We start from the raw sequence: 70,448 nt of genomic DNA on the forward strand, positions 1-70,448 counted from the left end.
GGTGATGTTGAGGAAACATGCGAAATTGTGCCTCCATTCCTCTTCTGCAACAACGGTGGGGCATTCAGTCCACACAGTTGAAGATGCAGGGTATTGGGGCAATGCCGTTCCAGAGGGACAAGAGACCGCTACCTGTCTCCCAGGCCTCAGCCCCTCTCCCTGCCTTCCTCACTCCCCTCTGCTCTGCTCCCAGTTGCTCTCCAGCCACACTGGGTGCCTCTTTCATCTCTTCTGGCCGACCCAGCTTCTGGTAGTGAGGCTCTAAGGCAGAGGTGCCTTCCTTCTTCATGACACAGGGCAGCCAGACTTGTGCGGGACTAGCTCCCTTGTTTTCATTCTGTCCTCAGCACTGTCCCCCTCAGTGAGGCCTTTCAGGCCTTTCTATCCAGTGACGCTGCAGCCTTCTTTCAGAGCACACTTCGCGTCTCACATGGAACGCTTGCTCTTTGCTTTCGCATGGCACTGTTTCATGCGTTGGTCCACCTCTAGACTGTGGGCCAAGTGAGATAAGTGAGACCGTGGAAGGCAAGTACTATCTGCATGTAGCTAGGGAGCTCTAGATAGAGAGATACTAGTTTAGATAGAGAGATAGATTGATAGATACATAGAAAGAGAGATGGATAGATAGGTATTATCGAGAGATGATAGATCGATGGTTTCCCCTTCTAGGTGGAATCGGAAACCAAGACGAGAAAAGGAGAAAAGCGAACTCAGCAAAAGCCTTCAGATTGAAGGAACCAGAAGCAGATGGCAGAGGGTGGGGCAGGGATGGAGTGCATCGTGGAAAGGTACAAACTTCCCGTTTGAAGAGAAAGATGTAAGAGGGATGTAGCGTACAAGCTCTCGACTACAGTTCATACTGCTCTGTGGCGTGTGAGAGAGGTGTCAAGAGAGCCCATTGGGAGAGACCTCATCACACAAAGAAGAACCTCCCCTGTCTTTGTTCTTGCCTTTCTCTTTCTATCTCTAAGAGAGGATGGTGGGGAACTCAACTTATTCTGGTCATCCTCTTAGGGCCTAGGAAAATGAAATCATTCTGTTGTGTCGCTGAAACGTGCACAGTGCTCAATGGCGATTCCTTCAATACACCTGGGGCCAAAAATATTTTACTCTTCATAATGAGCCTCAGGAAAGTTGACTTGGTAAAGGAATGACTTGTAAGCAAAACTGGAAACAGCAGAAGCTAAAGTCAGTAGATTTTGATAGGCATAGGAACACCCAAGCCCCTTGCATCAACAGTGGATTCTGAGTGGAAAAATCAGTGAAGGAAAAATCAAGCAGATGAAGTAGAACGTTCAGTTTGGGTTCTGTTTCGAAACATGATCAAGGAATAAAAGGTCTCAAGAAATTAACTCTGAAAAATACCTTCTCGCATAAAATTGTCCCGGGTGGGGAAATTCTGTTTTTAAACCTCGAAGTAGGCACAGAAGGACCACATTTTGTTTGCTCCACGTTGTCTCAAGGAAACTGGCGGAAGTCGAATGGCTGAGATCGGACCTCCCTGGAAAGGGTATAGAGGGCCAGAGGAAACGGTCCTGTGTTCATTTCTCCACCTGTGCAGCTTTTCAGCGTAGTTTAGTGTTAGGCCATGAAGCCCATGAAGTTCGCGGAGTACATTCTAAATGTCTTAAAAGCATTAATGTCTTTGTCCAACCTCCCTGGAACCCACCTTCCCGTCTCATTGGAACTTGTCAATCGAAACCTCTTTAGCATGAGTCAGACTCTTCCCCTGAGCGCCTCCTTCCAGCCCTTGGCAAACACCATTCTACGTTCTGTCCTTCGGAATCTACTTTAGGTAGGTCCTGAGAGTGGACTCAACGTTGGTATCTTCCTGCATACTCCTCTCACTTAGCATACTATCCTCAACGTTCGCCCAAGGGGTGGCGCACGTCAATGTTTTCGTCCTCTTTACAGAATGAATACTATCCCAACGTCTGTATGGACAACATCTGTTCCTCCCGCGACAGATACTGGGATTGCGTTCATGGGTTAGCTTTGAGGAACAATGCTGCCATGAAAAGGTGTGCTCAGATAAGTCTTCAAGACCATACTGTTCATTAATTTGGGTATCTAGCGCAGAAGGGCAAGTCCATAAACACATGGTAATTCTAAAGTTGATTTTTTAAAATATTTTATGTATGGTACAAGTAGGCAGAGAGGCAGGCAGAGAGAGAGAGAGGGGAGGAAGCAGGCTCCCTGCTGAGCAGAGAGCCCGATGTGGGTCTCGATCCCAGGAGCCTGAGATCATGACCTGAGCCGAAGGCAGAGGCTTTAACCCACTGAGCCACCCAGGCGCCCTAAAGTTGATGTTTTAAAAACATTTTGTTCATTCATTTGTCCGCGTGAGAAAGCGGCATGCAGAAGCAGGAGAAGTGGCAGGCAGCACAGGCAGGAGAGAAGCAGGCTCCCGGCTGAGCAAGGAGCCCGATGCGGGACTCCGTGCCAGGATCCTGGGACCATGACCTGAGCCGAAGGTGGAAGCTCAACGGACTGAGCCACCCAGGCGTCCTGCTAAAGTTGATTTTTGTGAAGAACGGCCACACTGATTTCAGAAGCATGCCCTTAAACCTTCCTACCACACACCATCAGCAAGGTTCCTGCTTCTCTATGTCTTTGCCAGCACTCGATCTTTCCCTTTCTCCTGAGACTTTGTTTTTGTTTGGTTTCGTTGGTTTTGGTTTTCTTTTCCTGTGAGGAATCAACCTCATGGATGAGTAATGGTATCTCATTGCTTGTACTAATTAGGATTTCTCAAAAAATTAGTGATGGGAACTCTCCTTTCCAATTTCCTTCCATGCGTCTTAGCTTTGAGGTGATGTCTCTTCCCCATTTGTACATCCACACATGACATTTGATTTGTTTCTCTGTTGTTGTTGCTGTTGTGGCCGTTGTCGTTGAGTTTCTGGGATCTCTAGATAGTGTGGCTATTGAGAACCTGTCAGATACATGGTTTGCAAACATGCTCTCCCGACTTCTGGACTGTGCTTTCCCTTGGTTGACAATGTGGTTCAAGTGACAAAGATTTTAAGTGTGCTGAATGGCCAGTGTGTGAGTTTCTTTTTCTTTTCCGTCGTGTGCCTTGCAGGTCGTATCCGTGAAATCATTGCCCAGTCCTGTTTTGTGAAGCTGATGAAGATGACTGCTGTGGAGCTCCTCCGAATTCAGAGACGAAACAGGATCGTTGGGGGAGGCAGGCAGCAGCATGACCTGGAGAAGCACAGGCCTGATGCTGGGGCCGTGACCAGATGCGATGGCGTGATGATAGGCATAGGTACGGTGGGCGACCAGGAGCCATGTACTGGAAATGGTACCCTGCCCATTTGGGGCAGCACTTGTGTGGTGATGGGAGCAGTGAGACATATGACTGGACATGTCCCCAAGCTCAGGCCTTCTTCAGAGGGAGCCTTTTATTGCACTCTGCTCCAGTCCTGTTTGAAGGGTTTCTTAATCCGACGAGGGACCTGGACTTCTTCCACGACAAAGGGTGATGATAGTGGTGTGGTGACACCTGTCTCCGAGGAACTTCTCATCCCTCTATCGTGGTGAGCCACTGCCTGGAGTCGGTCGCCAAGAGGGTTCGAAGGACTCAAGGACACCGGGGGCAACCTCCAAGAAGGACCAGCCTGTCCCATGTTGAGCTGAATTCAGGTAAGACCTTTGTACCCTTGTTGTGTGTTCCCAGTTCATGGTCACGTAGTTCTTCAGGTTCTTCTATGGGCGAGAAGGGAGGGCCGCGTCTGAAGGTGAGCTGGAGGGCTCTTGCACCTCCACGACTGAGATGGAGACCCTGCCCCTAGTCATCCCACAAGTGAACAAAGGGATGGACGTCATCCAGGATCCACCTTCCAGCCACTAGTGTTCATGCCATCTTTCTGGAAAACTTGTAGTGGGGCCCTTGTAAAGGATGGAGGGGCGCACCTGTAGTAACTCCTGTGGCAGGTAGGGATATTGCCTGCTTGGGGTGAGTCACCTTGAAGAAGAAAAGTGTTGGCCCCCCTGTCAAGAGTGCTCCGAATTGACTAGAAGGGCATGAGGACTGGAGCTGGTGAAAGCATGTTTGGAAACCTCTTAAGGGCTGAGAAAGGTAGAGTGTCCTGAGAATTGCCTCCTCATGAATAGCCTATCTCATTTCCTTGCCTGAGGGAAGAAAAGAAATCATCCAGTATTTTCCACATTGCAAATCAAGAAAACACAGAACCTTGGATTGCATTTTGTTGTTGTTGTTGTTGTTGTTGTTGGAAGTCAGTTAGCCACCATACAGTACCTCATTAGCTTCCGAGGTAGTGCCCAATTATCCATCAGTTGCGTATCACCCCCAGTGCTCATCACATCGTATGCCCTCCTTTATGCTCCTGCCCAAATTGCCCCATAGCCGCACCCAGCTCCCCTCCAGCAACCCTCTGCTCCTTTCTTAGGTAAGAGCCTCTCATCCTTTTTCTCCCTCTCTGGTGGCTTCCCATTCAGTTTTCCCTCCCTTCCCCTGTGATTATCCAATGGCTTCACACATAGGTGGGGCTTAAGTCCCAGGGCAGGGGATCACAGCGGGCTTTCTTTCAGGGATGTTATTTTGTATCTTTCCATGTTTGACCGCATTTCACTTTTCCTGAGAAATGGCCCATTCCAGTGATGTGTCCATTGTGTCTGGAGGGACGGGGGCTCTTCCCTCTTGCTCAGTGAGTTGGGATCCTGAATCGGGTGTCGGGAGAACCTCCTCTGTGTTACTGTTCCATTGGTGCCCTTGTGGGGCCTCCCTTTCCTTCTCTGGAAAATGATGAGAGATCCGGTTGTGCCATGTTTTCCAGAAGGCCCTCCAGCTCCAATCTTCCAGGGGCTAGAAAGAGCCAACTGTGGTGTATGTCGTCCACGAAACAAGGGATAGGAATCATCCCTTCAACTACTTCATGAAGACACACAACCAAGTAGAATGGAAACACCAGAGGAGCGTAGCTCCAAGGGGACGTGAGTGAAATGCTTTTACAACAGCCAATATCATAGGAAGGTATCTTTTCTGTGAACACAGAGGTGGGCACTTGCCTTTCCATATCAACAGACTTCACTTTTGTCTTTGGACTTTTCCGTGGATCTTTAATGTACCTTGACGTTCAGCCTGAGGAGACCTGATTGTGAACCTCTCAGAGCATCATCTCATCTTCGATCTCCTAATACCCATCGTTCAGAGAAATTGTTGAAAATACAGTCTAATTGACGTACAGGGTTATCGTCGTTTCAGGTGAACAGTAGGGATTCAGGGGTTCCGTATATGACTCAGTGCTCAGCACCGTGAGTGTACTCTTAATCCCCACCCCCTCTTCCACCCATGCCCCCACCTGGTTCCCACCAGGATGTTCTCTATATTTGAGCCTGTTTTTTTGGATGGTCTCTCTTTCCTTATTCCCTTTCTTCTTCTTTTCTGTCTCTGAAAAGTCACACATGAATCAAAATCTATGTTCACCTAAGACCCACGGATGTTAAGTCTTACCTCAGTATCTTGGTGTGTGTGGATTGTGGTGAAGAGACCGCCAGGTTTGGTCCACAGAGGCTCCCAGGGATCCCCATCCCTGCTATGGACCTGCCTGTCTATCCTCTGAGTGGTTGCTGAAGGGTTTCTGACCCAGGGAGCGTAGGGCAAGAGATGGTCTTTCACACCTTCAAGCTTTCATGACCAAACGTTGTCACTTCCCTGTGACTCTCTTGTGTTCCATCGCTTTCTGCCCAGGATCCCAGCACTTGGGAAGCAAGCAGTGGTGTTTAGAATGGCTTTCCATAGAGGCCACAGAGGAAGCAGCCTAGGAGTGCCCAGGCTACTAGGTCGAAGGGAACTCAAGCTCAGGATTTAGCTTCCACTGAGCAAACTGTCTTTCCTCCCATCCTGCCTCCCTATACTCTGGAGGAGAACAGGAGGAGAGGCCTGAGGGGGTGGACAAAGCCCTGCCTGGCTGTTGCTCTTCCTGACAATCAAACACGTCTTTGGGGCTGCCAGGCTGTTGCTGCTCAATCTCTTCTTGGTGGTGAAAGAGAGGACCTTTTGTCCACTGTTCCGCTGGCAAGTTGTTTCTCCGTGTACACCGGGGACAGGTGTCCCAGGCCTCAGCGGCGAGCATGCTGGAAGTGCAGAGTGTCAGGTCCCTCCCAGGGTTACTCAGTCGGAATCTGCACTTTGCCGAGAAATCCTGGGCCTCAGAGCCTGAGAGGATCGTCCCCCCCAAAAGCACTGTGGAATGTTCTCCCGAGGGAAAGCTAATTGGCCACCTCGATCCACCAGCTGGGAAGGGGTGGTTGTTTCCTGGGCCTTTGTGACAATTTCTCTCTGCCGAGAATCCCCTGAAGGGTTGACTCCCCAGTGCCCCCCCCCCCCCCCCCCCGGTGGGGATGGTTCTGGAAGAAAAGAAAGAACACCCCCAGGCTGGGACTTAGAGTCGAGATGGAAGCTAAGTATGCACCCAACAGCAGGACAGGAGCTCCAACTCGCCCAGGCTGAGCGACTGCTCAGGAGCTCTGTGTTGTGCTTTTGCTAGGTCCTTTTGTGTCAGCTTACGGTAGTGGGGATTTTTCTTGTGCTGCTGGATCCTGTCTTCTTCGATTCCCTTGCACTGTACCTGCAAGTTGGGGGATCCTTGGCTTGTCTTTTTGCTTCCATGTAATTTTGCATTTCCTCTTTGGATTCTGGGTTGACCCAGTCCTTGTCGGGTAGCATGTAACTTAACCTTCATGGATTCATGGTCTCTCCGGGTTTGCTCTTGGGGTCCATTTGGAGTTCCATAGCATCGTGCTCAGAAAAGATGCGTGGGATGATATCCATCTTTTGGAGTTTGTTGAGACTTGGGTTGTGCCCTAACGTGTGATCGATTCTGGAGAATCTTCCATGGCCACTGGAAAGCGCTGCGGATTCTGCTGTTTCAGGGTGGAAGGTTCTGCATCTTTGTGTTCAAACGACTGCATCCCTCTCGAAGCCATTGATTCCTTGTTGGCTGTCAGAGTGGATCATGTGTCCATTAATACGTGTGCGGTGTTAGAGTCCCCCACTGTATGGTATTGCTGTCAAAGGTTTCTTTATGTTTGTTATGAACTGTCGGATGCCTTTGGGTGCTCCTGTGTTGGGTGTCTAAATATTTCAAGATGTTCTCTCTTATTGCATGGTCTCCATTATGATGAAGTCGGGTCCTTCTTTGTGTCTTCCTACCTCCCCGCCCCCCTTCTTAAGAGTCTGTGGTGTCTGGATAGAATATTCCTACCCTTGCTTCGTTTCGCATCCATTTGCGTGAGAGATGCTCCTCCCCTGCTCCCATTTCAGACAAGGGAGTGGAACATGGGTGTGTCACCTGGTGGATGTTGGAGACCACTTCAGAACCACCTGGACCTGACAGTCCCCTTGGCCAGCAAGGAGAGTGTGGGGATTCTCTGGTCAAGGGTATGAACCTTTATCCTGGCAAGGGAGAACCAATCTGTGCTCCATCAGGCCCCAGCCAGGGACCAGTGGCTACCAGGGACCTGACCAAGAGGGTGGGGCCTGAAGGGCACCACTGCCTTGCCAAGAACGGCATAAGGAAATGCAGGATGGCTGCACATCCTAGCTCCTAGGTCAGCCTAGGTGTGAATAGAGCCAGGCTCAGCTATGGCCTTAAAGGGACACTTCCCAGTTTCTTTTCTTTCCCCAGCCACACCCAAAAGAAGCTGGGAAAAGGAATCCAGAGATCAGGGATAAGGATCCCAGGAGGATTCCTGTCTTCATGAAGGGTGAACCTGGAGAGCCTAAAGGGAAACTGAGCACGGAATGTCCTGCCTGCCCTTCTTCCATTTACAAAATATCTCCCTCGGGTTTTGTAGCTTCCACGGGCAGGATTGGATCTCTTTACGTGTTCCCCCCCCCCCCCTCCTTCTTGCTGATGCAATTGCAGAGACTGTACTGGACAACTGTCAGTCCCAAATCCTGGGTCCAAACCAACAGAAACACAAGCACAAACACCATATCCCAAAGGAAGCAAGATATCGTCTGTCCTCCTTGCATTAGGGTGGAGAGAAGCAGCCCCTCTCCTGGGCAGCACAGAACTCTGGGGAGGGGAAGGAACTCTCAAGGACTCTCCTGTTCAGTGTTTGTTGCCTTCCTGGGGCAGGACCTGCAGTGTCTCCATCTCAGGGGTGCACAGGAGGGCTGTTTCTGCCTTTTGCCCAGATGCCTGGCCCTGACATAAACCTGTCCGCTGAGCAAGCGGGATTTGGAGGGGCCACCAGTAAGTAGTGAGGAGGGCTGGCTCTTCTCCTTCCTGCCAGATTGAATAGCTGATGACTCTGTAAGATTTCTGGGTTCAGGAATGAACAAGAGAGTCTGTAGATGCTGTACGTTCCCGTAGGAAATAAAAGAACCAAACACACACGTGGGCTGGGAGGGGAGAAAACAAAAACCTTTTTTTTCCTTTTTTTGGTGACAAAAACTTTAATCCCAAGGGTTCTCACAAACAGATTACATTTTTTTCTTTTTGTAAAATAAAAACCTTTTAATTGCATGAAATATAGCCCACCCCCCAAAAAACCATAAGTCTCTAGGTGAGAGGAAGGGGTGTTGTACAGCAGATGGCGCTCAGGCACCTCAAGTAGCCCAGGGGCCGAGGGGCAATCCTTGCGCGGCCAGTGGCCACGGGTTCAGCTCTGATGGTGGCTGTAGTCAGTTGTCCTGGTGCTTGTGTTCCGCTGGCCAGCTAGGACCGTGGCTCCAGCTGGCAGGACAGGATGTAGCTAAGGACAGAGGGACACCTGTGAGTTGAGCAGCAGCTTGCATTCAGGAGTCCCTCCCAGGGTTTCCCACCGCTGGTGTCTGGCTTCTCAGCAAGGAGGCCTGAGGCTGCCCAGGGAGCCCTAGTAGAAGGATCCCAGGCAGGGCCAGCAGAAAGAGTCCACCCCGACCCTCACCCAGCTCCTGAATGGGCCTCACCTCTCATCCTCGCTGAGCCGCTCCACAGACCAGAACCAGGCCGTGAATGGATGCTGGGGCTCTAGGCAGTAATTCTCTGCCGCCGCCTGGAGCAGCATGATGTCCGTGAGGACTCGGTATTCCTGGGCCGGGAGAGAGGCACAGGATGCACACCGAGCCTGGGTGGGGAAGCTACAGGGACAGGTGAGGGCCGAGCAGCGGGACAGGGGACCGGTCCTGGGTCTTGGCACACATGGCCACCCTCCTGCATGCAACTTCATGTCCCAAACTGTTCTCAGAGGCAAGTAGAATTAGCCCCTCCTCCGGGAAGTTCTCCTTGATGCCTTTCTGGATCCCTCCTGACTAACTAGATGGGTCTTCCACTTCTTTCTTAGCAACCTGTCCCAGGAAATGGGGGACGGAGGGGAGGGCATGGAGCCCAGGAATGTTCTTCCTTCCTATCAGGGGCGTCTCTGATAGGGGCTGCCTCCCCTAACCTACAGCAAGTGCCAAGTATGCTCACCTTATTCCTCTTGCCGTGGTTGATCTCATTGCCCTGGAAAGCAGACAACCATTGTCCTTCAGAAAGAGCCCCCTGGTCAGTCCGAGCACCTCACACCCACCCTTTCTGAGGCTGCACGCTGAGGCCAGGACACAGGAGGGGGCCGCTGAGACACACACAATGAGACTGGGGTCTAGGGCAAGCCCTGGGGTCCAGAGAAAGGAAGACGTGGGGCTGGTGAAGGGCTCCAGGTCGGCACCCTGCCGCACAACACTCTGTGGTGATAGAAGGGAGCGGCCCGCCGAAGCCTCAGGCAGGCAGGGCCTGCTGGGCTCCTGAAGTGTGGCTGATGTGCAGGCTCCTGACTTCCCTCTCCAGGACAGGCAAGCTCTGCGGGACAGGCTGCGGCCCATTCACACAGAGCGCATGCAGCTTCAGCTTCAGGATGCGCTGGTGCTTCACCAGGCTTGGGCACCCGTCTAGGTGCAGACTCCCTTCCCTCAGCACTGAGATGGTTAAGAGACCCCAGCTCCCAGGGACTGCTGGGAGGCTGTCCGGAGGGGACGATTCCCAAGGACGCAGAGCTCAGGGCTCAGTCCAGGCACTCTCTGCTCCCAGTCCTCAGGACTCTGGTTCCCCCTCCACAATCCTCAGGCTCACCCACCTCCAGGTAGTCCTGCATTGCAGTATCCAACATCACCAGGTCAGTGAGGAAAGTGCCAAGGTATGGGACGACACCCTGTGTCATGAGGGGTAGGTTTGGGATGAGTCCCTGCTCTCTGGTGCCCACCCCTGAAAAGGCTTCAGCGTCCTGGCCCACCCCACTGTCCCACATGGAAGGGCCTAGGACCCTTAGTTGCTTCCCCTGGATTCCCTTTCCCCTCACCCTCCCAGAACTGAGGGCTCCTCCTAATCCCCTCCAGGGCCTGCTCTTTGAAGTTCAAAAATGACAGGATGTGGAGCCCTGGGCCCCTCCCCAGCCACAAATCCATTCTCTACCCAGCCTGCTAGACTCCTTCCTCCTGGTCACCTGGATGGAAGACATTGAGGAACTGTGGCCACGGGAGGTGGAGCTGGAGTCTGCTGCCCCACCTGTCCTGATTTGGAGGCTTCCAGCCCTCAGGGAGGAGCCCCTCTCCCCTGACCTTGGAGGCCCTGTCCCTCAGGCACACTCACCTTCCTCGGTCGCCCCTTCCGTGCTCTCCGCAGCCGCCTCACCAGGGTGGCAAGTTTATTCGAGGGCCGCTCCTGGAGGGCCAAGGACAAGATCCTTGAGAGCAGAATAGCCTCAGTCCCCTGGCGCCCACCGTCTCTGACTTCAGACCCTAGACATCCCACCTCCGTGTGCTGATACCGACGCTCCATTGTCCCGAAGCATGCCAGGAGTCCTTCCAGAACAATCTCAGCTCCCCCATTCAGTCCATGTGGGACCTGGAGCCTGGAGCCTGGCCTCCCTGAGCCTCTTTTCTCATGGGCAGAAGGGAGAACTGCACCTACCTCCTATGGTCTCCTGAGGACTCAGGAGCCTATTAGCATCATCATTTTTGTGGCCCACCACCCATCCCCACTCCATCTGTGAGCAGAGGCCTGCCCTCTGGGCTGTCCGCGTTCATATGGGCCCCCATGTGGACCATGTCGATGGACACAGAAACCTGAAATCTAGCCTAGGGAGTCTGGCTGGGCAGCAGCCGCTGGTCCCAGCCCCAGGGGGAATCTTCATTCAGCCCAGGCTGTCAGCACATTCATGCCAAAGGCTTCTGCTCCCCGAGGAATGCTTCAGGCCATTCCCTACTTCATCCACACCTGATCATGCCTCCTCACACCCCTCCTGTCCTTGGAGGCCTGCACCTTCCCTGCTACCTTGAGGAATAGTTTCCTGCCCTGGGGGTTGTCTTCTCTGCAGAGCTTTGAGAGGGTGTGACAGCTCTTCCTGAAGAGAGGGAAAGAAGTTAGGCTCAGGGCCAGGGCGGGCATAACGGGGCAGGGTAGAGTGCGAGTCCCTTTTCTTGGAGAACCCCCACATGTCCAACGGGCTGGCTGAGGGTGTTCTCTGGGCTCCTCTGAGCCCTGAGGTCTTTGTAGGACATGGGAGGGAGTTCGCCTGGGCATCCTCCTGGGCGTCCCTTCCCCGCTTAATTGAACAGCTCGGTTTGGGTGGGGTTTTGGTTGAACCATGGGCAGAGAGGTCAGTGGCTGCCAAGTCACCGCGTGGAAATATGGAATGCAGCTCAGCCCAGGGTGGGGCATGGAGGACATTGGGTTTCTCAAGCAGGAGGCAGGGTGGCCTGTTCCCCAGGAAGGCTGAGAGAAGCAGCCCCGGGCCCAGGTCCTTTGGTCAGGGTTTGCTGCCTCCCAGGAGGTCCAAGCTGACTGAGGGGGAAAAGGACAGGCCTGTGGGAGATCCCGCCTCCATCCTGGTCCGTCCCTGGAGAGAAGCCTACTCACCTGGAAACATTGTCCCATGTCCTCTTCAGGCGGTGGATGGAGACACTCTGCAGAGCCGTGAGGATGGCATGCAGGGAGGAGTAGTTCCCCAGGATCTGGCAGGCCTGGGGGAGGGAAGAGAAGGAGCTGTCAGTGGGAGAGCAGGAGCCCTAGATGCTCGAGAGCTACAGTGCCCCGCTCAGGTTACCCAGGCTCTCCCTCCCCAACCCCCCCCCCCCCGATGAAGCTGATGTCCGGGGAGCTGCAGAAGGGCACAGGGCAGCCCCAAAGAGGAACACTGCTGGCGAGAGGGAGGATTTTCCCTCCCTGCAAAGAAAGGGTCCCGTGGGCACTGAGCATCCCAACGTTGGGCCATGCGAGTGAAGGTCAGCATGCCCCCGGGGGGAAGAGCCTGGGGACCACAGGTCTTAGAGCAGGGCCTTCAGCCCTGAGAAGGGAGAAAGACAGAAGAGCAGTTCCCGAGGCTCAGGAGAGCCTCAGGGAGCTGGGCCGCCCATAGCATACCTTGGCCACCCGGATCCAGTGGTCCACCACCAGGGCCCTGTCCCGGGCTGTCATGCTTGGGTTGCCAAGGCACGTGGTGACGATGCAGCTGGCCACAGCATTGAACTGGGCGATGGTGGCCCGCACTGTGGGTGCCAGGTGCTCGTTGCCAGGCCTGTTCCTCCGGGACCAGACGGAGCCCAGGCACTGATGGGGCACCACCTTCTTGAACAGCTCCTAGGGGACAGGGCGAGGTTTGTTGAGCCACACACATGTCCGCACATGCAAGACTCATGTCCTCGGGAGGGGTCCCAGGTCAGAGCTGGAGCTCAGGAGGCCGCGAATGTGGCCTGAGCCTGCTTAGAGAGCCCGGATTTCAATGCCACTCTGTTTCTCTGAGGGAAGCCAGGGCAGGATGCCCCGGGAGCCAAGAGAGGCAAGGGAAGGGAGGAAGGCATGTGCACCCTGATCGTTCCATGTCCAGGGGGCCGCTCCAGGTGGCGCTCCCAAGGGGGCATCTTCTCCTCCAAATGCTCATCCCTGCGGTCCGTGTCTCCTTTCGGGTGCCCATTCTCACGTGGTGGCGGACAGCACGGCTTTCGGCGTCTAGCCTGTCCTTCAGGACCCATCAGATGCCTAATCCGGGTTGAGGGTGCTCAGGCTCCCAGGCAGATGGGTGGGCGACCCATGGACATGACTGCGCACAGGGAGCTGCCCTCCTGGCCCCGAGGGACCAGAGCCTTCCCATCTATGGTCTCTCGCGTCTGACTCATTGCATCTACGTGGTTCCTCTGCCTCAGTCCTTCCCAGTGTCTGTCTCCACAGTCCGCAGCTGGACAGTGACAGCTCAGGTCTGAAAGCCCTGATGGGTTTCCACGGTTGGTGAGGGCTGCATCTGAGATCTGGCCCTATATCCCGGGAGTTCCCATCAGGGAAAAGCAGGTATAGGGCGGCTGAGAGCAGTAGAAAAGCCGGCCCTGGCCTCCTACCCTGGGGGCCCAGCTGCTCACCGCATCCATGTAGGTGAGCTGCTCTGCCACCAGCTTGGGAGGGAAGTCCAGGAGGTCAGGCTCCTTCTCCTTGAGCTGGTGCTTGGGTTGGCAGGAGGCCTCTGCGGCTGGAGTGGGCTCAGCGGCAACTGGGACGGCTGGAGTAAAAACTCCCAGGCTTGCCGATGGCCCAGCTGTCTGTGCCTCAGGACCCGGCGACCATTCATAACATAGGAGCCCCTGTTCCAGTTCTGGAGCAGCCGGTGGAGGGGAGGCTGGCTCGGACCCCGAAGGGGATGGCTGATGCAGAGCCAGGGTTGCCTCTGGCTCCATGGGAGGCTCTTTGGCTGGCTCAGCTGCTGGATGGAGTCGCATAGCCGACACGGGGTTGGGGTGGGGGTGGGGGTGGGCGAGACAGGGAAGGGTTCAGCCACATCACTGACATTCCATGGGCCTTTCCCTCAACGGGACAGATCCCATGGCCTTTCAAGGAATACCCAGCCCATGAGCCCCATCCCGGATGGCCTTCCCAGCTTGCAGTGCCCCTTACCCTCCGCCTCAGCCTCTGTGAGCTGCAGAAGTTCCTGCTGCCTCGGCAGAACGGGGGCATGTGTGTTCAGGGCCCAGTCATACCACGGGAGGTGCACATAGGCCCCCTTGACCTCCACATGGGCACCGTGCAGGGCCTGCCCGATATCGTGCCGTGTCTGCTCAGGCCAGGTTCCCGAGATGGGACGCAGAGTGCTGGGGAAAGTCATATGTGGAGCAGAGTCAGAGACCTGGCCTTTCCTTCCCCGTGCTACTCCCACAGCACCGTTCTTTCGGTGTGGGCCCCACAGAATGGCCCCAGCCCACTTCCAACCCCTCTGGAGCTGTCCTTGCTGACTGCTGACCAGGGGGCATGAGGGACCTCCCATAGGTCTGTCCTTTGGCCCCTCAGTCCTGCCTCCTCCGTGCAGACCTGTATCCGGCCTTTGACTGGAGGCCGAAGGGTGAGGGGTCTGGTCCCCCCCCCCCCCTTTCTGTCCTTGGCCCCACTTGTGGTGGTCAGTGGAGGTGGATATGGATGGGGGCAGACAGAGCAAGAACGGACCATCCGAGGGATGGCTGTTGTAGGCACCCACTCAGCCCAGAGTGGGCTCTGCTTCCCAGAGAACTTGGCATTCCGTCCACAGCTCTCTTGGGCTCATTGGCTTCTTCAGAGGAAGCCTCCCCACTAAGCTCTCCCGTGGAAATCAAGAGTTCTGGGAGATCCATGGTTCTGAACCTCCCTCGCCAGCAACAACTCCTGTCATCTCCCACCGTGCCCTGTGGAGGCAGCAGGCCCTCCTTTGGCACCCAAAGACCTATCCTGTTCTTCCTTGATCGTAGAGTGCCTCCTCATGGTCCCAAGAGAGGTGGATCCATTCATCCCTAGGGTAAGTCACAGAGATGCCCCATCTGATGAACGCTAGACATGCGTGCTTTGGATGTGCAGAGTGCCGATCTGACCCTCGGACAAGACTTGAGACCCAGGCATTGTCTCCACTGTACCCACACGCTGCTCTTGGTGACGAGAGAGTGCCTGCATTCCGAGGTGCTTAAGATCCATGATGTCATGAAATCATCCCAAAGAAGACTTTGCCAATCCTGAGTGGCCCTTGGGCTGCTCTGCCTGCTCCCAGTGTCCCCTTGATCTGGGCACATAAAGGACCGCCGTCAGGACCAGCTAGATGGCATCTCAGAGGTCCTTTGCCAATAGGAAAGCTGCCAGCTTTCCATTTCCTTTCCGTAGACCCAGAAGGACCACAGGCCTGTGAGGGTTGAGCCTGAACGTGTCTTCCCTGGAGAGAGCAATGTTAAGCGGGAAGATGCCCAGCATGCCCAGCAGCCCTTTCTACAGGGCCGGGCCCCAGAGAAGCGCGTGCCGTGCTTCCTCCCATGACGCCTTCCTCCAGTCGCCCTGCGAGGTTCATCCTCTTAGCACCCCCACGTTTCAGGAGAGGAAAGGGAAGGTCAGAGAGGGGCAGTGACATTCCCAAGACATACTACTAGTAGACGGAAGGCTCCCCCTTGTGCTGGCTATGGGGTGGGCACTCACCTGTTGAACTGCTGATCCCGGACCTGCTGGGCTGACGTGAACATCTGATAGATGAAGCACATTGTGGTGATGTTTGAGAGGCTTCTCTCCGGGAAGGATAGGAGCAGGGAAGGTCCGCAGTTCTGCACTGTGCCTTCTCTGAGTGCCAGCATCGTGCAGGCCTCATCCAGGGACAGGGATGATTCCTTTTCCAGCAGGCAGAAGAGGGGGTGGGGTGGGGTGGGGCAACGTTGTCAGCTTCAGCGCCGTGAAACCCCGGGAAGAGCAGGGTCTGGAGCTCAGACTGCATCCTCCCAACCCTTTGGGAACTGGCTCAAGACGGGGGACTTGAGTGCCGACCCAGGGTAAAGGTTCTAGGCTGAAAACCTAAAACCAACCGATCGTAGGCTTCCAAAGGACCATCTAGGCTTAAATGTCCTGGTGACTTCAACACGTGCGGTTAGCTGGACAACAATAGCCTGTCTGTCTCTTCCTGGCCTGTATGAAGAGCTGTATGTATGCCTTGGAGTGATGAGGAAGGAGCCCTACTGCCGAGAGGGGAAAAGAGAGGCTGAGAATCCCCAAGGCTGCTCAGGATCATCAGCGTTGGGCCTGAGAACTGTCCAAAGCATGGGCTGCATGTCTTTGCACCTATGCTGATGAGGCCTGGCCTGTTGCTGTCAGGGTCAGGAAGGTTCAGGGGAAAACCACCTTCCTTGGCAGGCCCCAGGGCAGCCAGTTGTGGCTAGTCTGGGTTCTGGCCTGGCCCTGGTCATCTCTGGGTCCTGGGACTGGCCGTGAAGCTGGACCCGTTCTCACCCCAGACCAGCCCTGGATGTTGTTGGCGGCCTGAGGTCCCTGCTGCTTGTCAAGGGAGGTGGAGTAGCTGAGGCCTTGCAGCAGCTCATGCCAGATGCCCTGGGTGGAGCTCTGAAAAGACAGAGCCAGCTACCTGGGACAGGAGGCATCAGAGGCCTTCCCCCCAATCTTTGGGTCTAAGTTTTCTGGCAGATGGAGTGACCCAGATCATCTGGGAGGACCCTTAAGGTGCCCGTTCCTTGCAGCATTGCTGGAATGGCAACCAAATTGAGTCACGTCAAGTTCCAGCAGCCTTGAGAGACTGAGTCACTGTGGCAGACCACCTCCTTTATGGGGGACTGTGAAGACCTAGAGGGAAACAGCTTGTGAGCTGGTGGACCTCCTAGGATTCGATGTGTTCTGAGAGACGATACGTTCCAGAAAGACTTATAGAATGGCTTGACCCCACCGTCCCTTTGAGGATTTAGAAGGGCGTGGGCCAGTTCTCCAGAAGCACAGGTTAGCTGGCATGAGTAGGGAAAATCGTAAAACCAGTGGGAAAGGGCAAAGAGACTCATGGCTCCGTGAAAAGCAACACAAGGCCAAAGGAAAGAAAACAACCGCCCTCCAAACCACGGAAAACATTCACTGTCTTCTCTACCAGGCCCACGTTGGTGAAGAGTGTCTTCCTCCCTTCCCCATAGCTGGTGGCAGATGTGCGGAGGTTTGGGTTACTTTGGGGTGGGGCCTGTGGGGTACTCAAGTGGAAACACAGTGGGAAGGCCCCAGGTCTGTCCCCATAGTTGCGTGGGGGCCCTGGGTGTGGAGAACCCTCCTCCCAATCTCACCTCAGAGCAGCACTGATCCTGGGTGTCCTGGGACACCTGACCCTTGTCCAGCGAGTTGGAGTCATTGAAGTCCCCAGCCAGCTCATTCACAGTCTCTGGGGTGCAGCTCTGAAAAGGCAGTGCCCCATAGACACAGGGCCAAGAGTCATTAGCAGCCTCCCGGGACATTGCCACAAGGGGACACCCCCATGAGACACGGTGTTCTCCAGTTCAGGCTAAGAGGGATGGCTGAAAAGACATCGAGCAAGGAGGTAGCCAGAGGACATTCTAAGGCTCATTGTGTCAGCCCTCACCTTCTCATCCTGCCTGCTATGACCTGGGGTATGAACATGACAGATGGGTCCAACCTCCAACACCAGGCAGCTTGCTTCTGCCCAGGAAGGGCATGTCCCTCATCCCCTGTCCCCACTTCTATACACACATACACACACGCACACACACACACGCACACACTCACACGCCCACCCAGTAAGGGGCAAGTGGTGTGGGCCCGCTGAGGTGGCAGCCCAGTTGTTGCCGGCTCTCCAGTGGGCCGCCCAGAGCTGCCTTGTGTTACCTGTTGGTGTCTCCTGCCCCGTGACCAGAATCTTCGGAAAAGAGGGCTGAAGCGCTGTCTGCAACTGCAGTAATGTCTCTGGCTCTGGGCTCCACTGGGCCCAGCGCCCCGGGAAGTAGGAAGACAACAACTGAACATGGTGTTCTGTCGAAGGTCTCCACTCAAGTGCGCTGGAGAGCACGTTGCCCTTTGAAAGTGGGTGCCTGGTTACCAGAGTTCTAAGTTCAGTTGGGGCCTATCATGAAGGATGTGAGGTCACCCTTTCAGGATTCTACTACCTGGGGCCCTTCGTTCAGTCACACCTCTCCGCAGCCCCTTCAGTTGAGTCTTGACCTCTCTTCCCCGGGACTGTACACAATGAGCCCAAAATGCCAGAGGCACCATTCTCTGGAACTGGCACTCGGGTCCTCCCTTTCAGGAGACAGAGCTGAAGTCAGACATTTGTGCTCTTTTCTTTCCCACTTCTGTGTCCTCAGTCATTCTGTGTCTCACCTCGTGCCCACATTCCCAACCTGCCTAGTGGGGACCAGGGAGAATCTACTTCCTTGGGACATCTTGGGGGGTGTATGTAGATCGTATTTGTGGTAGGTGTGCGATGGTATCACGGGAGTCAGAGGCCCACACTGAAGGCGGGAAGAATTGCAGGAAGGGGTGGGACTTGGCCTGGAGGAACGCTCCGAGGAGGCCTGGGTCCTGGCTTTGTGTCGTTTTGGAACCGTCCCTTTCCCTCTTGGCGTCATTATAATGGGGCACCATGATGGGGTGCAAATGCAGAAAGATGCGGGCTTTGTCATCCTCGGTAGTGAGAAGGTTCAGTTGTTTCCCGCCTAGATTTGGAATGAGACCTCTTTCCCTCGTTCTGGTCTCTGAGGGGAGCAGCCTTCACCGTGGCTCCCAGGGATCCTAACCTGTGGTGGAGGCATCACTCTGCAAGCTCTCGGTGGTTAGCGAGTGGCTTCTGAGCCACGGGATGTACTCAACGTGATGAAATAGCATGCCCCGTGCTTCTCTAGATGTCATGTAAAGAGTTTCGCACTTCCTAGGTACTTTTCTCATGTTCCACTTCTCCCTTGGTCCCTCTTGCTTCTCTCACCCTGAAGCAAAAATCAAGCCCAGATGGTTGGGGCTGCCATCCATCGAGACTCACAGCGCCAGGAACAGAGGCAGTGGCAAGGCCAACATGCGCCCAGAAACTCAGATGCTGAGTCGGATGGCTCCCCGAATGATGGGTGCTAACTTGGGGGAAAATCGGCTGCTAGTCCAGCCTCAGTCACAGCCACGGGCTCAGAAGTATGGTGATGTTGAGGAAACATGCGAAATTGTGCCTCCATTCCTCTTCTGCAACAACGGTGGGGCATTCAGTCCACGCAGTTGAAGATGCAGGGTATTGGGGCAATGCCGTTCCAGAGGGACAAGAGACCGCTACCTGTCTCCCAGGCCTCAGCCCCTCTCCCTGCCTTCCTCACTCCCCTCTGCTCTGCTCCCAGTTGCTCTCCAGCCACACTGGGTGCCTCTTTCATCTCTTCTGGCCAACCCAGCTTCTGGTAGTGAGGCTCTAAGGCAGAGGTGCCTTCCTTCTTCATGACACAGGGCAGCCAGACTTGTGCGGGACTAGCTCCCTTGTTTTCATTCTGTCCTCAGCACTGTCCCCCTCAGTGAGGCCTTTCAGGCCTTTCTATCCAGTGACGCTGCAGCCTTCTTTCAGAGCACACTTCGCGTCTCACATGGAACGCTTGCTCTTTGCTTTCGCATGGCACTGTTTCATGCGTTGGTCCACCTCTAGACTGTGGGCCAAGTGAGATAAGTGAGACCGTGGAAGGCAAGTACTATCTGCATGTAGCTAGGGAGCTCTAGATAGAGAGATACTAGTTTAGATAGAGAGATAGATTGATAGATACATAGAAAGAGAGATGGATAGATAGGTATTATCGAGAGATGATAGATCGATGGTTTCCCCTTCTAGGTGGAATCGGAAACCAAGACGAGAAAAGGAGAAAAGCGAACTCAGCAAAAGCCTTCAGATTGAAGGAACCAGAAGCAGATGGCAGAGGGTGGGGCAGGGATGGAGTGCATCGTGGAAAGGTACAAACTTCCCGTTTGAAGAGAAAGATGTAAGAGGGATGTAGCGTACAAGCTCTCGACTACAGTTCATACTGCTCTGTGGCGTGTGAGAGAGGTGTCAAGAGAGCCCATTGGGAGAGACCTCATCACACAAAGAAGAACCTCCCCTGTCTTTGTTCTTGCCTTTCTCTTTCTATCTCTAAGAGAGGATGGTGGGGAACTCAACTTATTCTGGTCATCCTCTTAGGGCCTAGGAAAATGAAATCATTCTGTTGTGTCGCTGAAACGTGCACAGTGCTCAATGGCGATTCCTTCAATACACCTGGGGCCAAAAATATTTTACTCTTCATAATGAGCCTCAGGAAAGTTGACTTGGTAAAGGAATGACTTGTAAGCAAAACTGGAAACAGCAGAAGCTAAAGTCAGTAGATTTTGATAGGCATAGGAACACCCAAGCCCCTTGCATCAACAGTGGATTCTGAGTGGAAAAATCAGTGAAGGAAAAATCAAGCAGATGAAGTAGAACGTTCAGTTTGGGTTCTGTTTCGAAACATGATCAAGGAATAAAAGGTCTCAAGAAATTAACTCTGAAAAATACCTTCTCGCATAAAATTGTCCCGGGTGGGGAAATTCTGTTTTTAAACCTCGAAGTAGGCACAGAAGGACCACATTTTGTTTGCTCCACGTTGTCTCAAGGAAACTGGCGGAAGTCGAATGGCTGAGATCGGACCTCCCTGGAAAGGGTATAGAGGGCCAGAGGAAACGGTCCTGTGTTCATTTCTCCACCTGTGCAGCTTTTCAGCGTAGTTTAGTGTTAGGCCATGAAGCCCATGAAGTTCGCGGAGTACATTCTAAATGTCTTAAAAGCATTAATGTCTTTGTCCAACCTCCCTGGAACCCACCTTCCCGTCTCATTGGAACTTGTCAATCGAAACCTCTTTAGCATGAGTCAGACTCTTCCCCTGAGCACCTCCTTCCAGCCCTTGGCAAACACCATTCTACGTTCTGTCCTTCAGAATCTACTTTAGGTAGGTCCTGAGAGTGGACTCAACGTTGGTATCTTCCTGCATACTCCTCTCACTTAGCATACTATCCTCAACGTTCGCCCATGGGGTGGCGCACGTCAATGTTTTCGTCCTCTTTACAGAATGAATACTATCCCAACGTCTGTATGGACAACATCTGTTCCTCCCGCGACAGATACTGGGATTGCGTTCATGGGTTAGCTTTGAGGAACAATGCTGCCATGAAAAGGTGTGCTCAGATAAGTCTTCAAGACCATACTGTTCATTAATTTGGGTATCTAGCGCAGAAGGGCAAGTCCATAAACACATGGCAATTCTAAAGTTGATTTTTTAAAATATTTTATTTATGGTACAAGTAGGCAGAGAGGCAGGCAGAGAGAGAGAGAGGAGGAAGCAGGCTCCCTGCTGAGCAGAGAGCCCGATGTGGGTCTCGATCCCAGGAGCCTGAGATCATGACCTGAGCCGAAGGCAGAGGCTTTAACCCACTGAGCCACCCAGGCACCCTAAAGTTGATGCTTTAAAAACATTTTGTTCATTCATTTGTCCGCGTGAGAAAGCGGCATGCAGAAGCAGGAGAAGTGGCAGGCAGCACAGGCAGGAGAGAAGCAGGCTCCCGGCTGAGCAAGGAGCCCGATGCGGGACTCCGTGCCAGGATCCTGGGACCATGACCTGAGCCGAAGGTGGAAGCTCAACGGACTGAGCCACCCAGGCGTCCTGCTAAAGTTGATTTTTGTGAAGAACGGCCACACTGATTTCAGAAGCATGCCCTTAAACCTTCCTACCACACACCATCAGCAAGGTTCCTGCTTCTCTATGTCTTTGCCAGCACTCGATCTTTCCCTTTCTCCTGAGACTTTGTTTTTGTTTGGTTTCGTTGGTTTTGGTTTTCTTTTCCTGTGCGGAATCAACCTCATGGATGAGTAATGGTATCTCATTGCTTGTACTAATTAGGATTTCTCAAAAAATTAGTGATGGGAACTCTCCTTTCCAATTTCCTTCCATGCGTCTTAGCTTTGAGGTGATGTCTCTTCCCCATTTGTACATCCACACATGACATTTGATTTGTTTCTCTGTTGTTGTTGCTGTTGTGGCCGTTGTCGTTGAGTTTCTGGGATCTCTAGATAGTGTGGCTATTGAGAACCTGTCAGATACATGGTTTGCAAACATGCTCTCCCGACTTCTGGACTGTGCTTTCCCTTGGTTGACAATGTGGTTCAAGTGACAAAGATTTTAAGTGTGCTGAATGGCCAGTGTGTGAGTTTCTTTTTCTTTTCCGTCGTGTGCCTTGCAGGTCGTATCCGTGAAATCATTGCCCAGTCCTGTTTTGTGAAGCTGATGAAGATGACTGCTGTGGAGCTCCTCCGAATTCAGAGACGAAACAGGATCGTTGGGGGAGGCAGGCAGCAGCATGACCTGGAGAAGCACAGGCCTGATGCTGGGGCCGTGACCAGATGCGATGGCGTGATGATAGGCATAGGTACGGTGGGCGACCAGGAGCCATGTACTGGAAATGGTACCCTGCCCATTTGGGGCAGCACCTGTGTGGTGATGGGAGCAGTGAGACATATGACTGGACATGTCCCCAAGCTCAGGCCTTCTTCAAAGGGAGCCTTTTATTGCACTCTGCTCCAGTCCTGTTTGAAGGGTTTCTTAATCCGACGAGGGACCTGGACTTCTTCCACGACAAAGGGTGATGATAGTGGTGTGGTGACACCTGTCTCCGAGGAACTTCTCATCCCTCTATCGTGGTGAGCCACTGCCTGGAGTCGGTCGCCAAGAGGGTTCGAATGACTCAAGGACACTGGGGGCAACCTCCAAGAGGGACCAGCCTGTCCCATGTTGAGCTGAATTCAGGTAAGACCTTTGTACCCTTGTTGTGTGTTCCCAGTTCATGGTCACGTAGTTCTTCAGGTTCTTCTATGGGCGAGAAGGGAGGGCCGCGTCTGAAGGTGAGCTGGAGGGCTCTCGCACCTCCACGACTGAGATGGAGTCCCTGCCCCTAGTCATCCCACAAGTGAACAAAGGGATGGACGTCATCCAGGATCCACCTTCCAGCCACTAGTGTTCATGCCACCTTTCTGGAAAACTTGTAGTGGGCCCTTGTAAAGGATGGAGGGGCACACCTGTAGTAACTCCTGTGGCAGGTAGGGATATTGCCTGCTTGGGGTGAGTCACCTTGAAGAAGGAAAGTGTTGGCCCCCCTGTCAAGAGTGCTCCGAATTGACTAGAAGGGCATGAGGACTGGAACTGGTGAAAGCATGTTTGGAAACCTCTTAAGGGCTGAGAAAGGTAGAGTGTCCTGAGAATTGCCTCCTCATGAATAGCCTATCTCATTTCCTTGCCTGAGGGAAGAAAAGAAATCATCCAGTGTTTTCCACATTGCAAATCAAGAAAACACAGAACCTTGGATTGCATTTTGTTGTTGTTGTTGTTGTTGTTGTTGTTGGAAGTCAGTTAGCCACCATACAGTACCTCATTAGCTTCCGAGGTAGTGCCCAATTATCCATCAGTTGCGTATCACCCCCCAGTGCTCATCACATCGTATGCCCTCCTTTATGCTCCTGCCCAAATTGCCCCATAGCCGCACCCAGCTCCCCTCCAGCAACCCTCTGCTCCTTTCTTAGGTAAGAGCCTCTCATCCTTTTTCTCCCTCTCTGGTGGCTTCCCATTCAGTTTTCCCTCCCTTCCCCTGTGATTATCCAATGGCTTCACACATAGGTGGGGCTTAAGTCCCAGGGCAGGGGATCACAGCGGGCTTTCTTTCAGGGATGTTATTTTGTATCTTTCCATGTTTGACCGCATTTCACTTTTCCTGAGAAATGGCCCATTCCAGTGATGTGTCCATTGTGTCTGGAGGGACGGGGGCTCTTCCCTCTTGCTCAGTGAGTTGGGATCCTGAAGCGGGTGTCGGGAGAACCTCCTCTGTGTTACTGTTCCATTGGTGCCCTTGTGGGGCCTCCCTTTCCTTCTCTGGAAAATGATGAGAGATCCGGTTGTGCCATGTTTTCCAGAAGGCCCTCCAGCTCCAATCTTCCAGGGGCTAGAAAGAGCCAACTGTGGTGTATGTCGTCCACGAAACAAGGGATAGGAATCATCCCTTCAACTACTTCATGAAGACACACAACCAAGTAGAATGGAAACACCAGAGGAGCGTAGCTCCAAGGGGACGTGAGTGAAATGCTTTTACAACAGCCAATATCATAGGAAGGTATCTTTTCTGTGAACACAGAGGTGGGCACTTGCCTTTCCATATCAACAGACTTCACTTTTGTCTTTGGACTTTTCCGTGGATCTTTAATGTACCTTGACGTTCAGCCTGAGGAGACCTGATTGTGAACCTCTCAGAGCATCATCTCATCTTCGATCTCCTAATACCCATCGTTCAGAGAAATTGTTGAAAATACAGTCTAATTGACGTACAGGGTTATCGTCGTTTCAGGTGAACAGTAGGGATTCAGGGGTTCCGTATATGACTCAGTGCTCAGCACCGTGAGTGTACTCTTAATCCCCACCCCCTCTTCCACCCATGCCCCCACCTGGTTCCCACCAGGATGTTCTCTATATTTGAGCCTGTTTTTTTGGATGGTCTCTCTTTCCTTATTCCCTTTCTTCTTCTTTTCTGTCTCTGAAAAGTCACACATGAATCAAAATCTATGTTCACCTAAGACCCACGGATGTTAAGTCTTACCTCCGTATCTTGGTGTGTGTGGATTGTGGTGAAGAGACCGCCAGGTTTGGTCCACAGAGGCTCCCAGGGATCCCCATCCCTGCTATGGACCTGCCTGTCTATCCTCTGAGTGGTTGCTGAAGGGTTTCTGACCCAGGGAGCGTAGGGCAAGAGATGGTCTTTCACACCTTCAAGCTTTCATGACCAAACGTTGTCACTTCCCTGTGACTCTCTTGTGTTCCATCGCTTTCTGCCCAGGATCCCAGCACTTGGGAAGCAAGCAGTGGTGTTTAGAATGGCTTTCCATAGAGGCCACAGAGGAAGCAGCCTAGGAGTGCCCAGGCTACTAGGTCGAAAGGAACTCAAGCTCAGGATTTAGCTTCCACTGAGCAAACTGTCTTTCCTCCCATCCTGCCTCCCTATACTCTGGAGGAGAGGCCTGAGGGGGTGGACAAAGCCCTGCCTGGCTGTTGCTCTTCCTGACAATCAAACACCTCTTTGGGGCTGCCAGGCTGTTGCTGCTCAATCTCTTCTTGGTGGTGAAAGAGAGGACCTTTTGTCCACTGTTCCGCTGGCAAGTTGTTTCTCCGTGTGCACCGGGGACAGGTGTCCCAGGCCTCAGCGGCGAGCATGCTGGAAGTGCAGAGTGTCAGGTCCCTCCCAGGGTTACTCAGTCGGAATCTGCACTTTGCCGAGAAATCCTGGGCCTCAGAGCCTGAGAGGATCGTCCCCCCCAAAAGCACTGTGGAATGTTCTCCCGAGGGAAAGCTAATTGGCCACCTCGATCCACCAGCGGGGAAGGGGTGGTTGTTTCCTGGGCCTTTGTGACAATTTCTCTCTGCCGGGAATCCCCTGAAGGGTTGACTCCCCTCTGCCCCCCCCCCCCCCCCGGTGGGGATGGTTCTGGAAGAAAAGAAAGAACACCCCCAGGCTGGGACTTAGAGTCGAGATGGAAGCTAAGTATGCACCCAACAGCAGGACAGGAGCTCCAACTCGCCCAGGCTGAGCGACTGCTCAGGAGCTCTGTGTTGTGCTTTTGCTAGGTCCTTTTGTGTCAGCTTACGGTAGTGGGGATTTTTCTTGTGCTGCTGGATCCTGTCTTCTTCGATTCCCTTGCACTGTACCTGCAAGTTGGGGGATCCTTGGCTTGTCTTTTTGCTTCCATGTAATTTTGCATTTCCTCTTTGGATTCTGGGTTGACCCAGTCCTTGTCGGGTAGCATGTAACTTAACCTTCATGGATTCATGGTCTCTCCGGGTTTGCTCTTGGGGTCCATTTGGAGTTCCATAGCATCGTGCTCAGAAAAGATGCGTGGGATGATATCCATCTTTTGGAGTTTGTTGAGACTTGGGTTGTGCCCTAACGTGTGATCGATTCTGGAGAATCTTCCATGGCCACTGGAAAGCGCTGCGGATTCTGCTGTTTCAGGGTGGAAGGTTCTGCATCTTTGTGTTCAAACGACTGCATCCCTCTCGAAGCCATTGATTCCTTGTTGGCTGTCAGAGTGGATCATGTGTCCATTAATACGTGTGCGGTGTTAGAGTCCCCCACTGTATGGTATTGCTGTCAAAGGTTTCTTTATGTTTGTTATGAACTGTCGGATGCCTTTGGGTGCTCCTGTGTTGGGTGTCTAAATATTTCAAGATGTTCTCTCTTATTGCATGGTCTCCATTATGATGAAGTCGGGTCCTTCTTTGTGTCTTCCTACCTCCCCGCCCCCCTTCTTAAGAGTCTGTGGTGTCTGGATAGAATATTCCTACCCTTGCTTCGTTTCGCATCCATTTGCGTGAGAGATGCTCCTCCCCTGCTCCCATTTCAGACAAGGGAGTGGAACATGGGTGTGTCACCTGGTGGATGTTGGAGACCACTTCAGAACCACCTGGACCTGACAGTCCCCTTGGCCAGCAAGGAGAGTGTGGGGATTCTCTGGTCAAGGGTATGAACCTTTATCCTGGCAAGGGAGAACCAATCTGTGCTCCATCAGGCCCCAGCCAGGGACCAGTGGCTACCAGGGACCTGACCAAGAGGGTGGGGCCTGAAGGGCACCACTGCCTTGCCAAGAACGGCATAAGGAAATGCAGGATGGCTGCACATCCTAGCTCCTAGGTCAGCCTAGGTGTGAATAGAGCCAGGCTCAGCTATGGCCTTAAAGGGACACTTCCCAGTTTCTTTTCTTTCCCCAGCCACACCCAAAAGAAGCTGGGAAAAGGAATCCAGAGATCAGGGATAAGGATCCCAGGAGGATTCCTGTCTTCATGAAGGGTGAACCTGGAGAGCCTAAAGGGAAACTGAGCACGGAATGTCCTGCCTGCCCTTCTTCCATTTACAAAATATCTCCCTCGGGTTTTGTAGCTTCCACGGGCAGGATTGGATCTCTTTACGTGTTCCCCCCCCCCCCCCTCCTTCTTGCTGATGCAATTGCAGAGACTGTACTGGACAACTGTCAGTCCCAAATCCTGGGTGCAAACCAACACAAACACAAGCACAAACACCATATCCCAAAGGAAGCAAGACATCGTCTGTCCTCCTTGCTTTAGGGTGGAGAGAAGCAGCCCCTCTCCTGGGCAGCACAGAACTCTGGGGAGGGGAAGGAACTGTCAAGGACTCTCCTGTTCAGTGTTTGTTGCCTTCCTGGGGCAGGACCTGCAGTGTCTCCATCTCAGGGGTGCACACGAGGGCTGTTTCTGCCTTTTGCCCAGATGCCTGGCCCTGACATAAACCTGTCCGCTGAGCAAGCGGGATTTGGAGGGGCCACCAGTAAGTAGTGAGGAGGGCTGGCTCTTCTCCTTCCTGCCAGATTGAATAGCTGATGACTCTGTAAGATTTCTGGGTTCAGGAATGAACAAGAGAGTCTGTAGATGCTGTACGTTCCCGTAGGAAATAAAAGAACCAAACACACACGTGGGCTGGGAGGGGAGAAAACAAAAACCTTTTTTTTCCTTTTTTTGGTGACAAAAACTTTAATCCCAAGGGTTCTCACAAACAGATTACATTTTTTTTCTTTTTGTAAAATAAAAACCTTTTAATTGCATGAAATACAGCCCACCCCCCAAAAAACCATAAGTCTCTAGGTGAGAGGAAGGGGTGTTGTGCAGCAGATGGCACTCAGGCACCTCAAGTAGCCCAGGGGCCGAGGGGCAATCCTTGCGCAGCCAGTGGCCACGGGTTCAGCTCTGATGGTGGCTGTAGCCAGTTGTCCTGGTGCTTGTGTTCCGCTGGCCAGCTAGGACCGTGGCTCCAGCTGGCAGGACAGGATGTAGCTAAGGACAGAGGGACACCTGTGAGTTGAGCAGCAGCTTGCATTCAGGAGTCCCTCCCAGGGTTTCCCACCGCTGGTGTCTGGCTTCTCAGCAAGGAGGCCTGAGGCTGCCCAGGGAGCCCTAGTAGAAGGATCCCAGGCAGGGCCAGCAGAAAGAGTCCACCCCGACCCTCACCCAGCTCCTGAATGGGCCTCACCTCTCATCCTCGCTGAGCCGCTCCACAGACCAGAACCAGGCCATGAATGGATGCTGGGGCTCTAGGCAGTAATTCTCTGCCGCCGCCTGGAGCAGCATGATGTCCGTGAGGACTCGGTATTCCTGGGCCGGGAGAGAGGCACAGGATGCACACCGAGCCTGGGTGGGGAAGCTACAGGGACAGGTGAGGGCCGAGCAGCGGGACAGGGGACCGGTCCTGGGTCTTGGCACACATGGCCACCCTCCTGCATGCAACTTCATGTCCCAAACTGTTCTCAGAGGCAAGTAGAATTAGCCCCTCCTCCGGGAAGTTCTCCTTGATGCCTTTCTGGATCCCTCCTGACTAACTAGATGGGTCTTCCACTTCTTTCTTAGCAACCTGTCCCAGGAAATGGGGGATGGAGGGGAGGGCATGGAGCCCAGGAATGTTCTTCCTTCCTATCAGGGGCGTCTCTGATAGGGGCTGCCTCCCCTAACCTACAGCAAGTGCCAAGTATGCTCACCTTATTCCTCTTGCCGTGGTTGATCTCATTGCCCTGGAAAGCAGACAACCATTGTCCTTCAGAAAGAGCCCCCTGGTCAGTCCGAGCACCTCACACCCACCCTTTCTGAGGCTGCACGCTGAGGCCAGGACACAGGAGGGGGCCGCTGAGACACACACAATGAGACTGGGGTCTAGGGCAAGCCCTGGGGTCCAGAGAAAGGAAGACGTGGGGCTGGTGAAGGGCTCCAGGTCGGCACCCTGCCGCACAACACTCTGTGGTGATAGAAGGGAGCGGCCGGCCGAAGCCTCAGGCAGGCAGGGCCTGCTGGGCTCCTGAAGTGTGGCTGATGTGCAGGCTCCTGACTTCCCTCTCCAGGACAGGCAAGCTCTGCGGGACAGGCTGCGGCCCATTCACACAGAGCGCATGCAGCTTCAGCTTCAGGATGCGCTGGTGCTTCACCAGGCTTGGGCACCCGTCTAGGTGCAGACTCCCTTCCCTCAGCACTGAGATGGTTAAGAGACCCCAGCTCCCAGGGACTGCTGGGAGGCTGTCCGGAGGGGACGATTCCCAAGGACGCAGAGCTCAGGGCTCAGTCCAGGCACTCTCTGCTCCCAGTCCTCAGGACTCTGGTTCCCCCTCCACAATCCTCAGGCTCACCCACCTCCAGGTAGTCCTGCATTGCAGTATCCAACATCACCAGGTCAGTGAGGAAAGTGCCAAGGTATGGGACGACACCCTGTGTCATGAGGGGTAGGTTTGGGATGAGTCCCTGCTCTCTGGTGCCCACCCCTGAAAAGGCTTCAGCGTCCTGGCCCACCCCACTGTCCCACATGGAAGGGCCTAGGACCCTTAGTTGCTTCCCCTGGATTCCCTTTCCCCTCACCCTCCCAGAACTGAGGGCTCCTCCTAATCCCCTCCAGGGCCTGCTCTTTGAAGTTCAAAAATGACAGGATGTGGAGCCCTGGGCCCCTCCCCAGCCACAAATCCATTCTCTACCCAGCCTGCTAGACTCCTTCCTCCTGGTCACCTGGATGGAAGACATTGAGGAACTGTGGCCAGGGGAGGTGGAGCTGGAGTCTGCTGCCCCACCTGTCCTGATTTGGAGGCTTCCAGCCCTCAGGGAGGAGCCCCTCTCCCCTGACCTTGGAGGCCCTGTCCCTCAGGCACACTCACCTTCCTCGGTCGCCCCTTCCGTGCTCTCCGCAGCCGCCTCACCAGGGTGGCAAGTTTATTCGAGGGCCGCTCCTGGAGGGCCAAGGACAAGATCCTTGAGAGCAGAATAGCCTCAGTCCCCTGGCGCCCACCGTCTCTGACTTCAGACCCTAGACATCCCACCTCCGTGTGCTGATACCGACGCTCCATTGTCCCGAAGCATGCCAGGAGTCCTTCCAGAACAATCTCAGCTCCCCCATTCAGTCCATGTGGGACCTGGAGCCTGGAGCCTGGCCTCCCTGAGCCTCTTTTCTCATGGGCAGAAGGGAGAACTGCACCTACCTCCTATGGTCTCCTGAGGACTCAGGAGCCTATTAGCATCATCATTTTTGTGGCCCACCACCCATCCCCACTCCATCTGTGAGCAGAGGCCTGCCCTCTGGGCTGTCCGCGTTCATATGGGCCCCCATGTGGACCATGTCGATGGACACAGAGACCTGAAATCTAGCCTAGGGAGTCTGGCTGGGCAGCAGCCGCTGGTCCCAGCCCCAGGGGGAATCTTCATTCAGCCCAGGCTGTCAGCACATTCATGCCAAAGGCTTCTGCTCCCCGAGGAATGCTTCAGGCCATTCCCTACTTCATCCACACCTGATCATGCCTCCTCACACCCCTCCTGTCCTTGGAGGCCTGCACCTTCCCTGCTACCTTGAGGAATAGTTTCCTGCCCTGGGGGTTGTCTTCTCTGCAGAGCTTTGAGAGGGTGTGACAGCTCTTCCTGAAGAGAGGGAAAGAAGTTAGGCTCAGGGCCAGGGCGGGCATAACGGGGCAGGGTAGAGTGCGAGTCCCTTTTCTTGGAGAACCCCCACATGTCCAACGGGCTGGCTGAGGGTGTTCTCTGGGCTCCTCTGAGCCCTGAGGTCTTTGTAGGACATGGGAGGGAGTTCGCCTGGGCATCCTCCTGGGCGTCCCTTCCCCGCTTAATTGAACAGCTCGGTTTGGGTGGGGTTTTGGTTGAACCATGGGCAGAGAGGTCAGTGGCTGCCAAGTCACCGCGTGGAAATATGGAATGCAGCTCAGCCCAGGGTGGGGCATGGAGGACATTGGGTTTCTCAAGCAGGAGGCAGGGTGGCCTGTTCCCCAGGAAGGCTGAGAGAAGCAGCCCCGGGCCCAGGTCCTTTGGTCAGGGTTTGCTGCCTCCCAGGAGGTCCAAGCTGACTGAGGGGGAAAAGGACAGGCCTGTGGGAGATCCCGCCTCCATCCTGGTCCGTCCCTGGAGAGAAGCCTACTCACCTGGAAACATTGTCCCATGTCCTCTTCAGGCGGTGGATGGAGACACTCTGCAGAGCCGCGAGGATGGCATGCAGGGAGGAGTAGTTCCCCAGGATCTGGCAGGCCTGGGGGAGGGAAGAGAAGGAGCTGTCAGTGGGAGAGCAGGAGCCCTAGATGCTCGAGAGCTACAGTGCCCCGCTCAGGTTACCCAGGCTCTCCCCCCCCAACCCCCGCCCCCGATGAAGCTGATGTCCGGGGAGCTGCAGAAGGGCACAGGGCAGCCCCAAAGAGGAACACTGCTGGCGAGAGGGAGGATTTTCCCTCCCTGCAAAGAAAGGGTCCCGTGGGCACTGAGCATCCCAACGTTGGGCCATGCGAGTGAAGGTCAGCATGCCCCCGGGGGGAAGAGCCTGGGGACCACAGGTCTTAGAGCAGGGCCTTCAGCCCTGAGAAGGGAGAAAGACAGAAGAGCAGTTCCCGAGGCTCAGTAGAGCCTCAGGGAGCTGGGCCGCCCATAGCATACCTTGGCCACCCGGATCCAGTGGTCCACCACCAGGGCCCTGCCCCGGGCTGTCATGCTTGGGTTGCCAAGGCACGTGGTGACGATGCAGCTGGCCACAGCATTGAACTGGGCGATGGTGGCCCGCACTGTGGGTGCCAGGTGCTCGTTGCCAGGCCTGTTCCTCCGGGACCAGACGGAGCCCAGGCACTGATGGGGCACCACCTTCTTGAACAGCTCCTAGGGGACAGGGCGAGGTTTGTTGAGCCACACACATGTCCGCACATGCAAGACTCATGTCCTCGGGAGGGGTCCCAGGTCAGAGCTGGAGCTCAGGAGGCCGCGAATGTGGCCTGAGCCTGCTTAGAGAGCCCGGATTTCAATGCCACTCTGTTTCTCTGAGGGAAGCCAGGGCAGGATGCCCCGGGAGCCAAGAGAGGCAAGGGAAGGGAGGAAGGCATGTGCACCCTGATCGTTCCATGTCCAGGGGGCCGCTCCAGGTGGCGCTCCCAAGGGGGCATCTTCTCCTCCAAATGCTCATCCCTGCAGTCCGTGTCTCCTTTCGGGTGCCCAATCTCACGTGGTGGCGGACAGCACGGCTTTCGGCGTCTAGCCTGTCCTTCAGGACCCATCAGATGCCTAATCCGGGTTGAGGGTGCTCAGGCTCCCAGGCAGATGGGTGGGCGACCCATGGACATGACTGCGCACAGGGAGCTGCCCTCCTGGCCCCGAGGGACCAGAGCCTTCCCATCTATGGTCTCTCGCTTCTGACTCATTGCATCTACGTGGTTCCTCTGCCTCAGTCCTTCCCAGTGTCTGTCTCCACAGTCCGCAGCTGGACAGTGACAGCTCAGGTCTGAAAGCCCTGATGGGTTTCCACGGTTGGTGAGGGCTGCATCTGAGATCTGGCCCTATATCCCGGGAGTTCCCATCAGGGAAAAGCAGGTATAGGGCGGCTGAGAGCAGTAGAAAAGCCGGCCCTGGCCTCCTACCCTGGGGGCCCAGCTGCTCACCGCATCCATGTAGGTGAGCTGCTCTGCCACCAGCTTGGGAGGGAAGTCCAGGAGGTCAGGCTCCTTCTCCTTGAGCTGGTGCTTGGGTTGGCAGGAGGCCTCTGCGGCTGGAGTGGGCTCAGCGGCAACTGGGATGGCTGGAGTAAAAACTCCCAGGCTTGCCGATGGCCTAGCTGTCTGTGCCTCAGGACCCGGCGACCATTCATAACATAGGAGCCCCTGTTCCAGTTCTGGAGCAGCCGGTGGAGGGGAGGCTGGCTCGGACCCCGAAGGGGATGGCTGATGCAGAGCCAGGGTTGCCTCTGGCTCCATGGGAGGCTCTTTGGCTGGCTCAGCTGCTGGATGGAGTCGCATAGCCGACACGGGGTTGGGGTGGGGGTGGGGGTGGGCGAGACAGGGAAGGGTTCAGCCACATCACTGACATTCCATGGGCCTTTCCCTCAACGGGACAGATCCCATGGCCTTTCAAGGAATACCCAGCCCATGAGCCCCATCCCGGATGGCCTTCCCAGCTTGCAGTGCCCCTTACCCTCCGCCTCAGCCTCTGTGAGCTGCAGAAGTTCCCGCTGCCTCGGCAGAACGGGGGCATGTGTGTTCAGGGCCCAGTCATACCACGGGAGGTGCACATAGGCCCCCTTGACCTCCACATGGGCACCGTGCAGGGCCTGCCCGATATCGTGCCGTGTCTGCTCAGGCCAGGTTCCCGAGATGGGACGCAGAGTGCTGGGGAAAGTCATATGTGGAGCAGAGTCAGAGACCTGGCCTTTCCTTCCCCGTGCTACTCCCACAGCACCGTTCTTTCGGTGTGGGCCCCACAGAATGGCCCCAGCCCACTTCCAACCCCTCTGGAGCTGTCCTTGCTGACTGCTGACCAGGGGGCATGAGGGACCTCCCATAGGTCTGTCCTTTGGCCCCTCAGTCCTGCCTCCTCCGTGCAGACCTGTATCCGGCCTTTGACTGGAGGCCGAAGGGTGAGGGGTCTGGTCCCCCCCCCTTTCTGTCCTTGGCCCCACTTGTGGTGGTCAGTGGAGGTGGATATGGATGGGGGCAGACAGAGCAAGAACGGACCATCCAAGGGATGGCTGTTGTAGGCACCCACTCAGCCCAGAGTGGGCTCTGCTTCCCAGAGAACTTGGCATTCCGTCCACAGCTCTCTTGGGCTCATTGGCTTCTTCAGAGGAAGCCTCCCCACTAAGCTCTCCCGTGGAAATCAAGAGTTCTGGGAGATCCATGGTTCTGAACCTCCCTCGCCAGCAACAACTCCTGTCATCTCCCACCGTGCCCTGTGGAGGCAGCAGGCCCTCCTTTGGCACCCAAAGACCTATCCTGTTCTTCCTTGATCGTAGAGTGCCTCCTCATGGTCCCAAGAGAGGTGGATCCATTCATCCCTAGGGTAGGTCACAGAGATGCCCCATCTGATGAACGCTAGACATGCGTGCTTTGGATGTGCAGAGTGCCGATCTGACCCTCGGACAAGACTTGAGACCCAGGCATTGTCTCCACTGTACCCACACGCTGCTCTTGGTGACGAGAGAGTGCCTGCATTCCGAGGTGCTTAAGATCCATGATGTCATGAAATCATCCCAAAGAAGACTTTGCCAATCCTGAGTGGCCCTTGGGCTGCTCTGCCTGCTCCCAGTGTCCCCTTGATCTGGGCACATAAAGGACCACCGTCAGGACCAGCTAGATGGCATCTCAGAGGTCCTTTGCCAATAGGAAAGCTGCCAGCTTTCCATTTCCTTTCCGTAGACCCAGAAGGACCACAGGCCTGTGAGGGTTGAGCCTGAACGTGTCTTCCCTGGAGAGAGCAATGTTAAGCGGGAAGATGCCCAGCATGCCCAGCAGCCCTTTCTACAGGGCCGGGCCCCAGAGAAGCGCGTGCCGTGCTTCCTCCCATGACGCCTTCCTCCAGTCGCCCTGCGAGGTTCATCCTCTTAGCACCCCCACGTTTCAGGAGAGGAAAGGGAAGGTCAGAGAGGGGCAGTGACATTCCCAAGACATACTACTAGTAGACGGAAGGCTCCCCCTTGTGCTGGCTATGGGGTGGGCACTCACCTGTTGAACTGCTGATCCCGGACCTGCTGGGCTGACGTGAACATCTGATAGATGAAGCACATTGTGGTGATGTTTGAGAGGCTTCTCTCCGGGAAGGATAGGAGCAGGGAAGGTCCGCAGTTCTGCACTGTGCCTTCTCTGAGTGCCAGCATCGTGCAGGCCTCATCCAGGGACAGGGATGATTCCTTTTCCAGCAGGCAGAAGAGGGGGTGGGGTGGGGTGGGGCAACGTTGTCAGCTTCAGCGCCGTGAGACCCCGGGAAGAGCAGGGTCTGGAGCTCAGACTGCATCCTCCCAACCCTTTGGGAACTGGCTCAAGACGGGGGACTTGAGTGCCGACCCAGGGTAAAGGTTCTAGGCTGAAAACCTAAAACCAACCGATCGTAGGCTTCCAAAGGACCATCTAGGCTTAAATGTCCTGGTGACTTCAACACGTGCGGTTAGCTGGACAACAATAGCCTGTCTGTCTCTTCCTGGCCTGTATGAAGAGCTGTATGTATGCCTTGGAGTGATGAGGAAGGAGCCCTACTGCCGAGAGGGGAAAAGAGAGGCTGAGAATCCCCAAGGCTGCTCAGGATCATCAGCGTTGGGCCTGAGAACTGTCCAAAGCATGGGCTGCATGTCTTTGCACCTATGCTGATGAGGCCTGGCCTGTTGCTGTCAGGGTCAGGAAGGTTCAGGGGAAAACCACCTTCCTTGGCAGGCCCCAGGGCAGCCAGTTGTGGCTAGTCTGGGTTCTGGCCTGGCCCTGGTCATCTCTGGGTCCTGGGACTGGCCGTGAAGCTGGACCCGTTCTCACCCCAGACCAGCCCTGGATGTTGTTGGCGGCCTGAGGTCCCTGCTGCTTGTCAAGGGAGGTGGAGTAGCTGAGGCCTTGCAGCAGCTCATGCCAGATGCCCTGGGTGGAGCTCTGAAAAGACAGAGCCAGCTACCTGGGACAGGAGGCATCAGAGGCCTTCCCCCCAATCCTTGGGTCTAAGTTTTCTGGCAGATGGAGTGACCCAGATCATCTGGGAGGACCCTTAAGGTGCCCGTTCCTTGCAGCATGGCTGGAATGGCAACCAAATTGAGTCACGTCAAGTTCCAGCAGCCTTGAGAGACTGAGTCACTGTGGCAGACCACCTCCTTTATGGGGGACTGTGAAGACCTAGAGGGAAACAGCTTGTGAGCTGGTGGACCTCCTAGGATTCGATGTGTTCTGAGAGACGATACGTTCCAGAAAGACTTATAGAATGGCTTGACCCCACCGTCCCTTTGAGGATTTAGAAGGGCGTGGGCCAGTTCTCCAGAAGCACAGGTTAGCTGGCATGAGTAGGGAAAATCGTAAAACCAGTGGGAAAGGGCAAAGAGACTCATGGCTCCGTGAAAAGCAACACAAGGCCAAAGGAAAGAAAACAACCGCCCTCCAAACCACGGAAAACATTCACTGTCTTCTCTACCAGGCCCACGTTGGTGAAGAGTGTCTTCCTCCCTTCCCCATAGCTGGTGGCAGATGTGCGGAGGTTTGGGTTACTTTGGGGTGGGGCCTGTGGGGTACTCAAGTGGAAACACGGTGGGAAGGCCCCAGGTCTGTCCCCATAGTTGCGTGGGGGCCCTGGGTGTGGAGAACCCTCCTCCCAATCTCACCTCAGAGCAGCACTGATCCTGGGTGTCCTGGGACACCTGACCCTTGTCCAGCGAGTTGGAGTCATTGAAGTCCCCAGCCAGCTCATTCACAGTCTCTGGGGTGCAGCTCTGAAAAGGCAGTGCCCCATAGACACAGGGCCAAGAGTCATTAGCAGCCTCCCGGGACATTGCCACAAGGGGACACCCCCATGAGACACGGTGTTCTCCAGTTCAGGCTAAGAGGGATGGCTGAAAAGACATCGAGCAAGGAGGTAGCCAGAGGACATTCTAAGGCTCATTGTGTCAGCCCTCACCTTCTCATCCTGCCTGCTATGACCTGGGGTATGAACATGACAGATGGGTCCAACCTCCAACACCAGGCAGCTTGCTTCTGCCCAGGAAGGGCATGTCCCTCATCCCCTGTCCCCACTTCTATACACACATACACACACGCACACACACACACGCACACACTCACACGCCCACCCAGTAAGGGGCAAGTGGTGTGGGCCCGCTGAGGTGGCAGCCCAGTTGTTGCCGGCTCTCCAGTGGGCCGCCCAGAGCTGCCTTGTGTTACCTGTTGGTGTCTCCTGCCCCGTGACCAGAATCTTCGGAAAAGAGGGCTGAAGCGCTGTCTGCAACTGCAGTAATGTCTCTGGCTCTGGGCTCCACTGGGCCCAGCGCCCCGGGAAGTAGGAAGACAACAACTGAACATGGTGTTCTGTCGAAGGTCTCCACTCAAGTGCGCTGGAGAGCACGTTGCCCTTTGAAAGTGGGTGCCTGGTTACCAGAGTTCTAAGTTCAGTTGGGGCCTATCATGAAGGATGTGAGGTCACCCTTTCAGGATTCTACTACCTGGGGCCCTTCGTTCAGTCACACCTCTCCGCAGCCCCTTCAGTTGAGTCTTGACCTCTCTTCCCCGGGACTGTACACAATGAGCCCAAAATGCCAGAGGCACCATTCTCTGGAACTGGCACTCGGGTCCTCCCTTTCAGGAGACAGAGCTGAAGTCAGACATTTGTGCTCTTTCCTTTCCCACTTCTGTGTCCTCAGTCATTCTGTGTCTCACCTCGTGCCCACATTCCCAACCTGCCTAGTGGGGACCAGGGAGAATCTACTTCCTTGGGACATCTTGGGGGGTGTATGTAGATCGTATTTGTGGTAGGTGTGCGATGGTATCACGGGAGTCAGAGGCCCACACTGAAGGCGGGAAGAATTGCAGGAAGGGGTGGGACTTGGCCTGGAGGAACGCTCCGAGGAGGCCTGGGTCCTGGCTTTGTGTCGTTTTGGAACCGTCCCTTTCCCTCTTGGCGTCATTATAATGGGGCACCATGATGGGGTGCAAATGCAGGAAGATGCGGGCTTTGTCATCCTCGGTAGTGAGAAGGTTCAGTTGTTTCCCGCCTAGATTTGGAATGAGACCTCTTTCCCTCGTTCTGGTCTCTGAGGGGAGCAGCCTTCACCGTGGCTCCCAGGGATCCTAACCTGTGGTGGAGGCATCACTCTGCAAGCTCTCGGTGGTTAGCGAGTGGCTTCTGAGCCACGGGATGTACTCAACGTGATGAAATAGCATGCCCCGTGCTTCTCTCGATGTCATGTAAAGAGTTTCGCACTTCCTAGGTACTTTTCTCATGTTCCACTTCTCCCTTGGTCCCTCTTGCTTCTCTCACCCTGAAGCAAAAATCAAGCCCAGATGGTTGGGGCTGCCATCCATCGAGACTCACAGCGCCAGGAACAGAGGCAGTGGCAAGGCCAACATGCGCCCAGAAACTCAGATGCTGAGTCGGATGGCTCCCCGAATGATGGGTGCTAACTTGGGGGAAAATCGGCTGCTAGTCCAGCCTCAGTCACAGCCACGGGCTCAGAAGTATGGTGATGTTGAGGAAACATGCGAAATTGTGCCTCCATTCCTCTTCTGCAACAACGGTGGGGCATTCAGTCCACGCAGTTGAAGATGCAGGGTATTGGGGCAATGCCGTTCCAGAGGGACAAGAGACCGCTACCTGTCTCCCAGGCCTCAGCCCCTCTCCCTGCCTTCCTCACTCCCCTCTGCTCTGCTCCCAGTTGCTCTCCAGCCACACTGGGTACCTCTTTCATCTCTTCTGGCCAACCCAGCTTCTGGTAGTGAGGCTCTAAGGCAGAGGTGCCTTCCTTCTTCATGACACAGGGCAGCCAGACTTGTGCGGGACTAGCTCCCTTGTTTTCATTCTGTCCTCAGCACTGTCCCCCTCAGTGAGGCCTTTCAGGCCTTTCTATCCAGTGACGCTGCAGCCTTCTTTCAGAGCACACTTCGCGTCTCACATGGAACGCTTGCTCTTTGCTTTCGCATGGCACTGTTTCATGCGTTGGTCCACCTCTAGACTGTGGGCCAAGTGAGATAAGTGAGACCGTGGAAGGCAAGTACTATCTGCATGTAGCTAGGGAGCTCTAGATAGAGAGATACTAGTTTAGATAGAGAGATAGATTGATAGATACATAGAAAGAGAGATGGATAGATAGGTATTATCGAGAGATGATAGATCGATGGTTTCCCCTTCTAGGTGGAATCGGAAACCAAGACGAGAAAAGGAGAAAAGCGAACTCAGCAAAAGCCTTCAGATTGAAGGAACCAGAAGCAGATGGCAGAGGGTGGGGCAGGGATGGAGTGCATCGTGGAAAGGTACAAACTTCCCGTTTGAAGAGAAAGATGTAAGAGGGATGTAGCGTACAAGCTCTCGACTACAGTTCATACTGCTCTGTGGCGTGTGAGAGAGGTGTCAAGAGAGCCCATTGGGAGAGATCTCATCACACAAAGAAGAACCTCCCCTGTCTTTGTTCTTGCCTTTCTCTTTCTATCTCTAAGAGAGGATGGTGGGGAACTCAACTTATTCTGGTCATCCTCTTAGGGCCGAGGAAAATGAAATCATTCTGTTGTGTCGCTGAAACGTGCACAGTGCTCAATGGCGATTCCTTCAATACACCTGGGGCCAAAAATATTTTACTCTTCATAATGAGCCTCAGGAAAGTTGACTTGGTAAAGGAATGACTTGTAAGCAAAACTGGAAACAGCAGAAGCTAAAGTCAGTAGATTTTGATAGGCATAGGAACACCCAAGCCCCTTGCATCAACAGTGGATTCTGAGTGGAAAAATCAGTGAAGGAAAAATCAAGCAGATGAAGTAGAATGTTCAGTTTGGGTTCTGTTTCGAAACATGATCAAGGAATAAAAGGTCTCAAGAAATTAACTCTGAAAAATACCTTCTCGCATAAAATTGTCCCGGGTGGGGAAATTCTGTTTTTAAACCTCGAAGTAGGCACAGAAGGACCACATTTTGTTTGCTCCACGTTGTCTCAAGGAAACTGGCGGAAGTTGAATGGCTGAGATCGGACCTCCCTGGAAAGGGTATAGAGGGCCAGAGGAAACGGTCCTGTGTTCATTTCTCCACCTGTGCAGCTTTTCAGCGTAGTTTAGTGTTAGGCCATGAAGCCCATGAAGTTCGCGGAGTACATTCTAAATGTCTTAAAAGCATTAATGTCTTTGTCCAACCTCCCTGGAACCCACCTTCCCGTCTCATTGGAACTTGTCAATCGAAACCTCTTTAGCATGAGTCAGACTCTTCCCCTGAGCACCTCCTTCCAGCCCTTGGCAAACACCATTCTACGTTCTGTCCTTCGGAATCTACTTTAGGTAGGTCCTGAGAGTGGACTCAACCTTGGTATCTTCCTGCATACTCCTCTCACTTAGCATACTATCCTCAACGTTCGCCCATGGGGTGGCGCACGTCAATGTTTTCGTCCTCTTTACAGAATGAATACTATCCCAACGTCTGTATGGACAACATCTGTTCCTCCCGCGACAGATACTGGGATTGCGTTCATGGGTTAGCTTTGAGGAACAATGCTGCCATGAAAAGGTGTGCTCAGATAAGTCTTCAAGACCATACTGTTCATTAATTTGGGTATCTAGCGCAGAAGGGCAAGTCCATAAACACATGGCAATTCTAAAGTTGATTTTTTAAAATATTTTATTTATGGTACAAGTAGGCAGAGAGGCAGGCAGAGAGAGAGAGAGGAGGAAGCAGGCTCCCTGCTGAGCAGAGAGCCCGATGTGGGTCTCGATCCCAGGAGCCTGAGATCATGACCTGAGCCGAAGGCAGAGGCTTTAACCCACTGAGCCACCCAGGCGCCCTAAAGTTGATGTTTTAAAAACATTTTGTTCATTCATTTGTCCGCGTGAGAAAGCGGCATGCAGAAGCAGGAGAAGTGGCAGGCAGCACAGGCAGGAGAGAAGCAGGCTCCCGGCTGAGCAAGGAGCCCGATGCGGGACTCCGTGCCAGGATCCTGGGACCATGACCTGAGCCGAAGGTGGAAGCTCAACGGACTGAGCCACCCAGGCGTCCTGCTAAAGTTGATTTTTGTGAAGAACGGCCACACTGATTTCAGAAGCATGCCCTTAAACCTTCCTACCACACACCATCAGCAAGGTTCCTGCTTCTCTATGTCTTTGCCAGCACTCGATCTTTCCCTTTCTCCTGAGACTTTGTTTTTGTTTGGTTTCGTTGGTTTTGGTTTTCTTTTCCTGTGCGGAATCAACCTCATGGATGAGTAATGGTATCTCATTGCTTGTACTAATTAGGATTTCTCAAAAAATTAGTGATGGGAACTCTCCTTTCCAATTTCCTTCCATGCGTCTTAGCTTTGAGGTGATGTCTCTTCCCCATTTGTACATCCACACATGACATTTGATTTGTTTCTCTGTTGTTGTTGCTGTTGTGGCCGTTGTCGTTGAGTTTCTGGGATCTCTAGATAGTGTGGCTATTGAGAACCTGTCAGATACATGGTTTGCAAACATGCTCTCCCGACTTCTGGACTGTGCTTTCCCTTGGTTGACAATGTGGTTCAAGTGACAAAGATTTTAAGTGTGCTGAATGGCCAGTGTGTGAGTTTCTTTTTCTTTTCCGTCGTGTGCCTTGCAGGTCGTATCCGTGAAATCATTGCCCAGTCCTGTTTTGTGAAGCTGATGAAGATGACTGCTGTGGAGCTCCTCCGAATTCAGAGACGAAACAGGATCGTTGGGGGAGGCAGGCAGCAGCATGACCTGGAGAAGCACAGGCCTGATGCTGGGGCCGTGACCAGATGCGATGGCGTGATGATAGGCATAGGTACGGTGGGCGACCAGGAGCCATGTACTGGAAATGGTACCCTGCCCATTTGGGGCAGCACCTGTGTGGTGATGGGAGCAGTGAGACATATGACTGGACATGTCCCCAAGCTCAGGCCTTCTTCAAAGGGAGCCTTTTATTGCACTCTGCTCCAGTCCTGTTTGAAGGGTTTCTTAATCCGACGAGGGACCTGGACTTCTTCCACGACAAAGGGTGATGATAGTGGTGTGGTGACACCTGTCTCCGAGGAACTTCTCATCCCTCTATCGTGGTGAGCCACTGCCTGGAGTCGGTCGCCAAGAGGGTTCGAATGACTCAAGGACACTGGGGGCAACCTCCAAGAGGGACCAGCCTGTCCCATGTTGAGCTGAATTCAGGTAAGACCTTTGTACCCTTGTTGTGTGTTCCCAGTTCATGGTCACGTAGTTCTTCAGGTTCTTCTATGGGCGAGAAGGGAGGGCCGCATCTGAAGGTGAGCTGGAGGGCTCTCGCACCTCCATGACTGAGATGGAGACCCTGCCCCTAGTCATCCCACAAGTGAACAAAGGGATGGACGTCATCCAGGATCCACCTTCCAGCCACTAGTGTTCATGCCACCTTTCTGGAAAACTTGTAGTGGGGCCCTTGTAAAGGATGGAGGGGCACACCTGTAGTAACTCCTGTGGCAGGTAGGGATATTGCCTGCTTGGGGTGAGTCACCTTGAAGAAGGAAAGTGTTGGCCCCCCTGTCAAGAGTGCTCCGAATTGACTAGAAGGGCATGAGGACTGGAACTGGTGAAAGCATGTTTGGAAACCTCTTAAGGGCTGAGAAAGGTAGAGTGTCCTGAGAATTGCCTCCTCATGAATAGCCTATCTCATTTCCTTGCCTGAGGGAAGAAAAGAAGTCATCCAGTATTTTCCACATTGCAAATCAAGAAAACACAGAACCTTGGATTGCATTTTGTTGTTGTTGTTGTTGTTGTTGTTGTTGGAAGTCAGTTAGCCACCATACAGTACCTCATTAGCTTCCGAGGTAGTGCCCAATTATCCATCAGTTGGGTATCACCCCCAGTGCTCATCACATCGTATGCCCTCCTTTATGCTCCTGCCCAAATTGCCCCATAGCCGCACCCAGCTCCCCTCCAGCAACCCTCTGCTCCTTTCTTAGGTAAGAGCCTCTCATCCTTTTTCTCCCTCTCTGGTGGCTTCCCATTCAGTTTTCCCTCCCTTCCCCTGTGATTATTCAATGGCTTCACACATAGGTGGGGCTTAAGTCCCAGGGCAGGGGATCACAGCGGGCTTTCTTTCAGGGATGTTATTTTGTATCTTTCCATGTTTGACCGCATTTCACTTTTCCTGAGAAATGGCCCATTCCAGTGATGTGTCCATTGTGTCTGGAGGGACGGGGGCTCTTCCCTCTTGCTCAGTGAGTTGGGATCCTGAAGCGGGTGTCGGGAGAACCTCCTCTGTGTTACTGTTCCATTGGTGCCCTTGTGGGGCCTCCCTTTCCTTCTCTGGAAAATGATGAGAGATCCGGTTGTGCCATGTTTTCCAGAAGGCCCTCCAGCTCCAATCTTCCAGGGGCTAGAAAGAGCCAACTGTGGTGTATGTCGTCCACGAAACAAGGGATAGGAATCATCCCTTCAACTACTTCATGAAGACACACAACCAAGTAGAATGGAAACACCAGAGGAGCGTAGCTCCAAGGGGACGTGAGTGAAATGCTTTTACAACAGCCAATATCATAGGAAGGTATCTTTTCTGTGAACACAGAGGTGGGCACTTGCCTTTCCATATCAACAGACTTCACTTTTGTCTTTGGACTTTTCCGTGGATCTTTAATGTACCTTGACGTTCAGCCTGAGGAGACCTGATTGTGAACCTCTCAGAGCATCATCTCATCTTCGATCTCCTAATACCCATCGTTCAGAGAAATTGTTGAAAATACAGTCTAATTGACGTACAGGGTTATCGTCGTTTCAGGTGAACAGTAGGGATTCAGGGGTTCCGTATATGACTCAGTGCTCAGCACCGTGAGTGTACTCTTAATCCCCACCCCCTCTTCCACCCATGCCCCCACCTGGTTCCCACCAGGATGTTCTCTATATTTGAGCCTGTTTTTTTGGATGGTCTCTCTTTCCTTATTCCCTTTCTTCTTCTTTTCTGTCTCTGAAAAGTCACACATGAATCAAAATCTATGTTCACCTAAGACCCACGGATGTTAAGTCTTACCTCCGTATCTTGGTGTGTGTGGATTGTGGTGAAGAGACCGCCAGGTTTGGTCCACAGAGGCTCCCAGGGATCCCCATCCCTGCTATGGACCTGCCTGTCTATCCTCTGAGTGGTTGCTGAAGGGTTTCTGACCCAGGGAGCGTAGGGCAAGAGATGGTCTTTCACACCTTCAAGCTTTCATGACCAAACGTTGTCACTTCCCTGTGACTCTCTTGTGTTCCATCGCTTTCTGCCCAGGATCCCAGCACTTGGGAAGCAAGCAGTGGTGTTTAGAATGGCTTTCCATAGAGGCCACAGAGGAAGCAGCCTAGGAGTGCCCAGGCTACTAGGTCGAAAGGAACTCAAGCTCAGGATTTAGCTTCCACTGAGCAAACTGTCTTTCCTCCCATCCTGCCTCCCTATACTCTGGAGGAGAACAGGAGGAGAGGCCTGAGGGGGTGGACAAAGCCCTGCCTGGCTGTTGCTCTTCCTGACAATCAAACACCTCTTTGGGGCTGCCAGGCTGTTGCTGCTCAATCTCTTCTTGGTGGTGAAAGAGAGGACCTTTTGTCCACTGTTCCGCTGGCAAGTTGTTTCTCCGTGTGCACCGGGGACAGGTGTCCCAGGCCTCAGCGGTGAGCATGCTGGAAGTGCAGAGTGTCAGGTCCCTCCCAGGGTTACTCAGTCGGAATCTGCACTTTGCCGAGAAATCCTGGGCCTCAGAGCCTGAGAGGATCGTCCCCCCCAAAAGCACTGTGGAATGTTCTCCCGAGGGAAAGCTAATTGGCCACCTCGATCCACCAGCGGGGAAGGGGTGGTTGTTTCCTGGGCCTTTGTGACAATTTCTCTCTGCCGGGAATCCCCTGAAGGGTTGACTCCCCTCTGCCCCCCCCCCCCCCGGTGGGGATGGTTCTGGAAGAAAAGAAAGAACACCCCCCAGGCTGGGACTTAGAGTCCAGATGGAAGCTAAGTATGCACCCAACAGCAGGACAGGAGCTCCAACTCGCCCAGGCTGAGCGACTGCTCAGGAGCTCTGTGTTGTGCTTTTGCTAGGTCCTTTTGTGTCAGCTTACGGTAGTGGGGATTTTTCTTGTGCTGCTGGATCCTGTCTTCTTCGATTCCCTTGCACTGTACCTGCAAGTTGGGGGATCCTTGGCTTGTCTTTTTGCTTCCATGTAATTTTGCATTTCCTCTTTGGATTCTGGGTTGACCCAGTCCTTGTCGGGTAGCATGTAACTTAACCTTCATGGATTCATGGTCTCTCCGGGTTTGCTCTTGGGGTCCATTTGGAGTTCCATAGCATCGTGCTCAGAAAAGATGCGTGGGATGATATCCATCTTTTGGAGTTTGTTGAGACTTGGGTTGTGCCCTAACGTGTGATCGATTCTGGAGAATCTTCCATGGCCACTGGAAAGCGCTGCGGATTCTGCTGTTTCAGGGTGGAAGGTTCTGCATCTTTGTGTTCAAACGACTGCATCCCTCTCGAAGCCATTGATTCCTTGTTGGCTGTCAGAGTGGATCATGTGTCCATTAATACGTGTGCGGTGTTAGAGTCCCCCACTGTATGGTATTGCTGTCAAAGGTTTCTTTATGTTTGTTATGAACTGTCGGATGCCTTTGGGTGCTCCTGTGTTGGGTGTCTAAATATTTCAAGATGTTCTCTCTTATTGCATGGTCTCCATTATGATGAAGTCGGGTCCTTCTTTGTGTCTTCCTACCTCCCCGCCCCCCTTCTTAAGAGTCTGTGGTGTCTGGATAGAATATTCCTACCCTTGCTTCGTTTCGCATCCATTTGCGTGAGAGATGCTCCTCCCCTGCTCCCATTTCAGACAAGGGAGTGGAACATGGGTGTGTCACCTGGTGGATGTTGGAGACCACTTCAGAACCACCTGGACCTGACAGTCCCCTTGGCCAGCAAGGAGAGTGTGGGGATTCTCTGGTCAAGGGTATGAACCTTTATCCTGGCAAGGGAGAACCAATCTGTGCTCCATCAGGCCCCAGCCAGGGACCAGTGGCTACCAGGGACCTGACCAAGAGGGTGGGGCCTGAAGGGCACCACTGCCTTGCCAAGAACGGCATAAGGAAATGCAGGATGGCTGCACATCCTAGCTCCTAGGTCAGCCTAGGTGTGAATAGAGCCAGGCTCAGCTATGGCCTTAAAGGGACACTTCCCAGTTTCTTTTCTTTCCCCAGCCACACCCAAAAGAAGCTGGGAAAAGGAATCCAGAGATCAGGGATAAGGATCCCAGGAGGATTCCTGTCTTCATGAAGGGTGAACCTGGAGAGCCTAAAGGGAAACTGAGCATGGAATGTCCTGCCTGCCCTTCTTCCATTTACAAAATATCTCCCTCGGGTTTTGTAGCTTCCACGGGCAGGATTGGATCTCTTTACGTGTTTTCCCCCCCCCCCCCCCTCCTTCTTGCTGATGCAATTGCAGAGACTGTACTGGACAACTGTCAGTCCCAAATCCTGGGTGCAAACCAACACAAACACAAGCACAAACACCATATCCCAAAGGAAGCAAGACATCGTCTGTCCTCCTTGCTTTAGGGTGGAGAGAAGCAGCCCCTCTCCTGGGCAGCACAGAACTCTGGGGAGGGGAAGGAACTGTCAAGGACTCTCCTGTTCAGTGTTTGTTGCCTTCCTGGGGCAGGACCTGCAGTGTCTCCATCTCAGGGGTGCACACGAGGGCTGTTTCTGCCTTTTGCCCAGATGCCTGGCCCTGACATAAACCTGTCCGCTGAGCAAGCGGGATTTGGAGGGGCCACCAGTAAGTAGTGAGGAGGGCTGGCTCTTCTCCTTCCTGCCAGATTGAATAGCTGATGACTCTGTAAGATTTCTGGGTTCAGGAATGAACAAGAGAGTCTGTAGATGCTGTACGTTCCCGTAGGAAATAAAAGAACCAAACACACACGTGGGCTGGGAGGGGAGAAAACAAAAACCTTTTTTTTCCTTTTTTTGGTGACAAAAACTTTAATCCCAAGGGTTCTCACAAACAGATTACATTTTTTTTCTTTTTGTAAAATAAAAACCTTTTAATTGCATGAAATACAGCCCACCCCCCAAAAAACCATAAGTCTCTAGGTGAGAGGAAGGGGTGTTGTGCAGCAGATGGCACTCAGGCACCTCAAGTAGCCCAGGGGCCGAGGGGCAATCCTTGCGCAGCCAGTGGCCACGGGTTCAGCTCTGATGGTGGCTGTAGCCAGTTGTCCTGGTGCTTGTGTTCCGCTGGCCAGCTAGGACCGTGGCTCCAGCTGGCAGGACAGGATGTAGCTAAGGACAGAGGGACACCTGTGAGTTGAGCAGCAGCTTGCATTCAGGAGTCCCTCCCAGGGTTTCCCACCGCTGGTGTCTGGCTTCTCAGCAAGGAGGCCTGAGGCTGCCCAGGGAGCCCTAGTAGAAGGATCCCAGGCAGGGCCAGCAGAAAGAGTCCACCCCGACCCTCACCCAGCTCCTGAATGGGCCTCACCTCTCATCCTCGCTGAGCCGCTCCACAGACCAGAACCAGGCCATGAATGGATGCTGGGGCTCTAGGCAGTAATTCTCTGCCGCCGCCTGGAGCAGCATGATGTCCGTGAGGACTCGGTATTCCTGGGCCGGGAGAGAGGCACAGGATGCACACCGAGCCTGGGTGGGGAAGCTACAGGGACAGGTGAGGGCCGAGCAGCGGGACAGGGGACCGGTCCTGGGTCTTGGCACACATGGCCACCCTCCTGCATGCAACTTCATGTCCCAAACTGTTCTCAGAGGCAAGTAGAATTAGCCCCTCCTCCGGGAAGTTCTCCTTGATGCCTTTCTGGATCCCTCCTGACTAACTAGATGGGTCTTCCACTTCTTTCTTAGCAACCTGTCCCAGGAAATGGGGGACGGAGGGGAGGGCATGGAGCCCAGGAATGTTCTTCCTTCCTATCAGGGGCGTCTCTGATAGGGGCTGCCTCCCCTAACCTACAGCAAGTGCCAAGTATGCTCACCTTATTCCTCTTGCCGTGGTTGATCTCATTGCCCTGGAAAGCAGACAACCATTGTCCTTCAGAAAGAGCCCCCTGGTCAGTCCGAGCACCTCACACCCACCCTTTCTGAGGCTGCACGCTGAGGCCAGGACACAGGAGGGGGCCGCTGAGACACACACAATGAGACTGGGGTCTAGGGCAAGCCCTGGGGTCCAGAGAAAGGAAGATGTGGGGCTGGTGAAGGGCTCCAGGTCGGCACCCTGCCGCACAACACTCTGTGGTGATAGAAGGGAGCGGCCGGCCGAAGCCTCAGGCAGGCAGGGCCTGCTGGGCTCCTGAAGTGTGGCTGATGTGCAGGCTCCTGACTTCCCTCTCCAGGACAGGCAAGCTCTGCGGGACAGGCTGCGGCCCATTCACACAGAGCGCATGCAGCTTCAGCTTCAGGATGCGCTGGTGCTTCACCAGGCTTGGGCACCCGTCTAGGTGCAGACTCCCTTCCCTCAGCACTGAGATGGTTAAGAGACCCCAGCTCCCAGGGACTGCTGGGAGGCTGTCCGGAGGGGACGATTCCCAAGGACGCAGAGCTCAGGGCTCAGTCCAGGCACTCTCTGCTCCCAGTCCTCAGGACTCTGGTTCCCCCTCCACAATCCTCAGGCTCACCCACCTCCAGGTAGTCCTGCATTGCAGTATCCAACATCACCAGGTCAGTGAGGAAAGTGCCAAGGTATGGGACGACACCCTGTGTCATGAGGGGTAGGTTTGGGATGAGTCCCTGCTCTCTGGTGCCCACCCCTGAAAAGGCTTCAGCGTCCTGGCCCACCCCACTGTCCCACATGGAAGGGCCTAGGACCCTTAGTTGCTTCCCCTGGATTCCCTTTCCCCTCACCCTCCCAGAACTGAGGGCTCCTCCTAATCCCCTCCAGGGCCTGCTCTTTGAAGTTCAAAAATGACAGGATGTGGAGCCCTGGGCCCCTCCCCAGCCACAAATCCATTCTCTACCCAGCCTGCTAGACTCCTTCCTCCTGGTCACCTGGATGGAAGACATTGAGGAACTGTGGCCAGGGGAGGTGGAGCTGGAGTCTGCTGCCCCACCTGTCCTGATTTGGAGGCTTCCAGCCCTCAGGGAGGAGCCCCTCTCCCCTGACCTTGGAGGCCCTGTCCCTCAGGCACACTCACCTTCCTCGGTCGCCCCTTCCGTGCTCTCCGCAGCCGCCTCACCAGGGTGGCAAGTTTATTCGAGGGCCGCTCCTGGAGGGCCAAGGACAAGATCCTTGAGAGCAGAATAGCCTCAGTCCCCTGGCGCCCACCGTCTCTGACTTCAGACCCTAGACATCCCACCTCCGTGTGCTGATACCGACGCTCCATTGTCCCGAAGCATGCCAGGAGTCCTTCCAGAACAATCTCAGCTCCCCCATTCAGTCCATGTGGGACCTGGAGCCTGGAGCCTGGCCTCCCTGAGCCTCTTTTCTCATGGGCAGAAGGGAGAACTGCACCTACCTCCTATGGTCTCCTGAGGACTCAGGAGCCTATTAGCATCATCATTTTTGTGGCCCACCACCCATCCCCACTCCATCTGTGAGCAGAGGCCTGCCCTCTGGGCTGTCCGCGTTCATATGGGCCCCCATGTGGACCATGTCGATGGACACAGAGACCTGAAATCTAGCCTAGGGAGTCTGGCTGGGCAGCAGCCGCTGGTCCCAGCCCCAGGGGGAATCTTCATTCAGCCCAGGCTGTCAGCACATTCATGCCAAAGGCTTCTGCTCCCCGAGGAATGCTTCAGGCCATTCCCTACTTCATCCACACCTGATCATGCCTCCTCACACCCCTCCTGTCCTTGGAGGCCTGCACCTTCCCTGCTACCTTGAGGAATAGTTTCCTGCCCTGGGGGTTGTCTTCTCTGCAGAGCTTTGAGAGGGTGTGACAGCTCTTCCTGAAGAGAGGGAAAGAAGTTAGGCTCAGGGCCAGGGCGGGCATAACGGGGCAGGGTAGAGTGCGAGTCCCTTTTCTTGGAGAACCCCCACATGTCCAACGGGCTGGCTGAGGGTGTTCTCTGGGCTCCTCTGAGCCCTGAGGTCTTTGTAGGACATGGGAGGGAGTTCGCCTGGGCATCCTCCTGGGCGTCCCTTTCCCGCTTAATTGAACAGCTCGGTTTGGGTGGGGTTTTGGTTGAACCATGGGCAGAGAGGTCAGTGGCTGCCAAGTCACCACGTGGAAATATGGAATGCAGCTCAGCCCAGGGTGGGGCATGGAGGACATTGGGTTTCTCAAGCAGGAGGCAGGGTGGCCTGTTCCCCAGGAAGGCTGAGAGAAGCAGCCCCGGGCCCAGGTCCTTTGGTCAGGGTTTGCTGCCTCCCAGGAGGTCCAAGCTGACTGAGGGGGAAAAGGACAGGCCTGTGGGAGATCCCGCCTCCATCCTGGTCCGTCCCTGGAGAGAAGCCTACTCACCTGGAAACATTGTCCCATGTCCTCTTCAGGCGGTGGATGGAGACATTCTGCAGAGCCGCGAGGATGGCATGCAGGGAGGAGTAGTTCCCCAGGATCTGGCAGGCCTGGGGGAGGGAAGAGAAGGAGCTGTCAGTGGGAGAGCAGGAGCCCTAGATGCTCGAGAGCTACAGTGCCCCGCTCAGGTTACCCAGGCTCTCCCCCCCCACCCCCCACCCCCCCGATGAAGCTGATGTCCGGGGAGCTGCAGAAGGGCACAGGGCAGCCCCAAAGAGGAACACTGCTGGCGAGAGGGAGGATTTTCCCTCCCTGCAAAGAAAGGGTCCCGTGGGCACTGAGCATCCCAACGTTGGGCCATGCGAGTGAAGGTCAGCATGCCCCCGGGGGGAAGAGCCTGGGGACCACAGGTCTTAGAGCAGGGCCTTCAGCCCTGAGAAGGGAGAAAGACAGAAGAGCAGTTCCCGAGGCTCAGGAGAGCCTCAGGGAGCTGGGCCGCCCATAGCATACCTTGGCCACCCGGATCCAGTGGTCCACCACCAGGGCCCTGTCCCGGGCTGTCATGCTTGGGTTGCCAAGGCACGTGGTGACGATGCAGCTGGCCACAGCATTGAACTGGGCGATGGTGGCCCGCACTGTGGGTGCCAGGTGCTCGTTGCCAGGCCTGTTCCTCCGGGACCAGACGGAGCCCAGGCACTGATGGGGCACCACCTTCTTGAACAGCTCCTAGGGGACAGGGCGAGGTTTGTTGAGCCACACACATGTCCGCACATGCAAGACTCATGTCCTCGGGAGGGGTCCCAGGTCAGAGCTGGAGCTCAGGAGGCCGCGAATGTGGCCTGAGCCTGCTTAGAGAGCCCGGATTTCAATGCCACTCTGTTTCTCTGAGGGAAGCCAGGGCAGGATGCCCCGGGAGCCAAGAGAGGCAAGGGAAGGGAGGAAGGCATGTGCACCCTGATCGTTCCATGTCCAGGGGGCCGCTCCAGGTGGCGCTCCCAAGGGGGCATCTTCTCCTCCAAATGCTCATCCCTGCGGTCCGTGTCTCCTTTCGGGTGCCCATTCTCACGTGGTGGCGGACAGCACGGCTTTCGGCGTCTAGCCTGTCCTTCAGGACCCATCAGATGCCTAATCCGGGTTGAGGGTGCTCAGGCTCCCAGGCAGATGGGTGGGCGACCCATGGACATGACTGCGCACAGGGAGCTGCCCTCCTGGCCCCGAGGGACCAGAGCCTTCCCATCTATGGTCTCTCGCTTCTGACTCATTGCATCTACGTGGTTCCTCTGCCTCAGTCCTTCCCAGTGTCTGTCTCCACAGTCCGCAGCTGGACAGTGACAGCTCAGGTCTGAAAGCCCTGATGGGTTTCCACGGTGGGTGAGGGCTGCATCTGAGATCTGGCCCTATATCCCGGGAGTTCCCATCAGGGAAAAGCAGGTATAGGGCGGCTGAGAGCAGTAGAAAAGCCGGCCCTGGCCTCCTACCCTGGGGGCCCAGCTGCTCACCGCATCCATGTAGGTGAGCTGCTCTGCCACCAGCTTGGGAGGGAAGTCCAGGAGGTCAGGCTCCTTCTCCTTGAGCTGGTGCTTGGGTTGGCAGGAGGCCTCTGCGGCTGGAGTGGGCTCAGCGGCAACTGGGACGGCTGGAGTAAAAACTCCCAGGCTTGCCGATGGCCCAGCTGTCTGTGCCTCAGGACCCGGCGACCATTCATAACATAGGAGCCCCTGTTCCAGTTCTGGAGCAGCCGGTGGAGGGGAGGCTGGCTCGGACCCCGAAGGGGATGGCTGATGCAGAGCCAGGGTTGCCTCTGGCTCCATGGGAGGCTCTTTGGCTGGCTCAGCTGCTGGATGGAGTCGCATAGCCGACACGGGGTTGGGGTGGGGGTGGGGGTGGGCGAGACAGGGAAGGGTTCAGCCACATCACTGACATTCCATGGGCCTTTCCCTCAACGGGACAGATCCCATGGCCTTTCAAGGAATACCCAGCCCATGAGCCCCATCCCGGATGGCCTTCCCAGCTTGCAGTGCCCCTTACCCTCCGCCTCAGCCTCTGTGAGCTGCAGAAGTTCCCGCTGCCTCGGCAGAACGGGGGCATGTGTGTTCAGGGCCCAGTCATACCACGGGAGGTGCACATAGGCCCCCTTGACCTCCACATGGGCACCGTGCAGGGCCTGCCCGATATCGTGCCGTGTCTGCTCAGGCCAGGTTCCCGAGATGGGACGCAGAGTGCTGGGGAAAGTCATATGTGGAGCAGAGTCAGAGACCTGGCCTTTCCTTCCCCGTGCTACTCCCACAGCACCGTTCTTTCGGTGTGGGCCCCACAGAATGGCCCCAGCCCACTTCCAACCCCTCTGGAGCTGTCCTTGCTGACTGCTGACCAGGGGGCATGAGGGACCTCCCATAGGTCTGTCCTTTGGCCCCTCAGTCCTGCCTCCTCCGTGCAGACCTGTATCCGGCCTTTGACTGGAGGCCGAAGGGTGAGGGGTCTGGTCCCCCCCCCCCTTTCTGTCCTTGGCCCCACTTGTGGTGGTCAGTGGAGGTGGATATGGATGGGGGCAGACAGAGCAAGAACGGACCATCCGAGGGATGGCTGTTGTAGGCACCCACTCAGCCCAGAGTGGGCTCTGCTTCCCAGAGAACTTGGCATTCCGTCCACAGCTCTCTTGGGCTCATTGGCTTCTTCAGAGGAAGCCTCCCCACTAAGCTCTCCCGTGGAAATCAAGAGTTCTGGGAGATCCATGGTTCTGAACCTCCCTCGCCAGCAACAACTCCTGTCATCTCCCACCGTGCCCTGTGGAGGCAGCAGGCCCTCCTTTGGCACCCAAAGACCTATCCTGTTCTTCCTTGATCGTAGAGTGCCTCTTCATGGTCCCAAGAGAGGTGGATCCATTCATCCCTAGGGTAGGTCACAGAGATGCCCCATCTGATGAACGCTAGACATGCGTGCTTTGGATGTGCAGAGTGCCGATCTGACCCTCGGACAAGACTTGAGACCCAGGCATTGTCTCCACTGTACCCACACGCTGCTCTTGGTGACGAGAGAGTGCCTGCATTCCGAGGTGCTTAAGATCCATGATGTCATGAAATCATCCCAAAGAAGACTTTGCCAATCCTGAGTGGCCCTTGGGCTGCTCTGCCTGCTCCCAGTGTCCCCTTGATCTGGGCACATAAAGGACCACCGTCAGGACCAGCTAGATGGCATCTCAGAGGTCCTTTGCCAATAGGAAAGCTGCCAGCTTTCCATTTCCTTTCCGTAGACCCAGAAGGACCACAGGCCTGTGAGGGTTGAGCCTGAACGTGTCTTCCCTGGAGAGAGCAATGTTAAGCGGGAAGATGCCCAGCATGCCCAGCAGCCCTTTCTACAGGGCCGGGCCCCAGAGAAGCGCGTGCCGTGCTTCCTCCCATGACGCCTTCCTCCAGTCGCCCTGCGAGGTTCATCCTCTTAGCACCCCCACGTTTCAGGAGAGGAAAGGGAAGGTCAGAGAGGGGCAGTGACATTCCCAAGACATACTACTAGTAGACGGAAGGCTCCCCCTTGTGCTGGCTATGGGGTGGGCACTCACCTGTTGAACTGCTGATCCCCGACCTGCTGGGCTGACGTGAACATCTGATAGATGAAGCACATTGTGGTGATGTTTGAGAGGCTTCTCTCCGGGAAGGATAGGAGCAGGGAAGGTCCGCAGTTCTGCACTGGGCCTTCTCTGAGTGCCAGCATCGTGCAGGCCTCATCCAGGGACAGGGATGATTCCTTTTCCAGCAGGCAGAAGAGGGGGTGGGGTGGGGTGGGGCAACGTTGTCAGCTTCAGCGCCGTGAAACCCCGGGAAGAGCAGGGTCTGGAGCTCAGACTGCATCCTCCCAACCCTTTGGGAACTGGCTCAAGACGGGGGACTTGAGTGCCGACCCAGGGTAAAGGTTCTAGGCTGAAAACCTAAAACCAACCGATCGTAGGCTTCCAAAGGACCATCTAGGCTTAAATGTCCTGGTGACTTCAACACGTGCGGTTAGCTGGACAACAATAGCCTGTCTGTCTCTTCCTGGCCTGTATGAAGAGCTGTATGTATGCCTTGGAGTGATGAGGAAGGAGCCCTACTGCCGAGAGGGGAAAAGAGAGGCTGAGAATCCCCAAGGCTGCTCAGGATCATCAGCGTTGGGCCTGAGAACTGTCCAAAGCATGGGCTGCATGTCTTTGCACCTATGCTGATGAGGCCTGGCCTGTTGCTGTCAGGGTCAGGAAGGTTCAGGGGAAAACCACCTTCCTTGGCAGGCCCCAGGGCAGCCAGTTGTGGCTAGTCTGGGTTCTGGCCTGGCCCTGGTCATCTCTGGGTCCTGGGACTGGCCGTGAAGCTGGACCCGTTCTCACCCCAGACCAGCCCTGGATGTTGTTGGCGGCCTGAGGTCCCTGCTGCTTGTCAAGGGAGGTGGAGTAGCTGAGGCCTTGCAGCAGCTCATGCCAGATGCCCTGGGTGGAGCTCTGAAAAGACAGAGCCAGCTACCTGGGACAGGAGGCATCAGAGGCCTTCCCCGCAATCCTTGGGTCTAAGTTTTCTCGCAGATGGGGTGACCCAGATCATCTGGGAGGACCCTTAAGGTGCCCGTTCCTTGCAGCATGGCTGGAATGGCAACCAAATTGAGTCACGTCAAGTTCCAGCAGCCTTGAGAGACTGAGTCACTGTGGCAGACCACCTCCTTTATGGGGGACTGTGAAGACCTAGAGGGAAACAGCTTGTGAGCTGGTGGACCTCCTAGGATTCGATGTGTTCTGAGAGACGATACGTTCCAGAAAGACTTATAGAATGGCTTGACCCCACCGTCCCTTTGAGGATTTAGAAGGGCGTGGGCCAGTTCTCCAGAAGCACAGGTTAGCTGGCATGAGTAGGGAAAATTGTAAAACCAGTGGGAAAGGGCAAAGAGACTCATGGCTCCGTGAAAAGCAACACAAGGCCAAAGGAAAGAAAACAACCGCCCTCCAAACCACGGAAAACATTCACTGTCTTCTCTACCAGGCCCACGTTGGTGAAGAGTGTCTTCCTCCCTTCCCCATAGCTGGTGGCAGATGTGCGGAGGTTTGGGTTACTTTGGGGTGGGGCCTGTGGGGTACTCAAGTGGAAACACGGTGGGAAGGCCCCAGGTCTGTCCCCATAGTTGCGTGGGGGCCCTGGGTGTGGAGAACCCTCCTCCCAATCTCACCTCAGAGCAGCACTGATCCTGGGTGTCCTGGGACACCTGACCCTTGTCCAGCGAGTTGGAGTCATTGAAGTCCCCAGCCAGCTCATTCACAGTCTCTGGGGTGCAGCTCTGAAAAGGCAGTGCCCCATAGACACAGGGCCAAGAGTCATTAGCAGCCTCCCGGGACATTGCCACAAGGGGACACCCCCATGAGACACGGTGTTCTCCAGTTCAGGCTAAGAGGGATGGCTGAAAAGACATCGAGCAAGGAGGTAGCCAGAGGACACTCTAAGGCTCATTGTGTCAGCCCTCACCTTCTCATCCTGCCTGCTATGACCTGGGGTATGAACATGACAGATGGGTCCAACCTCCAACACCAGGCAGCTTGCTTCTGCCCAGGAAGGGCATGTCCCTCATCCCCTGTCCCCACTTCTATACACACATACACACACACACACACACACACACACACACACACACACGCACACACTCACACGCCCACCCAGTAAGGGGCAAGTGGTGTGGGCCCACTGAGGTGGCAGCCCAGTTGTTGCCGGCTCTCCAGTGGGCCGCCCAGATCTGCCTTGTGTTACCTGTTGGTGTCTCCTGCCCCGTGACCAGAATCTTCGGAAAAGAGGGCTGAAGCGCTGTCTGCAACTGCAGTAATGTCTCTGGCTCTGGGCTCCACTGGGCCCAGCGCCCCGGGAAGTAGGAAGACAACAACTGAACATCGTGTTCTGTCGAAGGTCTCCACTCAAGTGCGCTGGAGAGCACGTTGCCCTTTGAAAGTGGGTGCCTGGTTACCAGAGTTCTAAGTTCAGTTGGGGCCTATCATGAAGGATGTGAGGTCACCCTTTCAGGATTCTACTACCTGGGGCCCTTCGTTCAGTCACACCTCTCCGCAGCCCCTTCAGTTGAGTCTTGACCTCTCTTCCCTGGGACTGTACACAATGAGCCCAAAATGCCAGAGGCACCATTCTCTGGAACTGGCACTCGGGTCCTCCCTTTCAGGAGACAGAGCTGAAGTCAGACCTTTGTGCTCTTTCCTTTCCCACTTCTGTGTCCTCAGTCATTCTGTATCTCACCTCGTGCCCTCATTCCCAACCTGCCTAGTGGGGACCAGGGAGAATCTACTTCCTTGGGACATCTTGGGGGGTGTATGTAGATCGTATTTGTGGTAGGTGTGCGATGGTATCACGGGAGTCAGAGGCCCACACTGAAGGCGGGAAGAATTGCAGGAAGGGGTGGGACTTGGCCTGGAGGAACGCTCCGAGGAGGCCTGGGTCCTGGCTTTGTGTCGTTTTGGAACCGTCCCTTTCCCTCTTGGTGTCATTATAATGGGGCACCATGATGGGGTGCAAATGCAGGAAGATGCGGGCTTTGTCATCCTCGGTAGTGAGACGGTTCAGTTGTTTCCCGCCTAGATTTGGAATGAGACCTCTTTCCCTCGTTCTGGTCTCTGAGGGGAGCAGCCTTCACCGTGGCTCCCAGGGATCCTAACCTGTGGTGGAGGCATCACTCTGCAAGCTCTCGGTGGTTAGCGAGTGGCTTCTGAGCCACGGGATGTACTCAACGTGATGAAATAGCATGCCCCGTGCTTCTCTAGATGTCATGCAAAGAGTTTCGCACTTCCTAGGTACTTTTCTCATGTTCCACTTCTCCCTTGGTCCCTCTTGCTTCTCTCACCCTGAAGCAAAAATCAAGCCCAGATGGTTGGGGCTGCCATCCATCGAGACTCACAGCGCCAGGAACGGAGGCAGTGGCAAGGCCAACATGCGCCCAGAAACTCAGATGCTGAGTCGGATGGCTCCCCGAATGATGGGTGCTAACTTGGGGGAAAATCGTCTGCTAGTCCAGCCTCAGTCACAACCACGGGCTCAGAAGTATGGTGATGTTGAGGAAACATGCGAAATTGTGCCTCCATTCCTCTTCTGCAACAACGGTGGGGCATTCAGTCCACACAGTTGAAGATGCAGGGTATTGGGGCAATGCCGTTCCAGAGGGACAAGAGACCGCTACCTGTCTCCCAGGCCTCAGCCCCTCTCCCTGCCTTCCTCACTCCCCTCTGCTCTGCTCCCAGTTGCTCTCCAGCCACACTGGGTGCCTCTTTCATCTCTTCTGGCCGACCCAGCTTCTGGTAGTGAGGCTCTAAGGCAGAGGTGCCTTCCTTCTTCATGACACAGGGCAGCCAGACTTGTGCGGGACTAGCTCCCTTGTTTTCATTCTGTCCTCAGCACTGTCCCCCTCAGTGAGGCCTTTCAGGCCTTTCTATCCAGTGACGCTGCAGCCTTCTTTCAGAGCACACTTCGCGTCTCACATGGAACGCTTGCTCTTTGCTTTCGCATGGCACTGTTTCATGCGTTGGTCCACCTCTAGACTGTGGGCCACGTGAGATAAGTGAGACCGTAGAAGGCAAGTACTATCTGCATGTAGCTAGGGAGCTCTAGATAGAGAGATACTAGTTTAGATAGAGAGATAGATTGATAGATACATAGAAAGAGAGATGGATAGATAGGTATTATCGAGAGATGATAGATCGATGGTTTCCCCTTCTAGGTGGAATCGGAAACCAAGACGAGAAAAGGAGAAAAGCGAACTCAGCAAAAGCCTTCAGATTGAAGGAACCAGAAGCAGATGGCAGAGGGTGGGGCAGGGATGGAGTGCATCGTGGAAAGGTACAAACTTCCCGTTTGAAGAGAAAGATGTAAGAGGGATGTAGCGTACAAGCTCTCGACTACAGTTCATACTGCTCTGTGGCGTGTGAGAGAGGTGTCAAGAGAGCCCATTGGGAGAGACCTCATCACACAAAGAAGAACCTCCCCTGTCTTTGTTCTTGCCTTTCTCTTTCTATCTCTAAGAGAGGATGGTGGGGAACTCAACTTATTCTGGTCATCCTCTTAGGGCCTAGGAAAATGAAATCATTCTGTTGTGTCGCTGAAACGTGCACAGTGCTCAATGGCGATTCCTTCAATACACCTGGGGCCAAAAATATTTTACTCTTCATAATGAGCCTCAGGAAAGTTGACTTGGTAAAGGAATGACTTGTAAGCAAAACTGGAAACAGCAGAAGCTAAAGTCAGTAGATTTTGATAGGCATAGGAACACCCAAGCCCCTTGCATCAACAATGGATTCTGAGTGGAAAAATCAGTGAAGGAAAAATCAAGCAGATGAAGTAGAATGTTCAGTTTGGGTTCTGTTTCGAAACATGATCAAGGAATAAAAGGTCTCAAGAAATTAACTCTGAAAAATACCTTCTCGCATAAAATTGTCCCGGGTGGGGAAATTCTGTTTTTAAACCTCGAAGTAGGCACAGAAGGACCACATTTTGTTTGCTCCACGTTGTCTCAAGGAAACTGGCGGAAGTAGAATGGCTGAGATCGGACCTCCCTGGAAAGGGTATAGAGGGCCAGAGGAAACGGTCCTGTGTTCATTTCTCCACCTGTGCAGCTTTTCAGCATAGTTTAGTGTTAGGCCATGAAGCCCATGAAGTTCGCGGAGTACATTCTAAATGTCTTAAAAGCATTAATGTCTTTGTCCAACCTCCCTGGAACCCACCTTCCCATCTCATTGGAACTTGTCAATCGAAACCTCTTTAGCATGAGTCAGACTCTTCCCCTGAGCGCCTCCTTCCAGCCCTTGGCAAACACCATTCTACGTTCTGTCCTTCGGAATCTACTTTAGGTAGGTCCTGAGAGTGGACTCAACGTTGGTATCTTCCTGCATACTCCTCTCACTTAGCATACTATCCTCAACGTTCGCCCATGGGGTGGCGCACGTCAATGTTTTCGTCCTCTTTACAGAATGAATACTATCCCAACGTCTGTATGGACAACATCTGTTCCTCCCGCGACAGATACTGGGATTGCGTTCATGGGTTAGCTTTGAGGAACAATGCTGCCATGAAAAGGTGTGCTCAGATAAGTCTTCAAGACCATACTGTTCATTAATTTGGGTATCTAGCGCAGAAGGGCAAGTCCATAAACACATGGTAATTCTAAAGTTGATTTTTTAAAATATTTTATTTATGGTACAAGTAGGCAGAGAGGCAGGCAGAGAGAGAGAGAGGAGGAAGCAGGCTCCCTGCTGAGCAGAGAGCCCGATGTGGGTCTCGATCCCAGGAGCCTGAGATCATGACCTGAGCCGAAGGCAGAGGCTTTAACCCACTGAGCCACCCAGGCGCCCTAAAGTTGATGCTTTAAAAACATTTTGTTCATTCATTTGTCCGCGTGAGAAAGCGGCATGCAGAAGCAGGAGAAGTGGCAGGCAGCACAGGCAGGAGAGAAGCAGGCTCCCGGCTGAGCAAGGAGCCCGATGCGGGACTCCGTGCCAGGATCCTGGGACCATGACCTGAGCCGAAGGTGGAAGCTCAACGGACTGAGCCACCCAGGCGTCCTGCTAAAGTTGATTTTTGTGAAGAACGGCCACACTGATTTCAGAAGCATGCCCTTAAACCTTCCTACCACACACCATCAGCAAGGTTCCTGCTTCTCTATGTCTTTGCCAGCACTCGATCTTTCCCTTTCTCCTGAGACTTTGTTTTTGTTTGGTTTCGTTGGTTTTGGTTTTCTTTTCCTGTGCGGAATCAACCTCATGGATGAGTAATGGTATCTCATTGCTTGTACTAATTAGGATTTCTCAAAAAATTAGTGATGGGAACTCTCCTTTCCAATTTCCTTCCATGCGTCTTAGCTTTGAGGTGATGTCTCTTCCCCATTTGTACATCCACACATGACATTTGATTTGTTTCTCTGTTGTTGTTGCTGTTGTGGCCGTTGTCGTTGAGTTTCTGGGATCTCTAGATAGTGTGGCTATTGAGAACCTGTCAGATACATGGTTTGCAAACATGCTCTCCCGACTTCTGGACTGTGCTTTCCCTTGGTTGACAATGTGGTTCAAGTGACAAAGATTTTAAGTGTGCTGAATGGCCAGTGTGTGAGTTTCTTTTTCTTTTCCGTCGTGTGCCTTGCAGGTCGTATCCGTGAAATCATTGCCCAGTCCTGTTTTGTGAAGCTGATGAAGATGACTGCTGTGGAGCTCCTCCGAATTCAGAGACGAAACAGGATCGTTGGGGGAGGCAGGCAGCAGCATGACCTGGAGAAGCACAGGCCTGATGCTGGGGCCGTGACCAGATACGATGGCGTGATGATAGGCATAGGTACGGTGGGCGACCAGGAGCCATGTACTGGAAATGGTACCCTGCCCATTTGGGGCAGCACCTGTGTGGTGATGGGAGCAGTGAGACATATGACTGGACATGTCCCCAAGCTCAGGCCTTCTTCAGAGGGAGCCTTTTATTGCACTCTGCTCCAGTCCTGTTTGAAGGGTTTCTTAATCCGACGAGGGACCTGGACTTCTTCCACGACAAAGGGTGATGATAGTGGTGTGGTGACACCTGTCTCCGAGGAACTTCTCATCCCTCTATCGTGGTGAGCCACTGTCTGGAGTCGGTCGCCAAGAGGGTTCGAATGACTCAAGGACACTGGGGGCAACCTCCAAGAGGGACCAGCCTGTCCCATGTTGAGCTGAATTCAGGTAAGACCCTTGTACCCTTGTTGTGTGTTCCCAGTTCATGGTCACGTAGTTCTTCAGGTTCTTCTATGGGCGAGAAGGGAGGGCCGCGTCTGAAGGTGAGCTGGAGGGCTCTTGCACCTCCACGACTGAGATGCAGTCCCTGCCCCTAGTCATCCCACAAGTGAACAAAGGGATGGACGTCATCCAGGATCCACCTTCCAGCCACTAGTGTTCATGCCACCTTTCTGGAAAACTTGTAGTGGGGCCCTTGTAAAGGATGGAGGGGCACACCTGTAGTAACTCCTGTGGCAGGTAGGGATATTGCCTGCTTGGGGTGAGTCACCTTGAAGAAGGAAAGTGTTGGCCCCCCTGTCAAGAGTGCTCCGAATTGACTAGAAGGGCATGAGGACTGGAACTGGTGAAAGCATGTTTGGAAACCTCTTAAGGGCTGAGAAAGGTAGAGTGTCCTGAGAATTGCCTCCTCATGAATAGCCTATCTCATTTCCTTGCCTGAGGGAAGAAAAGAAATCATCCAGTATTTTCCACATTGCAAATCAAGAAAACACAGAACCTTGGATTGCATTTTGTTGTTGTTGTTGTTGTTGTTGTTGTTGTTGTTGTTGGAAGTCAGTTAGCCACCATACAGTACCTCATTAGCTTCCGAGGTAGTGCCCAATTATCCATCAGTTGGGTATCACCCCCAGTGCTCATCACATCGTATGCCCTCCTTTATGCTCCTGCCCAAATTGCCCCATAGCCGCACCCAGCTCCCCTCCAGCAACCCTCTGCTCCTTTCTTAGGTAAGAGCCTCTCATCCTTTTTCTCCCTCTCTGGTGGCTTCCCATTCAGTTTTCCCTCCCTTCCCCTGTGATTATCCAATGGCTTCACACATAAGTGGGGCTTAAGTCCCAGGGCAGGGGATCACAGCGGGCTTTCTTTCAGGGATGTTATTTTGTATCTTTCCATGTTTGACCGCATTTCACTTTTCCTGAGAAATGGCCCATTCCAGTGATGTGTCCATTGTGTCTGGAGGGACGGGGGCTCTTCCCTCTTGCTCAGTGAGTTGGGATCCTGAAGCGGGTGTCGGGAGAACCTCCTCTGTGTTACTGTTCCATTGGTGCCCTTGTGGGGCCTCCCTTTCCTTCTCTGGAAAATGATGAGAGATCCGGTTGTGCCATGTTTTCCAGAAGGCCCTCCAGCTCCAATCTTCCAGGGGCTAGAAAGAGCCAACTGTGGTGTATGTCGTCCACGAAACAAGGGATAGGAATCATCCCTTCAACTACTTCATGAAGACACACAACCAAGTAGAATGGAAACACCAGAGGAGCGTAGCTCCAAGGGGACGTGAGTGAAATGCTTTTACAACAGCCAATATCATAGGAAGGTATCTTTTCTGTGAACACAGAGGTGGGCACTTGCCTTTCCATATCAACAGACTTCACTTTTGTCTTTGGACTTTTCCGTGGATCTTTAATGTACCTTGACGTTCAGCCTGAGGAGACCTGATTGTGAACCTCTCAGAGCATCATCTCATCTTCGATCTCCTAATACCCATCGTTCAGAGAAATTGTTGAAAATACAGTCTAATTGACGTACAGGGTTATCGTCGTTTCAGGTGAACAGTAGGGATTCAGGGGTTCCGTATATGACTCAGTGCTCAGCACCGTGAGTGTACTCTTAATCCCCACCCCCTCTTCCACCCATGCCCCCACCTGGTTCCCACCAGGATGTTCTCTATATTTGAGCCTGTTTTTTTGGATGGTCTCTCTTTCCTTATTCCCTTTCTTCTTCTTTTCTGTCTCTGAAAAGTCACACATGAATCAAAATCTATGTTCACCTAAGACCCACGGATGTTAAGTCTTACCTCCGTATCTTGGTGTGTGTGGATTGTGGTGAAGAGACCGCCAGGTTTGGTCCACAGAGGCTCCCAGGGATCCCCATCCCTGCTATGGACCTGCCTGTCTATCCTCTGAGTGGTTGCTGAAGGGTTTCTGACCCAGGGAGCGTAGGGCAAGAGATGGTCTTTCACACCTTCAAGCTTTCATGACCAAACGTTGTCACTTCCCTGTGACTCTCTTGTGTTCCATCGCTTTCTGCCCAGGATCCCAGCACTTGGGAAGCAAGCAGTGGTGTTTAGAATGGCTTTCCATAGAGGCCACAGAGGAAGCAGCCTAGGAGTGCCCAGGCTACTAGGTCGAAAGGAACTCAAGCTCAGGATTTAGCTTCCACTGAGCAAACTGTCTTTCCTCCCATCCTGCCTCCCTATACTCTGGAGGAGAGGCCTGAGGGGGTGGACAAAGCCCTGCCTGGCTGTTGCTCTTCCTGACAATCAAACACCTCTTTGGGGCTGCCAGGCTGTTGCTGCTCAATCTCTTCTTGGTGGTGAAAGAGAGGACCTTTTGTCCACTGTTCCGCTGGCAAGTTGTTTCTCCGTGTGCACCGGGGACAGGTGTCCCAGGCCTCAGCGGCGAGCATGCTGGAAGTGCAGAGTGTCAGGTCCCCCCCAGGGTTACTCAGTCGGAATCTGCACTTTGCCGAGAAATCCTGGGCCTCAGAGCCTGAGAGGATCGTCCCCCCCAAAATCACTGTGGAATGTTCTCCCGAGGGAAAGCTAATTGGCCACCTCGATCCACCAGCGGGGAAGGGGTGGTTGTTTCCTGGGCCTTTGTGACAATTTCTCTCTGCCGGGAATCCCCTGAAGGGTTGACTCCCCTCTGCCCCCCCCCCCCCCCGGTGGGGATGGTTCTGGAAGAAAAGAAAGAACACCCCCCAGGCTGGGACTTAGAGTCGAGATGGAAGCTAAGTATGCACCCAACAGCAGGACAGGAGCTCCAACTCGCCCAGGCTGAGCGACTGCTCAGGAGCTCTGTGTTGTGCTTTTGCTAGGTCCTTTTGTGTCAGCTTACGGTAGTGGGGATTTTTCTTGTGCTGCTGGATCCTGTCTTCTTCGATTCCCTTGCACTGTACCTGCAAGTTGGGGGATCCTTGGCTTGTCTTTTTGCTTCCATGTAATTTTGCATTTCCTCTTTGGATTCTGGGTTGACCCAGTCCTTGTCGGGTAGCATGTAACTTAACCTTCATGGATTCATGGTCTCTCCGGGTTTGCTCTTGGGGTCCATTTGGAGTTCCATAGCATCGTGCTCAGAAAAGATGCGTGGGATGATATCCATCTTTTGGAGTTTGTTGAGACTTGGGTTGTGCCCTAACGTGTGATCGATTCTGGAGAATCTTCCATGGCCACTGGAAAGCGCTGCGGATTCTGCTGTTTCAGGGTGGAAGGTTCTGCATCTTTGTGTTCAAACGACTGCATCCCTCTCGAAGCCATTGATTCCTTGTTGGCTGTCAGAGTGGATCATGTGTCCATTAATACGTGTGCGGTGTTAGAGTCCCCCACTGTATGGTATTGCTGTCAAAGGTTTCTTTATGTTTGTTATGAACTGTCGGATGCCTTTGGGTGCTCCTGTGTTGGGTGTCTAAATATTTCAAGATGTTCTCTCTTATTGCATGGTCTCCATTATGATGAAGTCGGGTCCTTCTTTGTGTCTTCCTACCTCCCCGCCCCCCTTCTTAAGAGTCTGTGGTGTCTGGATAGAATATTCCTACCCTTGCTTCGTTTCGCATCCATTTGCGTGAGAGATGCTCCTCCCCTGCTCCCATTTCAGACAAGGGAGTGGAACATGGGTGTGTCACCTGGTGGATGTTGGAGACCACTTCAGAACCACCTGGACCTGACAGTCCCCTTGGCCAGCAAGGAGAGTGTGGGGATTCTCTGGTCAAGGGTATGAACCTTTATCCTGGCAAGGGAGAACCAATCTGTGCTCCATCAGGCCCCAGCCAGGGACCAGTGGCTACCAGGGACCTGACCAAGAGGGTGGGGCCTGAAGGGCACCACTGCCTTGCCAAGAACGGCATAAGGAAATGCAGGATGGCTGCACATCCTAGCTCCTAGGTCAGCCTAGGTGTGAATAGAGCCAGGCTCAGCTATGGCCTTAAAGGGACACTTCCCAGTTTCTTTTCTTTCCCCAGCCACACCCAAAAGAAGCTGGGAAAAGGAATCCAGAGATCAGGGATAAGGATCCCAGGAGGATTCCTGTCTTCATGAAGGGTGAACCTGGAGAGCCTAAAGGGAAACTGAGCACGGAATGTCCTGCCTGCCCTTCTTCCATTTACAAAATATCTCCCTCGGGTTTTGTAGCTTCCACGGGCAGGATTGGATCTCTTTACATGTTTTTTTTTTTTTCCCCCCCTCCTTCTTGCTGATGCAATTGCAGAGACTGTACTGGACAACCGTCAGTCCCAAATCCTGGGTCCAAACCAACACAAACACAAGCACAAACACCATATCCCAAAGGAAGCAAGACATCGTCTGTCCTCCTTGCTTTAGGGTGGAGAGAAGCAGCCCCTCTCCTGGGCAGCACAGAACTCTGGGGAGGGGAAGGAACTCTCAAGGACTCTCCTGTTCAGTGTTTGTTGCCTTCCTGGGGCAGGACCTGCAGTGTCTCCATCTCAGGGGTGCACACGAGGGCTGTTTCTGCCTTTTGCCCAGATGCCTGGCCCTGACATAAACCTGTCCGCTGAGCAAGCGGGATTTGGAGGGGCCACCAGTAAGTAGTGAGGAGGGCTGGCTCTTCTCCTTCCTGCCAGATTGAATAGCTGATGACTCTGTAAGATTTCTGGGTTCAGGAATGAACAAGAGAGTCTGTAGATGCTGTACGTTCCCGTAGGAAATAAAAGAACCAAACACACACGTGGGCTGGGAGGGGAGAAAACAAAAACCTTTTTTTTCCTTTTTTTGGTGACAAAAACTTTAATCCCAAGGGTTCTCACAAACAGATTACATTTTTTTCTTTTTGTAAAATAAAAACCTTTTAATTGCATGAAATATAGCCCACCCCCCAAAAAACCATAAGTCTCTAGGTGAGAGGAAGGGGTGTTGTGCAGCAGATGGCGCTCAGGCACCTCAAGTAGCCCAGGGGCCGAGGGGCAATCCTTGCGCGGCCAGTGGCCACGGGTTCAGCTCTGATGGTGGCTGTAGCCAGTTGTCCTGGTGCTTGTGTTCCGCTGGCCAGCTAGGACCGTGGCTCCAGCTGGCAGGACAGGATGTAGCTAAGGACAGAGGGACACCTGTGAGTTGAGCAGCAGCTTGCATTCAGGAGTCCCTCCCAGGGTTTCCCACCGCTGGTGTCTGGCTTCTCAGCAAGGAGGCCTGAGGCTGCCCAGGGAGCCCTAGTAGAAGGATCCCAGGCAGGGCCAGCAGAAAGAGTCCACCCCGACCCTCACCCAGCTCCTGAATGGGCCTCACCTCTCATCCTCGCTGAGCCGCTCCACAGACCAGAACCAGGCCGTGAATGGATGCTGGGGCTCTAGGCAGTAATTCTCTGCTCACAGAGGCTCACAGAGGACATAATGGGGCAGGGTAGAGTGTGAGTCCGTTTTCTTGGAGAACCCCCACATGTCCAACGGGCTGGCTGAGGGTGTTCTCTGGGCTCCTTTGAGCCCTGAGGTCTTAGTAGGACATGGGAGGTAGTTCGCCTGGGCATCCTCCTGGACGTCCCTTCCCCGCTTAATTGAACAGCTCGGTTTGGGTGGGGTTTTGGTTGAACCATGGGCAGAGAGGTCAGTGGCTGCCAAGTCACCGCGTGGAAATATGGAATGCAGCTCAGCCCAGGGTGGGGCATGGAGGACATTGGGTTTCTCAAGCAGGAGGCAGGGTGGCCTATTCCCCAGGAAGGCTGAGAGAAGCAGCCCTGGGCCCAGGTCCTTTGGTCAGAGTTTGCTGCCTCCCAGGAGGTCCAAGCTGACTGAGGGGGAAAAGGACAGGCCTGTGGGAGATTCCGCCTCCATCCTGGTCCGTCCCTGGAGAGAAGCCTACTCACCTGGAAACATTGTCCCATGTCCTCTTCAGGCGGTGGATGGAGACACTCTGCAGAGCCGCGAGGATGGCATGCAGGGAGGAGTAGTTCCCCAGGATCTGGCAGGCCTGGGGGAGGGAAGAGAAGGAGCTGTCAGTGGGAGAGCAGGAGCCCTAGATGCTCGAGAGCATCAGTGCCCCCCTGAGGTTATGGCTCTCCCTCCCCCCCCATAAAGCTGATGTCCAGGGAGCTGCAGAAGGGCACAGGGCAGCCCTAAAGAGGAGCACTGCTGGCAAGAGGGAGGATTTTCCCTCACTGCAAAGGATTAGTCATGTAGGAACTGAGCATCACAACGTTGTTCCATGCAAGTGAAGGTCAACATGCCCCCTGGAGAAAGAGCCTGGGGACCTTAGGTCTTAGAGCAGGGCCTTTAGCCCTGAGAAGGCAGAAAGACAGTAGAGCAGTTCCCGAGGTTCAGGAGAGCCTCAGGGAGCTGGGCCGCCCATAGCATACCTTGGCCACCCGGATCCAGTGGTCCACCACCAGGGCCCTGTCCCAGGCTGTCATGCTTGGGTTGCCAAGGCACGTGGTGACGATGCAGCTGGCCACAGCATTGAACTGGGCGATGGTGGCCCGCACTGTGGGTGCCAGGTGCTCGTTGCCAGGCCTGTTCCTCCGGGACCAGACGGAGCCCAGGCACTGATGGGGCACCACCTTCTTGAACAGCTCCTAGGGGACAGGGCGAGGTTTGTTGAGCCACACACATGTCCGCACATGCAAGACTCATGTCCTCGGGAGGGGTCCCAGGTCAGAGCTGGAGCTCAGGAGGCCGCGAATGTGGCCTGAGCCTGCTTAGAGAGCCCGGATTTCAATGCCACTCTGTTTCTCTGAGGGAAGCCACGGCAGGATGCCCCAGGAGCCAAGAGCGGCATGGGAGGGGAGGAAGGCATGTGCACCCTGATCGTTCCATGTCCAGGGGGCCGCTCCAGGTGGTGCTCCCAAGGGGGCATATTCTCCTCCAAATGCTCATCCCTGTGGTCCATGTCTCCTTTCAGGTGCCCATTCTCACATGTTGGCTGAAAGCACGGCTTTCGGTGTCTGGCCTGTCTTTCAGGACACATCAGATGCCTAATTCAGGTTGAGTGTGCTCAGGCTCCCGGGCAGATGGGTGGGCGACCCATGGACATGACTGCACCCAGGGAGCTGCCCTCTTCCCCCCGAGGGACCAGAGCATTCCCATTTATGGTCTCTCCGTTCTGACTCATTGCATCTACGTGGTACCTCTGCCTTAGTCCTTCTCAGTGTCTGTCTTCACAGTCTGTAGCTGGACAGTGAAAGCTCAGGTTTAAAAACCCGATGGGTTTCCATGTTTGATAAGGGATGCAGCTGAGATCTTTTCCCATATCCTAGGAGTCCACATCAGGGAAAGGGAGGTACAGGTCAGCTGAGAGCAGTAGAAAAGCCGGCCCTGCCCTCCTACCCTGGGGGCCCAGCTGCTCACCGCATCCATGTGGGTGAGTTGCTCTGCCACCAGCTTGGGAGGGAAGTCCAGGAGGTAAGGCTTCTTCTCTTTCAGCTCATTCTTGTGTTGGCTAGAAGCCTCTGGTGTTGTGGTGGTCTCAGTGGCAACTGGGATAGCTGTAGTGAAAACTTCTATACAAGCTGATGGCCTTGCTGCTGGGGCTTAGTACCTGCCTCCCATACAGGACATGGGAGCCCCTGTCCGAATTCTGGAACAGCTGAGGAATGGGAGGCTGGCAATGACCCTGAAGGTGAGGGAAGATGCAGAGCCAGTATCTCCTCTTGTTCCTCGGGATGCCCTTTGGCTGGCTCAGCTGCTTGAATGAGTCACAGAGCTGACACTGGGGCAGGAGGAGAAAGGGAAAGTTTCAGCGACATCACTGACATTCCATGTACCTTTCCCTAAACAGGACAGATCCCATGTTCTTTCAAGGAATACCCAGCCCATGAACCACATCCCAGATGGCCTTCTCCACTTGCAATGCCCCTTATCCTCCACCTCAGCCTCCTTGAGCTGCAGAAGTTCCTGCTACCTCAACAGAATGGGGGCATGGGTGTTCTGGTCCCAGTCATGCCACTTGATATGCACATAGGCCCCTTGACCTTCACATGGGCATTGTGCCAGGACTGCCCAATACCCTGCAGTGTCTTCTCAGTCTTCTCAGGCCAGGTTCCCACAATGGGACACAGAGTGCTAGGGAGACTCATATGTGGAACAGAGTCAGAGACCTGGCTTTTCCTTCCCCACACTATACCCACAGAACCAATCATTCTGTGTGTGCCCCACAGAATGACCCCAGCCCACTTCCCACCCCTCTGGAGCTGTCCTTGCTGACAGTTGACCAGGATGGATGAATTACCTCCCATAGGCAGGTCTTTTTCCTCCTCAGTCATGCATCCTCTGTGCAGACCAGTATCAGGGATATATTAGAGTCCAATTGGTAAGTGGTCTGGCCTCCACATCGTTTCTCCTTGACCCCACTTGTGGTGGTCATCAGAGGTGGACATTCAAAGAGGCAGGAAGAGCAAGAATGAATCAACCAAGGGATGGGTGTTTAAGGCACCAATTCAGCCCACAGTGGGCTCTGCTTCCCAGAGAGCTTGGCAGCCCATCCACAGCTCTCTTGGACTCATTGCCTTCTTCACAGGAAGCCTTCCCATTAAGCTCTCCCATGGAAATCAAGACTTCTGGGAGAGCCATGGTTCTGAATGTCCCTCCCCAGCAACAATGCTTGTCATATCCCACCCCGCTCTGTGGAGGCAGCAGGCCCTCCTTCAGGATCCAAAGACCTATTGTGTTCTTCCTTGATCTTGGAGTGCATCCTCATGGTTCCAATAGAGGTGGATCCATTTATCCCTAGAGTAGGCCACAGAGATGGCGCATCTGATGAACTCTAGACCTGCGTTCTTTGGATGTGGAGAGTGCCTATCTGACGCTTGGACATAATTTAGACCCAGACATTGTCTCTACTTTACCCATTCACTGCTCTTGGTGACTAGAGACTGCCTGCATTCCTAGGTGTTTAAGACCCATGATTGAATGAAATAATCCCAAACAAGACTTTGCAAATCCTGAATGGCCCTTGGGCTGCTCTTCCTGTTCCCAGTCTCCCCTGAACTGGGCACTTACAGGACCACAACCAGGAACAACTAGATGGAATCCCAGTATTCCTTTGCAAATAGAAAACCTACCAGATTTCCATTTCCTTTTCATACACCCAGAAAGGCCACAGTCTTGTGAGGGTTGAGCCTGAACGCATCTTCCCTGGAGAGAGAAATGTTAACCATGAAGATGCCCAGCATGTCCAGCAGCCCTTTCTACAGAGCTGGGCCCCAGAGAAGCACATGCCATGTTTTCTCCCATGACTTCCTACAGTTGCCCTATGAGGTTCATCTTCTTAGCACCCCCACTTTTCAGAAGAGGAAAGAGATGTTAAGAGAGGTGCTTTAACATTCCTAAGACATACAACTAGTAGATGGAAGGCTCCCCCTTGTTCTGTATATGGAGTGAGCACTCACCTATTGAACTGCTGATCCAGGACCTGCTGGGCCTATGAGACCATCTGGTAGATGGATCACATTGTTGCGATGTTTGAGAAGCTCCTATCCCAGAAGGATAGGAGCAGGGAAAGTATGCAATTTTGTACTGTGCCTCTTCTGAGTGCCAGCATTGTGCAGGCCTCATCCAGGGACAGGGATGATTCCTTTTCCAGCAGGCAGACAAGGGGGTGGGTTTTGGGGGCTATGTAGTCAGCTTCAATGCCATGAACCACCAGAAAGAGCAGGGTCTGGAGCTCAGACTGCATCTTCCCATCTCTTTGGGAAGTTGTGCTAGACAAGGGACTTGAGAGTCCACCCAGAAAAAGGTTCTATGCTGAAAACCTAAAACCAAAAGGTCTTAGGCTTCCAAAGGACCATCTAGGCTTAAATGTACTGGTGACTTCAACATGTTCTGTTAGCTGAACAACGATAGCATATCTGTCTCTTCATACCCTGTGTGAAGAGCCATGTGCCTTGGAGTCACAAGAAAAGAGTCCTACTGTAGAGAGGAGAAAAGAGAGGCTGAGAATCTCCAAGGCTGCTCAAGATCACCAGCGTTGGCACTGAGAACTGTCCAAAGCATGGGCAGCATGGACATTCACCTATGCTGATGAGGCTTGGCCTGTTGATTTCAGGGGGGAGAAAGATTCAGGGAAAAACCACCTTTCTTGGCAGGCCCCAGTGCAGCCAGTTGTGTCTAGCCTGAGTTCTGGCCTTCCCCTTATCATCTCTCGGTCCACCCTCCTGGGTCTGGGCCCCATCTTTCCACCCCTG

General features: G+C 54.1%; 1 long non-coding RNA gene across 1 annotated transcript; it reads left to right on the top strand.

The window, feature by feature from the left end:
• The first annotated feature begins 3,573 nt into the window (after nucleotides 1-3,573).
• Nucleotides 3,574-60,278, top strand: LOC123927174. The gene is made up of 4 exons (XR_006815361.1): nucleotides 3,574-3,648; nucleotides 21,963-22,525; nucleotides 40,825-41,387; nucleotides 59,720-60,278. It is a non-coding gene; the product is annotated as an uncharacterized LOC123927174 (long non-coding RNA).
• The last annotated feature ends 10,170 nt before the right edge of the window (nucleotides 60,279-70,448 follow it).

Source organism: Meles meles, chromosome 16 (assembly GCF_922984935.1).
Source record: "Meles meles chromosome 16, mMelMel3.1 paternal haplotype, whole genome shotgun sequence".
In the NCBI taxonomy this organism is placed as follows: domain Eukaryota; kingdom Metazoa; phylum Chordata; class Mammalia; order Carnivora; family Mustelidae; genus Meles; species Meles meles.